The sequence below is a fragment of the Trichosurus vulpecula genome, chromosome 1 (genome assembly GCF_011100635.1).
Source record: "Trichosurus vulpecula isolate mTriVul1 chromosome 1, mTriVul1.pri, whole genome shotgun sequence".
Taxonomy (NCBI): Eukaryota; Metazoa; Chordata; class Mammalia; order Diprotodontia; family Phalangeridae; genus Trichosurus; species Trichosurus vulpecula.
This window is the reverse complement of record NC_050573.1, coordinates 468,954,507-469,026,595: the sequence shown is the minus strand read 5'-3', so window position 1 is coordinate 469,026,595 and position 72,089 is coordinate 468,954,507. Positions and strand designations below refer to the sequence as shown.

Genomic DNA, 72,089 nt, shown 5'->3' with positions numbered 1-72,089 from the left:
GGCTCAAAGCTACAAATATTAAATTCCTAAAAATGGATTTTCATACTAAACAATTGACCCCCCTGCCTACAACACTGGAGGCATACATGGGGGTGGTTTGCTTCTTCTTTTTTTTTTTTTTTTGCTTTTTGGCAGGGCAATTGAGGTTAAGTGACTTGCCCAAGGTCACACAGCTAGTACATGTATTGCGTGTCTGAGTCTGGATTTGAACTCAGGTCCTCCTGATTCCAGGGCTGGTACTCTATTCACTGTGCCACCTAACTGCCCCAGTGGTTTGCTTCTTACACAGAGACATTTTGGATCCTATGTAGACTGTGTCACATGCATTAGAGGCTGTAGTTTGGAACAGATCTTTGAGGTACTAGACTTGGGAATGCCATCAGGTAGCACTAAAACTTGAGTTAGAGCAGCTCACTTCAGATTGACCATGGGCTAAGTATCTTCCTCATCTTTCTGGAGGGTTCTGAGTTTTGTGTTTCAAATAAGGAATGCAAATGTATTTCACCAAAAATGTCACAACTTTCCAGTCTTGTGTTGGCTCCACCTGCTTGAATTTCCCATTTCCCTCTGTGGTCCCCGAGGAACTCACACCACAGGTTGAGTAGTTCTGTAAGCCACCTCAAAAATATTCATTTGGAAAATTTGATGTGCCAGGTTTCTAAATCATCAGTCAACAAGCATTTATTAAATACTTACTATCTACCACTATGCTAAGTGGTAAGGATACAAAGACAGAAATGAAACAGTCCTCACTCTCAAGGAGCTTACACAGATCTTAAAGCCTATCTCTACAATAATAAATTTATTTCAATCTTCATATTTCCTGTCTTGCTATTATCTTAGTTCATCTTTTTTTTTGTAATTAGTGTCTCATTTGGACATAGTGACATTGAAAGATATACATATACATATATATATATATATATATATATATATATATATATATATATGTATGAAGAGGATATAGAAATATAACAAGATCATATGCCACTACTTGTTCCTCTTATATTATCATGATGGAATACTGCTGTGCTATAAGAAATGATGAGCTCAATGATCCTAGAAAAACATGAACAGACTTACACAAAATAATGAAGAGTGAAATGAGAAGAACCAAGAGAATATTGCACACAGTAATAGCAATATTGTTTTAAGAACAACTTTGAGTGACTGAGTCCTTTTGACTACTATAAAAATCCAAATTAACTACAAAGGATATACAAAGGAAGATGCTTTCTGCATCCAGAGAAAGAACTGACAAATGGAAGTATGTATAGAATGGGTATATGTGTACACACACACATGTTTGTGTCTAATTGTAGCCATCTCTAGGCTGGTGGGTGGGAGGGAAGAAAAAAAAAAGAAAGTTACATGATAACTTTATTCCATATTTAAAAGGAATAGCAAATTGTATATGATGGATTTGCAGTTTCCTATACAATCATCTTATTTTTTTCTATTCTGTTATGTTAGGGAAATGCTTGTTTTATTTCTTAACTTCAAAATAAAATAAGTAAATTTATTAAAAAGAACATAACAAGAAGAGAAAATCTGAAGGCAAAGGAATCCCCATCCTATTAGTTGGGTACTCCTGTAGTTTTCAAATGTTAGTATAGCACCAAAGCAGTAGAGAGTCTTGCTAATCCAAGAAAGAAGAAAGTTTCCAAATAAGAAGAAAAGGTAGGGAAGGGCAGTGAGATTTGTTTTCTTTATTTTGAAACTTCAAGAGTTTTGGGATGATAAAGCATTAACTAACCTCTAGGATGAAGGAAAAAAAGAAAGAAGATAGCAGTCATATGTCTTCAAGTACCAGCTCTGATAATTACTAGCATATGGCTCTAGCCAAGTTATTTAACTTCTCTGTATCTCAGATTGCTCCTATGTATCTACCTATAAAAAGCTAAAATGGTGAGGATGACCTTTATATTGAAAATGCAGTTGTTTCTTTTCCTAGTGGAAAGAGTACTGGATTTGGACTTAACGAGGACCAAGCTTAGAATCTTGGTATAGCTACTACTAAACAGCATCACCTATGCGATGCTTTCAGCATCCCAATTTTCTTGACACTATATAATAAGAAGCTTGGACTGGATGCTCTCTAAAATTCTAACCCTAATGGTTATAAATCCATGATCATGCTCCCTTCTTCACATATATGTAGTGATGAAAATGATAAATGTGAGCCATTATTATTGTCCAGTCAAATGGCCTTTCCATTAAATTTTCTTTTCAATAAATTTGAAGAAAATAGATGATGCTCTTCTTAAGCAATTTTAAATGCACTGGAAAAAAAGCACTCATTACATTTCTACCATAGAAGTAGAGATTATTATCTGCATATTGAATATTTGTATTTGGCATATATTTTCCTTCTTTTAAGGGGACATTTGGTTGTTAATGTTTAGTTGTTTTCTTTGCTGAAATATTATTGTTCCTTCCATCTTACATTTTCCCCCAAATTTGCTAAATGCATGTTGTTGTTTTTTAAATAGGCATTTGAAAGGGAAAAAAACATTCTCCAAGCCCTGAATATTAACAGTCTTTTGTATATGATATATCTGCACATCCCCATGCACTTTCATTGATAGTAGCTAATTAAGCAAATTTAGAAGTTGGGGCTATTAGTACTCATTGTCTATTTGAATAATTCAGTTCCATTCATTATTAAATCTAAGCACCATGAAAATTCTTGTATTTGATGCTTGTAATTAACTATGCTTTTGTTTCCAACACGCTACATTATAAACTGATTTACTCAGTTTATGGTTCTCTTCAGTGAAAATCCTTCATAACTAAAGGCATCATCACTACTCTGAGAGTATATTTTGTTTCATTCTTCAATCTTCATTTTTTCTATTTGATATCTTTACCTTAATGTTTCAAATTCATGTTTTTTACTACTAAGGCTCTATGTTGATGTGATTATAAGTTGGATATGATCATCACAAAAGGTTTACATCTCAATTGGTCACAGAGAAAAGAAGAATCCACATAGATTCTGAAGAATTCTCAGCCACACTCTAGTATCAGGTGCTTTTAAATCAGAATATGGAGCCCTAAAGATGGAGGATTATGGCTGCTTAAATTAGAAATCAAGAAGTGTAAAATCTTTACCAGGAAAGCAAAACAGGAATTTTCAGGTGAAATTATTTTTAATTAATTACCCTTTCCATCATATAGGTAGGTGTCTGTGAGGTGTTTATATAGATGGAAAATTCACCAAGTAGACAACTTAAGGAGAAATACTCACCTCCTCCTCTAGCCCCTGTGGATATCACCAGCTTTGTACAGTTGTTCATCTTCTCCCAGCAAAGATAGCCTCTATATTCACTATCCTCAGGTCTACCCCTGCAAAGGATTTGTGTGTGCACGCGCATGTGTGTGTGTGTGTGTGTGTGTGTGTGTGTGTGTGTGTGAATTCATGAAGGAAAGCAATAGAGAAAAAGGTAGCAGGACTACAACAATGCTTACCTTCCCCCCACTCCCTACTCCCACCAGACACATGAAGAAAGATGCTATCTGCAACCAGAGAAAGAACTGATAAACAGAAGTATGTAAGAATAGCTTAGCAAGCTCCACCTCAGCAAACCAGTGGTAGATCCTGAGCCCAAGTGTAGTGGTTCAGGCAAATGCCAACACCAGCATGCCCATGTGCCTCAGCATAGCCAGTGGAATGGGCAGATTCCAGCTCAGAGAACCACAAAGTGCTTCAACATAGCCCTGGAAAACAGACAACCGCCAATGGCCAGATTGCCACATGATTCACTGTATCCCTGGGTAAATGCAGAAACACCCCACTGGCTTTAGCACCCACACAACACCAGCAATAGGACCCGAGCTCAGCATCAGGCAAGCTGCCAGACCCCTACACCCTCCAGAAGTGTTGGCCATCCCTCACCCCCATCCTGTCAGTGCAACACCAGATATGAGGGTCCCCTGTGGGCCTCAAGGCAACACCAATGTGACACCAGGTAAACACAAGAAGCTTGAGACAGTGTCCTTTCCATTCCACAAACAGAGCTCAAATTTAAAAGAAAGGAAAAGGCCAAAAAAAGATGAATAAACAAAAACAGCAACAAAAAGAATCTGACCATAGAAAGTTATTATAGTGACAGAGAAGATTAAGATACAAACTCAGAAGAGGACAACAATGTCAAAACACCAGGGGAAAAACTCCAAAGAAAAATGGGAAGTGGTCTCAAGCCAAGAAAGAACTCATGGAAGAGCTCAAAAGAGCGTCTAAAAATCATATAAGAAAGGTAGAAGAAAAATTGGGAAAAGAAATCAGAGTTACGAAAGAGAATTATGAAAAAAGAGTCAGCAGCTTCGAAAAAGAAAACAACTGCTTAAAAAGTAGAATTGGCCAAATGGAAAAAGAGATACAAAAATCCCCTGGAAAAAGAAAATAATTCCTTAAGAAGTACAATAGGCCAAATAAAAAAGAAAGTACAAAAGCTAATTGAGGAAAACAGATCCTTAAAAGCTAAAGTTGGGCAAGTAGAAGCTAATGTCTCTAGGAGACATCAAGAGTCAATCAAAAAAAATCAAAAGAATGACAAAATAAAAGAAAATGTAAAATACCTTATGGGAAAAACAACTGACCTGGAAAATGGATCCAGGAGAGACAATGTCAGAACCATGGGACTGCATGAAAGCCATAATCAAAAGGAGGACCTGGACAGCATCCTTCAAGAAATTATCAAAGAAAACTGCCCTGATATCCTGGAACCAGGGGGCAAATAGACATTGAAAGAATCCACCAATAACCTCGGGAAAACTCCAAGGAACATTATAGCCAAATTTCAGAACAGGTCAAGGAAAAAATACTGCAAGGGGCCAGAAAGAAACAATTCAAAGTATCAGGGAGTCATAACCAGGATTACACAGGACTTAGCAGCTGCAACAATAAAAAATCAGAGGTCGTGGAACATGGTATTCTGGAAGGCAAAGGAGCTAGGACTACAATCAAGAATCACTTACCTGGTGAAATGAAGTATCAGGATTTTGAGCTTTCATAAGGAAAAGACCATAATTAAACCAAAAATTTGATCTCCAATATCAAGACCCCAAAGGGAAAACAAAACATAAGGGATTCAATTGAACTAAACTGTTTACATACCTACATGGGAAGATGATACTTGTAATTCTTAAAAATTATATCACTATTAATACAGCTAGAAGGAATATACATAGACAAAGGGTGCAGGTATAATATGAACTTGAGGGAATGACATAAAAATAGTTAAGGGATGAGCAAAATGAGTAGACTGGGTGCAGAGGAAAGGCAGAAGTAAAGTGGGGTAAATTATTTCACATGAAAGGACTCAAAAGATCTATTACATTGGAGAAGAAGATGGAAAGATGGGTGATAGGCATTGCTTGAACCTTACTCTAATCAGTATTAGCTCAAAGAGGAAATACTATACACAATCAGTTGAATATAGAAATCTATCTTACCTGATAGGGAAGAAGGCTGGGAGGAAATTAAGTAAAGGGTGTTGGGGGGACTGACAGAAGGGAGGGCAGATAGGAAGAGGTGGCAGACAGAATCAAAGCACTGGTGAGGAGGAAAAGGGTGAAAGGAGAGAAAGGACAAACGGGGGAAAAATAAAAAGGAGGGAAATACACAGTTAGTAATCATAACTGTGAATATGAATGGGATGAACTCTCCCATAAAATGGAAGCAGATAGTAGAGTGGATCAAAAACCAGAATCCTACAATATGCTGTTTACAAGAAACACATTTGAAGTAGAGAGACACACACACAAAATAAAGGTAAGGGGTTGAAGCAGAATACATCATGCTTCAGCTGAAGTAAAAAAAAAACAGGGGTACCAATCCTGATCTCAAATAAAGTAAAAGCAAAATAGTCCTAATTAAAAGAGATAAGAAAGGAAACTATATCTTGCTAAATGGTACCATAAACAATGAAGCAATATCAAAACTACACATATATGCACCAAGTGGTATAGCATCCAGATTCTTAAAAGAGAAGTTAAGTGACTTACAGGAAGAAATAGAAAGCAAAACTATGCTAATGGGGAACTCAATCCAACCAAAATATAAACAAGAAAGAACTAAGGAGATAAATAATATATTAGAAAAAATTTGATATGACAGACCTTTGGAAAAAACTGAATGGAAACAGAAAGGAATATACCTTTTTCTCAGCACCACATGGCACCTACACAAAAACTGACCATGTAATAGGCCATAAAAACCTCAAGATCAAATGTAAAAAGGCAGAAATAGTAAATGTATTCTTTTCAGATCATAATGCAATAAGAATTACATTCAACAAAAGGAAGTGGAAATCTAGATTTAAAATTAATTTTAAACTAAGTAATCTAATCCTTAAGAACAAGTGGGTCAAAAACAAATCATAGAAACAATAATCTCATTAAAAGGAATGACAACAATGAGATAACATACAAAAATTTATGAGATACAGCCAAAGCAGTACTTAGGGGAAAATATATTTCTCTAAATTCTTACATCAACAAAATGGAAAAAGAGCAGATCAATGAATTGTGCATGCAACTAAAAAAAAAAACAGAAAAAGAATAAATTAAAATCCTCAATTGAGTACCAAAATGGGAATCCTGAAAATCAAAAGTAAGCTTAATAAGATTGAAAAATTTTTAAAAAACTATTAAGCTAATAAATAAATCTAGGAGCTGGTTTTATGCAGGAAAACAACCAATAAGATAGATAAGCCTTGTTTAATTTGATTTAAAACAGGAAAGAAGAAAACCAAATATCCAGTATCAAAAATGTAAAGGGTGAAATCACCACCAAATGAAGAAGAAACTAAAGCAATCATTAGGAAATATTTTGCCCAGTTATACACTAATAAATTTAACAATCTGAGTGAAATGGATGAATATTTACAAAAATATAAACTACCTAGATTAATAGATCAGGAAATAGAATACCTAAATAACCTCATCTTAGAAAAATAAATTGAACAAGCCATTAATGAAATCCATAGGAAAAAATCCCCAGGTCCAGATGAATTCATGAGTGAATTCTACCAAACATTTAAAAAATAATTATTCCAACACTATATAAACTATTTAGAAAAAATAGGTAAAGGCGTCCTACCAAACTTTTTTTAATCACACAAATATTGTGCTGATACCTAAACCAGGAAGAGACAAAATAGAGAAAGATAATTATAGACCAATTTCCCTAATGAACATCAATGCACAATTTTGAACAAAATACTAGCAATGTGATTGTAGCAGCATATCACAAGGATTATATGCTATGACCAGATGGGATTTATACCAGGAATGCAGGGTGTTTCAACAATCTGGCTAGCAGCTTATGTTGGGGTGTAAGATCCACCCATAGCCAGCATCCAGAAAGCTGCCAACAGCACAGGTTCTTTTGATCTGCTTAACTAAGGAAAGCAAGGTGAAGGGGTTGACAAGTTTACTTTAATCCAGCATACAGACAGCATTCACTTAGTTCAGGGGAAAAGGCCAGCACCCTGAACTTCAGAATAAAATACAAACAAATTAGAAACATCAACAGACAGACCCAATACAGATTCATAGTTACCAACATCTAGGTTCAGCCCGGGAGCTCAGAACAAGGGCTGACCCAGAGTCACATGCCACCACTGCTGTAAGGAGGAGCTCCAGGGAAGAGACAGCCAACCCCTGGTTTTTATATCTTTTTCAGCATCAGGGGTGAGTCACACATGCGACTCACCCACATAACCTAGAATCATCACAAAGAGGAGGACTTAAACCCACGTGGTCTAAAAGCCTCTGCTGTCCCAGACATGTAAACTAGGCCCTCCCTGGAGTTAGCCCCACCTTGGGCCCCACCTTAGTTGCCAATCCACACCCACATAGGTTTTACACCTAATAGGTGTTTGGGCCTGGGGCTTAGCACTTAATAAGGCTCAATGAAATACACTAAATTACTCAAATGGAACAAAAGCCAAACTATTCAAAGGCTCTTGTTGAACTAAGTGCTAAGGAGCCCATTTTGGCTACCAACACACAGGGTTGGTTCAATATTAGGAAAGCTGTTAACATAATTGATTGTATAAATAACAAAACCAACAGAACTCATATGATTATCTCAATAGTTGCTGAAAAAGCTTTTGACAAAATGCAGCACACATTCTTATTAAAAAGACTAGGAATCATAGGAATAAAGGGAGCATTCCTTAAAATGATAAGCAGTATCTACCTAAAACCATCAGCAAGCATTATTTGTAATGGGGATAAGATAGAAGCCATCCTGATAAGATCAAGAGTAAAGCAATGATGCTCATTATCACCACTATTATTCAATACAGTACTTGAAATGCTATATAGGAGAAGAAAAAGAAATCAAAGGAACTAGAATAGGCAATGAGGAAACAAAACTCACTCTTCACAGATTATATGATGATATACTTAGAGAATCCTAGAGATTCTACTAAAAAGCTACTTCATATAATTACCAACTTCAGCACAGTTGCAGAATATAAGATAAACACACAAAAATCATCAGCATTTCTTTATATGACTAACAAAGCCCAGAAGTAAGAGATAGAAAGAGAAATTCCATTTAAAATAACTGTAAACAATATAAAATACTTAGGAATCCACCTGCCAAGATAAACCCAGGAACTATATGAACACAATTACAAAACACTTTTCACACAAATAAAGTCAGATCTAAACCATTGGAAAAATATAAATTGCTTATGGGTAGGACGAGCCAATATAATAAAAACAACCATTCTTCATAAATTAATTTACTTATTCAGTGGCATGCCAATCAAACTGGCAAAAATTATTTAATAGTGCTAGAAAAAATAACAAAATTCATCTGGGAGAACAAAAGGTTAAGAATATGAAGGGAATTAATGAAAAAATACAAAGGAAAGTGGCCTAGTAACACCAGATCTCAAACTATATTATAAAGCAGTAATCATCAAAACTATCTGGTACTGGCTAAGAAATAAAGTGGTGGATCTGTGGAATAGGTTAGATACACAAGACACGGTAGTCAATGACCATAGTAACCTAGTGTTTGATAAATCCAAAGACCACAGCCTTTGGGATAAGAATTCACTATTTAAAAAAATTGTTGGGAAAACTAGAAAACAATAGGACATGAACTAGGCATAGACCAGCATCTCACCCCATATACCAAGATAAGGTAAAAATGGGTGCATGATTTGGACATAAAGGTTGATACCATAAGCAAATTGGAAGAGCAAGGAATAGTCTACCTGTCAAATCTATGGAAAAGGTAAGAAAGCATTACCAAATAAGAAATAGAGATCATTTCAAAATGTAAAATAGATAATTCTGATTACATTAAAATAAAAATCTTTTATACAAACAAAACCAATGCAAGCAAGATTAGAAGCAAAGCTGAGTGTTGGGAAACAATCTTTACAGCAAATGTCTGTGGTAAAGGCAACATTTCTCAAATATACAGACAGCTGACTCAAATTTATAAAAATACAAGCCATTTGCGAGGGCACAGCCAAGATGGCAGCTGGAGCATTATACTCAGTTTTGCTGGGTAGGTGATTCTTGGTTTTAATCCTAGCTTCATTGACCTCCAAAGTACCATATTCCAAGCCCTTCGATCCCTTAATGTAGAAGCTGCTAGATCTTGTATTATCCTGATTGTGTTTCCACAATATTCAAATTGTTTCTTTCTGGCTGCTTGCAGTATTTTCTCCTTGATCCAGGAGCTCTAGAATTTGGCAACTATATTCCTAGGAGTTTCCTTTTTGGGATATTTTTCAGAAGACGATCTGTGGATTCTTTCAATTTCTATTTTACCCTCTGGCTCTAGAATATCAAGGTAGTTCTCCTTGATAATTTCTTGGAAGATGATATTTAGGCTCTTTTTTTGATCATGGCTTTCAGGTAGTCCAATAATTTTTAAATTATCTCTTCTGGATCTATTTTCCAGGTCAATGGTTTTTCCAATGAGATAATTCACATTGTCTTCCATTTTTTCATTGCTTTGATTCTGTTTTATAATATCCTGATTTCTCATAAAGTCACTAGCTTCCACTTGCTCCAATCTCATTTTTAAGGTAGTATTTTCTTCAGTGGTCTTTTGGACCTCCTTTTTCATTTGGTTAATTCTGCCTTTCAAGGCATTCTTCTCCTCATTGGCTTTTTGGAGCTCTTTTGCCATTTGATTTAGTCTATTTTTTAAGGTGTTATTTTATTCAGTATTTTTTTTGGATCTCCTTTAACAAATCATTTCATGGTTTTCTTGCATCCCTCTCATTTCTCTTCCCAATTTTTCCTCTACTTCTCTAATTTGCTTTTCCAAATCCTTTTTGAGCTCTTCCATGGCCTGAGACCAGTTCATGTTTTTCTTGGAGGCTTTTGATGTAGGCTCTTTGACTTTGTTGACTTCTTCTGGCTGTATGTTTTGGTCTCCTTTGTCACTAAAGAGGTATTCCAAAGCCTGAGTCTGAATCTGAGTCCTTTTTCACTGCCTACTCATGTTCCCAGGCAACCACTTAACCCTTGAGTTTTTTGTCGGGGTACGACTGCTTGTAGAGTAGAGAGTACTTTGTCCCAAGCTTGAGGGGCTGTGCTGTTGTTTTCAAAGCTATTTCTACACAGCAAGCTCTGCCACACCAGCATTCCTCCTCCCCCAAGAACCACCAACCTGGACCAGGACTCAGATCTAAGCAGGTTCTGCACTCCTGCTCTGATCAGCTGCTTAATTCCTCTCACCTGGTGGGCCTGTGGCCAGAAGTAACTGCAGCTGTAGCTCTGGAAACAGCCTCAGAGATGCACCACCTCTGCCGCCCCCAGGGTGGTGGCCAACTGCCAACTCCTTGCACTCTGTCCCAGAAGTTTTTCCCACTAACCTTCTCTGTTGTCTTTGGTGTGTGTGGGTTGAGAAGTCTGGTAACTGCCACAGCTCACTGATTCAGGGCGCTAGGGCCTGTTCCACCCAGCTCCCAGTCTGGTTGGCCCGGATAAGGCCCAAGCTGGGCTCTGCTCGGCTCCACTCCCAACACGGTGTGATAGACCTTACCCAGTGACCATCCAGGCTGTCCTGGGCTGGAGCCCTGCTTCCCTCTGCTATTTCGTGTGTTCTGCAGTTCTAGAATTTGTTCAGAGCCATTTTTATAGGTGTTTGGAGAATCCTGGGGAGGAGCTTTAGGGAAGTCCCTGCTTTCCAGCTGCCATCTTGGCTCTGCCCCCTAAGATATGGACTTTCAATAAAATAGAGGAAGTTCAAGATTTCTCGGTGAAAAGACCAGAGCTGAATACAAAATTTGACTTTCAAGCACAAGAATCAAGAGAAGCATGAAAAGGTAAACAGGAAAGAGAAATCACAAGGGACTTACTAAAGTTGAACTGTTTTGTTTACATTCCTATGTGGAAAGATGATGTATATAATTCATGAGACCTCAGTATTAGGGTAACTTTAGGGTAGCTGAAGGGAAAACACACACACACAGACACACACACACACACAGACACACACACACACACACACACATATATATATATATATATATATATATATATATATATATATGGAGAGAGGCAGAGAGACAGAGAGAAACAGAGATAGAGACAGAGAGAGACAGAGACAGAGAGACAGAACAGGGTGAGTTGAATATGAAGGGATGATATCCAAAACTATAAACTCAAATTAAGGGATGAGAGGGGAATATATTGAGAGAGGGAGAGATAGAATGGGGTAAATTATCTCACATAAAAGTGGCAAAAAAAAAGCAGTTCATTGGAAGAGAAAAGGGGACAGGTTAGGGGGAATGAGTGAATTTTGCTCTCATCGGATTTGACCTGAGGAGGGAATAACATACACACTCAATTGGGTGTCTTACCCCACAGGAAAGAAGGAGGAAGGAGATAAAAAAGGGGGCATGATAGAAGAGAGGGCAGATGGGGGAGGCGGTAACCAAAAGAAAACACTTTTGAAAAGGGACAGGGTCAAGGGAGAAAATTGAATAAAGGGGGATAGGATAGGAAGGAGCAAAATATAGTCTTTCACAACATGAGTATTGTGGAAAGGTTTTGCGTAATGATACACATGTGTCCTATGTTGAATTGCTTGCCTTCTTAGGGAGGATGGGTGGGGAGGGAAGAGGGGAGAGAATTTGGAACTCAAAGTTATAAAAGTAGATGTTCAAAGAAAAGGTTTGCATGCAACTAGGAAATAAGATATGCAGGTAATGGGGCATAGCAATCTATCTTGCCCTACAAGGAAGTAAGTGAAAAAGGGATGGGTGGAGTGGGGTGACGTGACGGAAGGGAGGACTGACTGGGGACCAGGACAATCAGAATATATGCCATCTTGGAGTGGGGGGGGGAGGACAGAAATGGGGAGAAAATTTATAATTCAAACTCTCGTGGAAATCAATGCTGAAAACTAAAAATATTAAATAAATAAATAATGATTAAAAAAAATACAAGCCATTCCCCAATTGATAAATGATCAAAGGATATGAACAGGCAGTTTTCTGATGAAGAAATCAAAGCTACCTATAGGCATGTAAAGAATTACTCTGAATCACTTTTGATTAGAGAAATGCAAATTAAAATAACTCTGAGGTACCACTTCTCACCTATCATATTGGCTAATGTGACAAAAAAAGAAAACGATAAATCTTGGAAAATATGGGAAAATTAGGGAACTAATGCACTATTGGTGCACTTGTGAACTGATCCAACCATTCTAAAAAGTAATTTTGCCCTTTGGGCAACCAAACTGTGCATGCCCTTTGATCCAGCAATACCACTACTAGGTCTGTATCCCAAAGAGATCTTTGAAAGGTAAAAGGTGCTACATACGCAAACATATTTATAGCAGCCTTTTTCGTGGTGGCAAAATATTGGAAATTGAAAGGATGCCCATGATTGGGGAATAGCTGAAAAAGCTGTGGAATATGAATGTAATGGAATACTATTGTGCAATAAGAAATGATGAACAAGCAGATGGAAATATATTTTACATGCTAGCACATATATAATATCAATTGCCTACCATTTTCAGAAAAGTGTAGGGGAGAGAGGAAGGGAGAAAAACTTGGAACTCAAAATCTTGTAAAAATGAATGCTAAAAACTGTTTAACATGTAATTGAGGGAAAATACTATTAACAATGATGGAAGCCAGTGAGTAAATATGTAGGATGAGAAAAGTGGGAAGGGCCAAAGATGACTGAGATCACAAGCCATGAATGACTAGGATAACAGTGATGCCATTAATAGCTATAGTCAAAAATAGGAGCAGGCTTGGGGGAAATAATAATATTTCTTATTTTAAACTTGTTGCACTTGAGTTGCTTGCAGGGCAATAAAGTGGAGGTGTTTAGTAAGTAGTTGGAGGATGCAGTTCTGGAGCTTAGGGAAAACAAGGCTGGAAATACACAATGGAAAGTCATCTGCTTTGAAGTTATGGTGAATACCACATGAACTCATGAGATGAAAGGAAAGACTTCTAGCTTTTGAAGGAGAGTGTTGTCTGATAGAAGGGAAGAGAAGAACCTGAATTGAATAAGAAGGATAAATAAATTGTGAAAGTGAATTGAAGAGCTTTGTAGTTGTGAAGACCAAAGATTAAACATGAAGGACAAATAATCAGAAAAATTGAAGAACAAATCAAGCTTAAGGAGAAAAGAAGAAGTGTTCAACTGAACAAGGAAAACAACTAAGTACAAAGACTCAAGAAGGAGAAAGCATTTATTAAGACAAAGTTAGCAGAAGGTAAACAAAACAAATGGCTAAAAGTTAAGTAAGATATAAATGAGAATAGGGGAAGGAAATTCAGTGTAGTTGTCAAGTTGTTGAAATTGATGAAATATGAAAGTATGAAGAGGTAATTAAATGGTATAAATGTTTCAATGAGGTGTTAATGAGACCTAGTTATATACACTCACAAAAAGTGGGAAAGACAAGAACTGAGGATTGTAATCACTGTAGAGGACCTCAAGAATTTTGCAATGATTTAGAATGAGTATCCTCTGTTTAAATTTCTACTGCTACCAAGTGGCTTCTATATTTGTTTAAAGTTTAGGATAGTCTCTCTACTAGAAAAGAAGATTCCATATTCTATGTCATGGGTGACAATCAAGTATTTTTTAAAAATCAAAAGAGGGGCAGGGAAAAATTTGAGAAGTATCTAATGAGACAGAGAGGAAATCTGACCCAAGTCAGGAAGTTGAAGTGTGGAAGAATGTGAAACATAGGAGGAAGGGAAGACAAAGACCTATTACACACTTGGAGCTAAGAAATATATGTATATACGCAAGCACACATATATATGTACATATATGTGTGTATGTTTACGTATATGTGTACACACCATTGTTCTTAAAGAGGGAGGAGAAAGATTTTCTGAAGAACAAACAGCTGTTTCTTCTCCAAGGAATATTAGAAATAGGACAGCAATGCTGAGCTCATTCAGGTAAAGATCAGAAGAGGAAAATAACAGAGTGTTGACATCTTGCTGAGAGTAATTGAGGGGAATTTTTGCTGACTTGTTAATAGCAATATAGATGTCCATTGCACTCCCAGAGCATGTATCTAAGACATAACAGAGAATGTCCCAAGACTTATAAAAATGGGTATCCAATACCCATTTATCTAGTAATTCACATGGAGACAAATGATAGTGCCAGAAAGAACCTAGTAAGCATTGCCAATGATTACAAGGTCTTGGGAAAGAAACAACTTACAATCCTGGTTAGGGATCTAGTTCATAAAACAAAAGGTAGTAAAAGATATTTGTTTGACATTTTGAAAGAATAATTAAAGGGACATTAAATTAGAAAGCATTGTGGGGGAGGAGGTAACCAACTACATATGTCCGCCAATCTAGATTCCATAGAAAAAAAGAAACATTTTAGAAAGAAGACTAGTAGCTGAGACACACAATTTCAGAGGAGACAGAAATCAGAGAAAAGTATTAGTAAAATTCTTTGCCTAAAATGCCTCTATACGTATGCACAAAGTTTTGTCAATGAGAAAAATGGTCTAGACGTCCTAATGTAGAGAAACACATCTGACCTCACGGACATCACTGACCTTGGGTTTGAGAAAAGGCAGAACTGCCTAATTCTTATTATGCTGCTATGTTCTCTGTGTAGGTGATTGACCTTTGGCTTGGAAATGACAGAATAAAAATGACTAACAGTGAACTGATATACAAGAAAAGTGAGAAAATAATAAGACAACACTGCCCTCAATGAATTCGGGGAGAGAAGGAGGGAGGGAGGGAGGGAAAGAAAGAGAGAGAGAGAGAGAGAGAGAGAGAGAGAGATTTTGATTCCTAGGAAAATTCTGTTTTTTGTGATTACTGCTTCCTTTTCAATATGTTCGCTAATGATCTTTTAAATAATATTCTAGGTCTAAAGAAATCTTGACAGTTTAGAACATTGAACTGAATCTTACAATATAAACTTTGATAGAGATAAATGTAAACTCTTACACTTAGGTTAAAAAAATCAATTTCATAAGTACCAGATAGGAGAAGCATGGTTAGACAGGAGTTTGCCTGAAAAAAAAGATGTGGTATTTTGGTGGATTGTATGATAAGTATGAGTCAGAAGTGTGATATGGCAGCCAAAAAAGAAACAAAACCTTAATGAGATCTCGGGATACATTAAGAGGGATAGATTCTAGAAATAGTTCAGTGACAGTCTCACTGTATTCTGCCTTAGTCAGACCGCATCTGCCCAATTGCGTTCAGTTCTATACACCACAAATTAGGAAGGACATTGCATATCTGGAGAACATCCAGAGGCTAGATAACAGAAAGATAGTGGGCCTTAAGATAATGTTATGTGGAGACTAGTTGGAGATTAGCCTGGGGAAGAAGGATTCATGAAGGGGCATGATAATAACAATCTGTAAGTACTTACAAAGCATTAGTCTTATTCTTTTTAATCCTAGTGAGAGAAACTAGGAGCAATGGGTGAAAGCTACAAAAAGGTAAACTTAAAATTGATAGCAGGAAAAATCTTTCTAATAATGACAGCTGTCCAAAAGTAGAAAGGGCTACCTCAGATGATTGCCTTGTTTGGTTCCTTCTTACTGGAGGTCTTCAAGTTAAGACTGGACAATAAGTTAGGGATGTTGTAGAGCGCACTCCTTTTAAGGTATAGATTGCACTAGATGACCTTAGAAATTCTGTAATTCTGTGAATAGAAGAGGAATATGGATAGAGCTTTGTGAGAAATTCTTACATGAAAGAGGGTAAGAAAGTAAAGTATTTGAAAAGGATGTAAAGATTTACCACTGCTGTCTCTGATAAAGGCCTCATTTCTAAAATATATAGAGAACTGAGTCAAATTTATAAGAATACAAGTCATTCCCCAATTGATAAATGGTCAAAGGATACGAACAGAGGAAGAAATCAAAGCTATATATAGTTATATGAAAAAATGCTCTAAATCACTATTGATTAGAGAAATGTAAATCAAAACAACTCTGAGGTACCATATCATACCTATCAGATTGGCTAACAAGAAAAAACAAGAAAATTATAAATGTTGGTGAAGATGTGGGAAAATGAGAACACTAATTCTTTGCTGGTAGAGTTGTGAACTGATCCAACCATTCTAGAGAGCAATTTGGAACTATGCACAAGAGGCTATAAAAATGTGTATACCCTTTGACCCAGCAATACCACTTCTAGGGCTGCATACCAAAGAGATCATAAAAATGAGAAAAAGACCCACATGTACAAAAATACTTATAGCAGCTCTTTTTGTGGTAGCCAAGATCTGGAAATTGGGGGGATACCCATCAATTGAAGAATGACTGAACAAGTTGTGATATTCGAATGTAATGGAATACTATTGTGATATAAGAAATGATGAACAGACAGACTTTTGCAAAACCTGGAAAAAAACTTATATGACCAATGCTGAGTGAAATGAACAGAACCAGGAGAACATTGTACACAGTAACAGCCACAGTATGTGATGACTGACTTTGATAGACTTGGCTCTTCTCAGCAATGCAAGGACCTAAAACAGTCCCAAAAGACTCATGGTGGAAAATGGTATCTACATCCAGAAAAAGAAATATAGAGTCTGAATGCAAATCTAAGCAGACTATTTTCTTTTTCTGTTTTGTGTTTTTCTTTCTCATGGTTACTCCCATTGTTCTAATTCTTCTATACAACATGACTGATGTGAAAAGATGTTTAATAGGAATGTAGATGTAGAGCCTATATTGGATTGCATTCCATCTTGGGGAGGAGGAGGGGAGGGAGGGGGAGAAAAATTTAAACTTATTGAAGTGAATGTTGGAAACTAAAATTAAATAAATTAACTTATTAGTAAAAAGAAAAGGAGGTAAAGAAAGAGTCATAACCAGAAGTGTGCAGTATCATAGGAGCCAAGAAAGTAAACAATTTCAAGGAGGGAAGGAGTGGCAAACTGTTTCAAAGGTTGAAAGGTCAAGGAGGAGAAGGACTGAGAAACAACCACTGGATTTGGTATATGGAGATGATCCATCTCCTTTGGGAGAGCAATTTCAAGGACTATAATCCAGTTTGCAAGGAGTTGGGAAGCAAATGGTCAGTGGGGAGGTAAAAACAGGATATGTAACTTGATCTTTCTAGAAATTTCACAGTGAAAGGAAAATGAGATAATAGCTTAAGGTAATGTCAAGGGATGGGCTTATAAGGAAGACCTGGACATGTGTATAGGTAAAAGAGAAACATATAATAGAGTAGGAAATATTGAAGCTGCACAAAAGATAACATATTTGATGGAGAGAGGATCTGGAGAATGTGAAAGAGGATCAAGGGCAAAAGGAGAGAGGCTAACTTTGGTTAGATGGAGAACTATCACTTGTCTAGAAATAAAATGAGAAAAAGAGAAGGAATTAATTGGTACTTTCTATATTTGTATTGGTATTTAGTAGCATTGTGAAAATTGGTTATAGTTGGTGAAATGACCCAAACCATCATTCTTCCATATGAAGCAAAAGCATGATGAATAAGAAGCTCCCTAGCACCATTTTTAAGTAGCAATAAGAACAAACAATAAAAGTTCTTATCCTGTGCTATATAGCATTATTATTGGACACTTTCCTAACATAGATGAAATCTCACCTATGGGGTTACTAGTGCCTCTCTCTAACATAAATGAGTGTTTCTGAAATGATTGAAATATGTAAAATGAAGGTGTACACAATAGATACAGCTATATGTCACGTAAAGGAAATGACCATTGCTGGTGAGTCAAGCTAGGAACAAAAGTTTGCAGATTCATCCAAGAATATAAAATTTGTATTTCTAGGGCAAGTACTGGCATTAAATATTTTACGACTGCTCCAATTAGTTTTCTAATTTTCAATGTACATATTATGAAAACATGTTATGTTACATGCTTATATGTATTTGGTGTGATTTGTTTTATGTAGCCAGATTTACAATTTTTATAATCAAGAAAGCATTTTAGAAATTGACTCTAGTAACTCTACAAAACTCCATAAAACAAGTGGTGTTTAACCAGAGCAAGAAGAAAACGGATTGTAAACAGTCATTAATGAGCTTCACTGAGGACTGAGGTTAATTTTGCATGCCTTCTTGCCTACCTGCACCTGAATCTTTCTATCCTCTCCTTTTCTTCCTCTTTGACTCCTTTTTCCTTTCCTTCCTTCCTCTCTTTCACTTTTTTCTCTCCCCTACTCAAGTAGAGCTCCACCTACAGGCTATTAGAGGCTAAAATCTCTCCTCTTTGCAGCAGCAGGCTAAATAAATCACTCTTCTTCCCTTTGTAGTTTTACTCCACAGAGGACGTTAAATCGACTTGGCTTAGAGTTATAAATTTAACAACATCCCAATATCCAATGTCCATTTTTAGGTGGGGGTGGGGTGGGGGTAGGGGGAGAAATGAAAGTCACATTTAGACCTAAACTGATTGCAAAGGTCTCTGGTCAAAAAAAAAACAAAAAAAAAAAAACGGGGGGGGGGGGGGGGAAGGAAGGCTGCTCTTCCTCAGATGCTGGAACGCTGTCCAGACTCTGGTGCTGAAATTTAGAACCTCTGATATCCAGAGCCACGTTTATTTAATCCTGTGCGGAATCAGTAAGTGGAGGGTGGGAAACAGAATCGGGTTCTTGCCTCTGTGTATTTGATTTAAAGGTTCTCTTGTTCTTTTAATTTAGGATAAATTTCTTCCATTATGCAAAGTAAGAAAAACTAGGGGCATTACTATAGAGGAGTATCCAAGTAAAGGAACCTGGAAAGGTGTGGGAAAGTGAAAGGACTAAGTTTGTGTCTTCATAAGGGAAATTACTGGATTTATGATCTCTTTCTTCCCCAGAGGACAAAACACAAGAATGTCTGGGACCTTTTGCCCACTTTCAGTTTCAGCCCTGAGAAAAAAGCAAGCTCTTTTCAGGTAGTCCAAGAAACCTAGATCTTAATTTGCATTTATTTTTTAAAGCTCAGACATTACATTTGACAATATATTCAAGGTCATGAGTGATTCTTGTAATTAAGTTTCGTGTTTCGTTTTGTAGAGGTGATCTAGTGGCGAAATGGAAGGAAATAAACCAGTAAACCAAAATTGGCATATTTGAAAACCTTATAGCTTCAGAGACAACACATTGCTGTTACCCCTCCTCTGAAGTGGGCAGTGTTGAGTAAGTGTCTGACTTCTAATTAGGAGAGACTATTTACCATTTCCCTAGGCTTGTATTGTTAAAAGATTCTCAACTCAACAACAGGCTTTTGTGATTTCTGCAGGATACTTGCAGAAATCAAATCTCCAAGGAGTACGATAAAAACAAACAAATCAGACCTATCCTGCAATCATGAGTGCTCCAAACTGATCGGTACTTGGGGTGCTCAAATGGGGCATTTCACTTTGATAGATGTACATTCTTTTCATGGCGAGATAGCTACAGAGATAGAAAAGGCAGCCGCCTTCACAGAGCCAAGCAAACGGTTTCACGATTTTTCTTAACCCCCGCTGCTTTATTTTGGCCGCTTCCCTACCCCGCCGGGAATACCATCAAGATCTTAGTCCAGGTAGATCTGACGTCAAGAGATGGCTTTCGTCGATTTGACGTGTAAACACTCATTTCCATTCTGGCTCCGGAGGGTTGGGGCTCCATTCAGCCCAGAGACAGAGGCGCTGTGCTGTGCGCTCGCTGGAAAGCTCCTACTTCTGCACCTCCTATCCGTTAGCATAGCAACGAGGAGCAAGAAGTGATCCAACAGCGTCTGAATCTTGAAAGATTGATTTCTTGTTTGTCTTTCTCCTATATTTGCTTCTCTTCTCTCCTATTCCCATCGTGTGTGTGCAATGGATGTGAGATATTGGTCTCTGCAGTATGTTGCTTTTGCTCTCTATTTCTGCTGGTGTGCAATGTACAGTGGTAGAGCAGAAAAACAGTTCGTTAATGAATGGGCAGCGGAGATTCCTGGGGGTCTAAATTCAGCCAAAGAGATAGCAGAGGAGCTGGGTTACGACCTTCTCGGACAGGTAAGCTTGCACTTCACAAGTTACTTTCTGATGCTCGGCACAGGTGTAGTATCTATACGTTGGGGTCTCCGGTCCTGCCGACCTTTTAGTCGTCTTGTTAACACCAAACGAGGTTTCCTCTGCTTCACTTAGTCCTTTCTCTGAGCGGGCTGTTAAAATGCATGCATTAGTTGCCGTTTCTATGGGTGCGACCCGGCAGAAGCATGTTTGTGCAGCAGCTGGATGTTATTCTCTTTCCCATTCACTGCCTGCTCTCAGATTGAAAACTGTCCCAGTGCGGTTTCTAAGTGAAATCTCTTCCCTTTGCCTAGGGAATTCCCAGTATACCCAGACTCCCGGGACCCGCCGGGCAGGAGTCCCGACGCACGCAGTTCCTAGAGCCTCGACCCAGTCTGCGTCAGGAGCAGCTGGCTGCTTCCTTCTTTTCAATATGGCAGCGTCATAAGCAAGGCAGGCCTCGGTGGTATCGGTTAGCGGTCCTGGCAGCTGCAAGGGGGCATGCCAGAGCTACTGAGGCAGAACTCAGCCAGAGATGGGTCGAATCCCAAAGAAGCTCGGGGGGTGCGGAGACTGCCGGGAACTGTCTGGGAGCGTTGTACTGAATTCGGGGACCGCCCCCGGGTCCCAGGCCCCGCCCTGCCCACCTTTTCTGGTTGTACTGATGCTTTACCGGGAAACTTGCGAAGTCTGGGCTCTCAACTTTTCCCTGTATGCCCCCCACTCACAGCCCCACTCTAACCCCCAGGCTTCAACCTGCCTGACTTTGGGGAAAGGACTCATTAACCACCCAGTTAGTTCTACTATGTGCGTAATCGCTATGACCAGGGGTCTGGCTATGGCCAGGGGTCTCCTCCCTGGGAAGGAAGAGCCCGAGAAAAAGTGGGGCTCAGATTCATAGAAATAAGTGGTGAATGAGAGAACCGACAGAGCGGGGAAAGTGTTCATCCGCCACACTTGGTGACAAATTATTCTATTTCCTAAATTAAAATCCCCGCTCGCTGCCTGGGAAGTTACTATGAGACAGGTGGAGCGGAGGATGAAGGAGTTGCACTTTTCCCCCTTCTTCTCCCTCCCCCGTTCTCCCTTTTTTTTCTTTTTCTTTTCTTTTTTTTTGGCGCGTTTTCCGGAGGTCGTGTTCGTGACGCTACTGTAGTCACAGATGAGTAACTGGATTTACGTTTCAGTGTAATTGCTGATTCTATCCACTGAGACCACTAGGGAATGGAAATACATTCCACTTCCAGTGGTCACATTTTTCACCCTGAGTCTGAAATAACCGGCAATCCCACCGTCAAATAAAGTCCTTTAGAATTCCCAGTCCCTGGTACAGGGAGGGACTGGAGGAAGAAAATGAAGACCAAATATGAGATCCCAATCAGAGTTTAATATTCCTTTCCTTTTCCCCACGTGCTGGTAAAAGACTCTTTTCTTTAGTAGAACTATAATTCAATTCAATAAATATTTGTTAAGTTCTCCTAAGTGCCAGGCATTGTGCTGTAGCCAGGAGTACTAAGATGAAAAATGATAGTCCCTACACTTAAAGAGCTTAGAGTCTAGCATGGAATGATAAGGTATATTCACAGCTAAGTAGGATACGGGGCATCGTAGCATAATGGATCCTAGGAACAATTTTTTTTTAGTAGTAGTGATTTCATTGGTGTAGGGAACTCCCTACGAAGAATGCAGATCATCATCTGTTCTACAACTTGTAGTCTTAGATGATTGCCGAGGCATTAAGTGACTTGCCTACAGTCATACAAATGAACCACAGACTTACTGGAGTGTGAGAACGGGGAAGGACCAAATGTAGTCATCTCAAGATTTGAATCCAGAGTTGTTTTTTCTGTCTCTGAGACTGTCTCTGACATGAAAAAAGTCATATTATAACCCAATTGTGTTCCAAACAAACCTACACTTTGTGCAAGGCACTGTGGTAGAACCTGAGTGTCTGAGGCAGTTTGAAAGAAATTCCTTCCAGCTACAAGTCCAATTCACACAGTTGCTGTCTTCAAGGTGTTTACAATCTAATCTTATTTTTTTTAATAATGGGGGACCCCTAGGCAGCGTAGTGGATACAACACCAGCCCTGGAGTCAGAAGGACTTGAGTTCAAATCCAGATCTCAGACACTGACTAGTTAGTGTGACCCTGTGCAAGTCACTTAACCCCATTGCCCTGTTTCCCTCCCCCAAATTAAAAAAAAAAAAACAGAACAAATCAAGCAAGTGGTCCTGGTTAGATTTTTCTTTGTGGGGAGTATTGCCACCTAGAGATTGTTAGAATAGCTCATGATTATTTGCATATGATTTGCATACATGGCTTTTTTTTCCTTACAGAATTTTTCAGTGGAATATTTATAATTGTTCTGCTTAAAGCCACAGTTTTCCCTTCATGGCTTCTTACACAACCCACTCTCGTTGACCTAGATAGCCATTTGCCCGTAGTTTATGACTCAACATGGTTAAGAGTGTATGTGAAGGAAAAGGTAGAATTGGGAGGGTCACCAGTGAGTGATCTTCACTTTGGGTTATTAAGGACCCACCATCCGTAGGACACTACTCCAAAGGCCCAGCATTTGTCTCTAGGGCCTAGAACAATTCCTTGAACATAGTTGGCCTTTAATAACTGTTTTTTGAATCAAAGATTTATAATGGGGGATCACTAAATGGGAAAGCATTTGTTATGAAAATGTTGGGTTTTTTTTCCCAAGGCATTTGTAGTGACTAAAGCTAACTTTTCCAGTGAAAGTATGATCAGCATTGTAGAACATAATCCTTCTGACTCAAATGTATCTACCTATCACTATGGCTATGACAATAGAACAAATCATCAGCATAGCCTTTATAACTCTGTCTATTTAAATAGTATCCAAGAAGAGAAAACATTTATTTCCTCTCAGTTATATTGAATTCATCAAATATTTATTGAATCTCTTCTATGTGTCTAGCATTGTGGGAAGTAATATTCTATGAAAATGGACTGCCTCTAAATGGAAGCAGACGCTTTTCCATTAATATAGAACAAACCAAAATGTTCCACAACTGAGGCCTATTATATTCATGTATGTGCTACCAAGAAAAGAGGGGTGAACATCTGTAGTGTGATGTAGCAGAAAGGGCACTTTCAGTCAGGAAAACTCAGATTCAAATCCCACCTCAGATGCTTGGGAACTTAACCTTTCTATTTTTCAGTTGTTTCAAATGTAAAACAAGGGGGTTGAAATCAGTGGCCTCTAAAATCCCTTTCTTAATTCCAGTGTTTTCCCTCTGTTGGTTATCTCCAGTTTATCCTGTCTATATCTTGTTCATACATAGTTGTTTCCATATTATCTTCCCCTTTAGACTATGAGCTCCTTGAGGGCAAGGATGGTATTTTACCTTTCTTTGTATCCCCAGTGTTTATTAGAGTGCCTGGTACATGACAGGTATTTAATGAAAGCTTATTGACTGCCAGATTTTCAGCTATACATCTACTATCTTATGAAGAGGCAAATCCTAATTTAAAATCCAAGGAATAGTCTAAATAAAAGTCATTCCTTGCAGGTCAGTTGAAATTAGTTATGTTTGTCAGATAAGTGCTTCTTTGAGAAATGAATTTTTTATTTTGAAATCTCTCCACCTTATAGATTGGATCACTTGAAAATCACTACTTATTCAGGCATAAAAGTCACCCAAGAAGGTCTCGAAGAAGCGCCATTCACATCACGAAGAGATTATCTGATGACGACAGAGTAAGTTCTTTAATTTCTCTAAGAGCCAGTGTGCTGGCTTGTTTGCCTAATCCTTAATTCTAATAAAAGCCAATGAGCTTTTATTCTGATAATTAGACTTATTCTATAATTTTCCTTACTGCAAGTATATGCTTTCACTAAAAAATAATATTATTGGGTTAATTTGTGCGAGATGATAAACATGAAGGAATATAATGTGCTTTTTGTATACTTACTTTGATACTGCAAATGTCTGTGATTTTGCCCCTGTGGCTCCTTCTAAACCAGAGCTCAGTCCCTCTAAGGACTTGATAGAAAGTCTTTGAGATTTGTTGTGGCACCAAATTTACCTCCCTATAGCCATCCTGGTAATGATTTTGAATATTTTGAATCCAGAGTTGTTTTTTCTGTCTCTGAGACTGTCTCTGACATGAAAAAAGTCATATTATAACCCAATTGTTTTCCAAACAAACCTACACTTTGTTGTTGCATTAGTTTAGCTTGGCTGGTCTTTGGATGTCTCAGAACCAGCAGTTTGCTAATACTGGCCAGAGATTAATTTTGTTTGTTTGTTTTGCTTTTGGCATACCCTCCAAGAAGCAAGGCTTACCTCCACTGTTCAAGTTAAGGCAGAGGAATAAGGATTCAAAATGTCTATCAATCAATCAATCAATAAACATTTATTAAGCACCTTCTATGTGCCAGGCACTGTGTTAAGTGCTGGGGATACAAAAAGAGTCGAAAGATAGTCCCTGACCTCAAGGAGCTTATAATCTACTGGAAGACACAACATTTAAACAAGTATATAAAAAGCAAATGACGTGCAGGATAAATAAGGGATAACTAAGAGAAGGAAAAAATTGGAGTTAAGAGGGGTTGGGGAAGCCTTCTTGTAGAAAGTGGGATTCTAGCTGGGATTTAAAGAAGCCAAGCAGGTCAGTAGGTGGAATGGAGGAGGGACAGCATTTCAGATATGGGGGAGAGTCAGAGAAAATGTGCTGAGAGATGGAGTGTCTTGTTCCTGGAACAGTAAAGAGACTAGTCACATTGGACTGAAGAGTACATGTCAGGGAATAAGATATAAGAAGACTGGAAAGGTAGGAGGGGCTGGGTTAGGAAGGCTTTGAATGCCAAACAGAGCATTTCAAATGTGATCTTCGAGATAATAGAAAGCCACTGGAGTTTACTGAGAAGGGGTGTGTGTGTCACATAATTGGACTGGTGCTTTAGGGAGTGTGTGTGTCTATGCACACATACATACATGCACATATTTATGTGTACACACATATACACATACATATCTACACACATATACATATGCAAGATGTTCCAGTTGCATTAGTTTAAAACTGTATATGTATGTGTATATATATATATACACACATATGTTTAGTGGAGGAATATATATCATGCATGATATATATTCCTCCACTAAAGTCTTATTCATATGTCTTACCTCATACAGATATTTATTATAGAAACATATCTTAAAATACCTAACTGATGTTAACATCAGACCAGGAATCATGAGACAAAAGCCTCATGGTAACAGATTTTATTTACATAGCAATTTATAAAAAAATTTTCCCCATAGCAACCCTCTGAGGTCAGTAGAAACCCATTTTGCAGACAAGGAAATCAATGCCAACAGAGCTTAAGAGATTTATCTAAAGTTGCACAGCTAGTAAGTGGCAGAGTCAACATTCCAGCCCTGGACTTCTGGCTCTAAGTCCAGTGTTCCTTCCATTATACCACAGCTAAGTTCTAGAACAAATTTAATCTACCTAGTAACTTTCATAAACAATTCACAAGGGTAACGTACGTGTGTGTGTGTGTGTGTGTGTGTGTGTGTACATACACACAGTGTCCTAAAAGTCTTAGTGCATTTTAAGCTATTAAATCTTACTTTAAATAGCTATAGAAATAGCTATATTATTATTATTTATTAAAATAACTACTTTAAGCTATTAAAGCTTTAAATTACACTAAGATCTTTGGGACACTATATAGAAGCATACATATATACATAATTAGATGTATTTTTTGTATTTGAGGATTGATTGTCAAGGTCATTAACTGTGTATAATATTTTACAGTACATCTGAACTGTAGTCTTCCATGCTAGGCACATTGTGCCTATTGTCTGATTAGCAGTTAAAGCTGCTTTTGCTTTAGGGTGTGCCACTATTTGTGGCTATTTTCTTTTCAGCTATACATGAGATATCTTGCCTCTGATTGATACCTTGCCTGTGGAGCTATTTGCTGTTATTACTCTTCAACATGGTTAAAGCATTCATTCTGTTCTTCCTAAAATATATGTGTGTGTGTATATATATATATATATATATGTATGTGCATATGTGTGTATATGTGTATATATATATACACACATATATACATATATGTTAAGAAAATACACTTGCAGTCACCCAGAGTGAAGTATCATGGGGCACCACATGATCTCTCCAGAAACATCCCCCCAGTGGTGGCCACTGTACTTCCAGCACGGGAAAGATAGGAAAACCCAGTCTCAGAAAAAAGAGCATTGATTTTGGAATATGACAACCTATGTTCAAATTACCCTGCCCCCCCAAAAAAATTACTACCTATGAGAACTTGTATATGTAGGAATTTACATGCAATAAATGACAATAGATTTAGAGTCAGACAAAATGTGAGAAACCATCAAGCCCAACCTTCTCTATTTATGGATGAGGAATCAGTTTACTTCAGTTTCACCCTCCTCTAGCCTTTATTGTTCAGATCTATGTAGCTATGTCAGATTATGCTTACCACAGAATTGAATAGATTTGATGACGATGATGATAATGATAGAATTGTTGTAGCATTTTAAGGATTGCAAGGAATTTTATTAATATTAACTCATTTTATCTTCACAACAACCCTGGGAAGTTGGTTTTACAAATAAGGAAATTGAGGTAGATAGAGGATAAGTGACTTGTCTGGGGTCACAAAACTGTTAAGTATCGAAGGCTAGATTTGAACTCAGGTCTTCCTGACTCCAAGTCTAGTGCTGTAGGATCTCACAGGAACCTTAGAGGGCAGGTCATCCAATCCCTTCATTATCCTTCACTGCATCTTAGGGCATCATAGGTGTAGGGAAATCAAGGTGAGAATGTTCCCTACACCAATGGAGATCAATAAGTGGACTTTAGTCATCTGGGGAGAAGTTAATTGACTTGCCAAGGACCAAACAGCTAATATGTATTAGAGGTGCGAAATGAATGCAGTTCTTCCTGTCTCTTGAAGAAATTTGCTAGAGGTCATACAGGAAGTATGGAGAAGGTAGAGCTGGACTTTGAATGCAGGTCTCCTACTTCCATTTACAGTAGTCTTTTCAATGTTGCCTTTCACACTCCTCCAAGGCAGGGATTGTGTTTGGCATTTGCATCACCCCCACAGCTTCCTGGGCTAATTTAAGCATCCCAAATAATCAATAGCATTCCTGAGATGGAAGCTAAGATTGGAAATGTCTTTAACAATAACAACAATGATAAAAACTAACATTTACATAGAACTTACGCAGTGCCAGCTGTGCTAAATGCTTTATAATTATTATTTCATTTGATCATCACTAATCCTGGGAGGTAGGTGCCATTATTATGCTCACTTAACAAATGAGAAAACTGAGACAAACAAAGGCTAAGTGACTTGTCCAGGGTCACACATAGCAAACATTTGGGGCCAGATTTGAACTCAGGTCTTCCTGTCTTCAGACATGGAACTCAATCCGCTATACTACCTCGTTAGGAAAGCAATCTATCAGTGGGAAGCAGTGTAGACAGCATTTATGTTAAAATAAGGATGAGATGACCTTTGAGATCCCTTTGAGATTCTATGATTCTATAATTCAGTGCCCGCACAAGTCAGATTCCACTCTCCACCTTCATCCTCCATTCTGACATATCACCTTGCTACTCAGTTCATTGTCAAACTCAGGATCCTAATCTGGCAGCCCTGCTTACCAACCATAACAGGTTGGAGAAGGCCAGGGAATTGTCTAGATGTATATAGTATGTGGATTCCAGAAATAATACCATTTATACTCAGTGTCTCAGAATAGGTCAATACAATCTAAAGGGAAGAACACCAGCCTGACAGAGGACACCTAACCTCTAGTCCACATCTGCCATTAACTATTTCACTCCTGTGGTTCAATTTCCTCCTTTGTTGGTTGGTTAGTTGTTGTCCTTTGTTCTTGAAGAGGACCAAAATGATATCACTATGTTGGAGTCCAGGTAGTGCGTCCACCTGTGACGGAGCAGATCAATATGAGCCTGAAAGGCTCTAGCAAAGGTCAGGCACAAATAGTCCACATGAACATTTGGAGTGGGGATGTCTCTAAATTTCCACATCTCACCTTTCTTTTGAGCTACTGAAATTCTACTTTGGTGATAGAGCTCAGCGCTGTCTTTGATGTGGGCACACCATACTAGACAGTCCTTTGCCAGTGTCTCTCATGTCATGCAATTGATTCTAAAGTTCTTCAGAGAGAAGAGACACACCGTGGTAGTGTCCTTGTATCATTTCTCCTGACCGCCATGTGAGCACTTGCCTTACGTGTGGTCTCTGTAAAATAGTCCTTTAGACAAACATATGCTTGGCATTTGAACAATGTGGCCAGCCCATCAGAGTTGCCCTCTCTGCAGTAGAGTTTGAATGCTTGGCAGTTTAGCTTGAGAAAGAACCTCAGTGCTTGGTACCTTATCTTACTAGGAGATCTTCAGAATCTAAGACAATTCAGATGGAAGTGATTCAGTTTCCTGGCATGTCACTGGCATACGGTCCAGATTTCAGAGGGACACAACAATAAGCTCAGCACAATAGCCCTGTAAACCTTCAGTTTGGTAGGCAGTTTAATATCTCTTCTCCCCCACACTTTCTTTTGGAGCCTCCCAAAGCTCTAGCAATGCATGCATCAACCTCACCATCTATCCCTGGAAAGTATACTGTCAAAGTAAATGAACTTATCCACAGCATTCAAAATTTCTGTGTTTGCTGTAACTAATGGTTCCAAATATGGATGTTGTGGCACTAGCTGGTAGAGAACCTGTATGTTCTTGCTGTTGTTTGCTAGGCCAAAACTGGCACAAGCAGGAGCAAATTGATCCTCAGAGGTACATTGAGTACACAATTATCTGTGGACAAAAAGTCATGGATCAACTCTCCCTCTGTTTTAGTCTTGGCACTTTAATCTTCCTTTGTAAATTGAAAGGGTTGGACAAGATCTCTGAGATTCCTTCCAGCTTCAACATTCTTTGATACAACAATTCTTCATGAAATAGATAACACTAGAATAACTAATGCATAAAGAAGTGGAATGGGACTTAGGAGACCCAGGTTTGAGTTGCGGCTCTGTCCTTAACTAACTCTGTGACTTTAAACAAGTCACAGCACCCCTCTGGACCTTAGTTTTGTTTTTATTTTTTTAACTTGAATGAATGAATTGGACTGAATGATCTCTAGGGGTCCCTTCGAGCTCCAACATTCTGTGTCTTTGTATCTGACAAACCCAAGCAAATATCTTTCAGGATCCCTTTCCAATGACAACTTCCTTTCCTCTCCTCAGGCCAGACCTCTTTTTGCAGGCTGTGTATCAGCATTCACATGGGGTCTTGTCTCCAGGCACTGTGGCCACACATGTTTGTTCCTCTGGTTAAATGACAGCACATACTGAGCCAGACTGACCTTCACAGCTGTCATCAATAAAGTTCAACCCTCTCCCTCTGTCCCCTTATTTCAACTCACAGAGGAAAGGGTGATTGGGCAGAATAATGAGAAACTAATGCTCTTTGAATTCAGAGTATTCATAGAAAGGATCAAATAGCTTAATTTTATTCTTAATGTGTTATTGTCCTCTTGGAGCCATTATGGTCTTCACAAGAAAAGAAGAGAGAGCGTGAAGAAGGGTTGAACCTTGACTAACAGTGGGTATCCTTTAATAAAATCCTAACCTAGATAAATTTTATGATAGGTTAAAAAATATTCCTATTTTATCTCCATTTTTATTGCTAGTCCTTCCCCTTTAAGATACTTCCTGACTTGGGGGGTTCCCAATTACCTTGTCCAAATTCTGTCCATAATAAGACTGTTTTCAATTTGCTATATCATGTCAATTGCATTCTCCCAGAGATTATTGTGGATTGCTAGACGAATGACATTACCTACAACCATGCTTCTCAGAATTGTAAATCAATGATTGCCCCCTTTCATTGCTCTGACTGACATCTGCAAAACCAACTCTGTTTCTTTTTAGCGCATTTTGTTTACATTTTTTCTGATTTTCATTCAAATTATCACTTACAATGAAATGCAATTATGTACTCGCTTCCTAAGATTGTACTAGAATACTCTCCAATTGGAAGTGACCTTCTTCTCTAAAGACAAGCACTTGTTCCCTAGCAGCCTGCTTCCAGAAGACTAATTTAAATGATGGGCAGTCTATTCTAAGCATTGGATATATTTCAAGCCAACACAATATTGCTTTCAGATATATGCAGTTTAAAAATAATTCATTAGTGAGTAATTTCTAGTTCCTGAATTCCTTCCAATGTTTACGGTAGTTTCACAGTACATTTTCTAACTGAAGCATCAAAATGAACTCAGTGATTGATTTTTGTAGTTTATTTCAGATTATTTTTCCCAATTTTATTTTTACATTTAACTCATAAGTTCTCACATACATCTGTTAAATCCCAGCTTTCACTGTACTTCCACTTTGAGTACAAGAGAGGTAACATTTTAGGTAGGGAGGAAAGGTTTCTCTTGCCCAGCAAGTGGGTCTTACTAACATAATGGTAAGCCTTGCTTGTTAAAAGTCATCCCTGGTATGAGAAAGACAATTAAAGCTATTTCCCATGTGTTGCTATTTATTCAAATTTTACTGGACAGCAATGAGCTCAGAGTGAGGCAACAGTATGACAGGGCAGCTAAGAGAGTGAATGCGATCTTAGGTTTAAGAGAGGCTTTATGGTGAAGATTGGGGAGGTTCAGACAGTACCCCTGTACTCTCCCTTAGTCAAATTAAATTAGGAATATTATGTCAAGTTCTGGACACCAGATTTTAGGAAGGAGAATGTCCAAAGGAAGATAGCATGATGAAGGGCCTCTAGTTAATGCCATACCAGGAGAGATTGAAAGAACTGGGGAAGTTGTGCCTGGAGAAGAGAAGACTTAAAAGACACAACATAGCATCTTTTAAGAAGACTTGAAAGACACAATGTAACTATCTGAAGGACTGTCTCGTGGAAGAGGGAAATGTCTTGTCCTATTCATCCCCAGAGAAGAGAACCAAGGGCAATGAATGAAAGTTACAAAAAGACAAATTTAGGCTTGATGGAAGGAAACATTTCCTAACAATTAGAGCTATCCCAAAGCAGAATGGTCCACCTTGGGAATTAGTGGGCTCCCCCTCAATGGCGGTATTCAAGCTAAGGCAGGATGTCTATTTCTCAGATATATTGCAGAGGGGATTCTTGATTATATACAGTTTGGATTAGATGGCTTCTAATGTCCTTTCCAACTCCGAGATCTTGTGACTCTGTGATGAAGTAGAAAGAGTATTGGACTGAAAGTCAGGAGACTTAACTTGAAGTCACGGTTCTCACCATTTACTAATCTGTGACCTTGAGCAGTTCACTTCACACCTGTGACCCTCATCTTTCTTATGTGTAAAGCGGGAATAATAGTATATACACTACCTATATCATGGAAGTGTTGTGACAATAGCACATACATGAATGAGATAGTGTATTTCAAACATTAATAAGCTGTAAATTGCTCTACAAATGTCAGCTTTTACTAAATGATGCATAAACCAAACACGTGAGTAGATAATCCTAGCCAAAAGAGATTGAGTGGCTAAGCAAATAGAGACAGACACAGTTTAGGAGTTAAGACGGTTTAAGTTACTAGAAAAATCACCTGATCTGTTTATTTTATAGGAGTTTTTTGAAGAAAGTACTTTGTTACCTTAAAAGTATCACACACATATAAGCTGTTTGTTATCTGATGGTGTGGATGCAGTTAGAAAAAAAAATTGGAGAATCTTAGAATGTTCAACTTGTGAGGGAGTTGGGAGATTACATAGCCCCAACCTCCTCTCATTTTATCATTTGTTTGTTTGTTTTGGAGGGAGGAAGGCAGGGCAATTGGGGTTAAGTGACTTGCCCAAGGTCACACAGCTAATAAGTGTGTCAAGTGTCTGAGGCCAGATTTGAACTCAGGTCCTCCTGACTCCAGGGCCAATGCTCTACTCACTGCACCACCTAGCTGCCCCCCAACCTCTCATTTTAAATGAAAATAAAAGCAAATTGTATAATATACACTCACCATCATCCCAGAGAAATGGGGGGAAAAACCTCATTCCATTAGTCAAACACTTCTTTAAATAGTGTAGAAACATCTAAAATATTGAGTGGGTTTTTTCTTTCATCCAAGTGCTTGTGTAGAAAAAGCTATGACACTAAACCATTAAAAAAAGGCTTATGCTTTCTAAAACCTATGGTCAGGGTTTAAATTTTTTTTTTCTTTTAGGGTACTGTTATTGAATTTTGTATGTGTTGTATTTTGTATAAGGTACATATAGCACACTTTCTACCAGGGGCATATCATAAGCTCAAATCCACAGAAGCATAAATGTGCAGCTCTCCTGTGATAAGCCTATGATACACTAGGTAAGGTGTGAAGTTGGGACTTTAATCCTTTTCTCAGTTAATCCCCAACCTTTTGTGTGACCTAAAGATAGTGCCTCAGATAAGTTCCTGTTACAGACATTGTTTATAGGATAGAGGATTTTCATATAATCTACTTACATAATATGTTTCAGTATTAGTGGTCTATATTGTAATGTTAATGGGATATGAAGATCTTCCCCACCCATTAATAGGCCTCACATAGAGCACATTAAGTGAAGCTTGCTTAAGGGAGGCTTGCTTGTAGGAAGACTTTCACACCTTTTGGTACTAAGTTAATTAGGCACTGAGTCACGAGGGTTGTGATGCCTTCTCTCTCTGACGAGTATATATGTACTGTGAGTTGGTATTTTGATTTGGGGGCTTGATTATGAGAAGGCTCTTGTGATTTCCTGGTCGAGACTGTGTAGCTGTATGTTCAGAGACCCCAACTGCTCAGATGTAAAGATTCTCAGTGGTGTATGTAAAGTACATAGCAATATTGCTTTGATTCAGGCAGTCAGAGCCCTGTCTGTTGGTCTTTGTGCTAATTTCTCTGCTTGTATTTTCTCTGACATTCAGAGTGCTGACCTTTACCCTGAACTAGTGAATGTAATTAAAAGTAAGATTGTTGACCCCCTTAAAGTTGCTTTCCTTTAAAAGCAGATTAAAGAACCTGTGCAAGCGGGCCATCCTGGGTATGCTAGGGTGTTTGCTGTTACACATACATGGGTCAATACAGACACCTCTCATCACAACTTAACTCTCATATTATAAGCTGCTGTCCCTGAAGATGAGAGACTTAGAATTACTTCCTCACAGTTTCTGCTTTGTCAGTACAAGCATATGGTGAGAAATTAAACTGCAGTCATTGCTAGACTCCTTCATTTGTTGAGTCTCTCTGTCACAGTAGACACATTTACAACTACAGAATACCATAACTTCAACATAAAAATGGACATTGTAGAGTCTGTGTGTAAAGTGTGTTATGTTTTTGCCTCTTTTGTAACCACAGGGTAAATAATTTGAAGGAATCATCTCTTTGGTGAATGGTTCTTTTTCTCTTTGAGGTATGCTTTACTGTTCTAAAGGGAATGCTTATCTCCCTGATCGGCATCCTCCTTGCATTGACTGAGGTCAGATTGCTCATCTGCCAGATCTCTGGTGAGGCTAGGACCTGATGGGGGTGACGAGAGGGATATTGTTGGGGAATGTTGTAGTTTTACCTATCTAAATATCTCTGCAGGTAACATGGGCTGAACAACAGTATGGAAAAGAGAGAAACAAACGTTCTATCCTAAGAGAGTCAGCAGAGGACCTCTTCAATGACCCAATGTGGAATCAGCAGTGGTATTTGGTAAGTCTCTACTTCAACATGGATGTGTATAGGCCAGCCATTTTATATTTTCATATTGACATATTGGAGAATGCCACAACCCTGTGTGAGCTTGGGTTAGAGCACAAGATCTCAAACTTGGTCCCTTAGTGGTGGAAGGCAAGAGAGGAAGGTAAGAGAGTTCTGGTGCTTTGTTGTTGTTGTTCAGTCATTCAGTTGTGTCTGACTCTTTGTGACCCTGTGGACCATATTGTTCATGGGGTTTTCTTGACATAGATAATGAGTGGTTTGCCATTTCCTTCTCTGATGGATTAAGGCAAACAGATGTTACATGATTTGCCTAGGGTCACATAACTAGTAACTATCTAATGCCAGATTTGAACTCAGGTCTTCCTTGACTCCAGGGAGGCTAGGTGGCACAGTGGATAGAGTGTCAGGTCTGAAGTCAGGAAGACTCATTTTCCTGAGTTCAAATCTGGCCTCAGACACTTACTAGCTGTGTGACCCTGGGCAATCCATTTCACCCTGTTTGCCTCAGTTTCCTCACCTGTCAAATGAGCTGGAAGAGGAAATAGCAAACTACTCCAGTGTCTTTGTCAAGAAAATCTCAAATGAGGACATAAAGACTCAGACACAATTGAAACAACTGAACCACTGAGCCATCTAGCTGCCTCTAAGTTCTAACGCTACTTCCACTACTTTCTACTAAATCCCTGGAAAGAACATCGCAGGGCCCTTGGATTGTCAGATGGATGTCAATTCTTTTGCCCATTCAGCCTCTGGGAAATTGGGACTTATTTCCTTTTTGACCCTAGGCAAGTTACTTAACCACTTTGGGCTTCAGGTAATCAATCATCTATAAAAACGAGGCAGTTGGACTAGGTGACCCCTCAGGCCGCTTCATGCTCAGTCAGCGACTTAAGAATGGCAACCTGAGTTTAAATAATCCCTCTGGACATACTGGCTCTCTGACATGGAACAAGCAACTTAACAACTCAGTGCTCCAAGTCAGAGGGGTCATACATGCACAGGGTCCCAAGTACAGCCAGAACCAGATTAAAATGTAATTGGAAAATATTTAACAAAATAAATAGAATGTAGCAAAACACAAATAACATTGCATTTTAAACCTACATCAATTCTGGTCCTACAAGGACCCTTATGTACAGATTAGTGGTCTCCATTTCTATTGGAGTCTGACACCACTGCCCCAGGCAACCCTCTAAGACTCTGTTTCAGTGACAGTGCCAGCGTACATTAATAAAAAGAATTTCTTCCTCTGGGAGCTTCTTATACCAATGGAATCAAAAGTTGAATTCTTCTCCCTACGTATTGAGGGGTTTTTTTGTAAATTTTTTATTCATTTTAAACAAATAAAATGAGAAAAAGGAAAAAAGAACATTTACATGTACGCAACAGAACATAAGAGAGGATTCAATATAAAACAATAAATTTCCATTTCAAGAAAACCTATATAATAAATACTACACATTGCTTTCAAAGATACCCAGCTTTTCTGTGCTTTCTTCTAGGTTTCTTTTGCTTTCTACTGTGCAATTTTTACTTTACTTTTTCTTCCCCTACCCCAAGAAATCTGTAAATATACATGCATATACATAGATAAATATAAACATGTATATATGCACATATACACATACACATATGTGTAAGACCATACTATGCATATTTCCATTTGTCCTATCTTTCTCTGGAGGGGAATAGCATCTTCCTTCATAAGTCAGAATCTTACCATCTTTTTCTTAAATCAACCAGCTCACCATTTCATACATCACAGCAATATTCTAACACAATCACATCCTATCTGAGAGATTGTCTATGAAAGTTTTCCACCAATTCTCTGCCTTTCTTCTATTCTTGGCTACATAAGTTTTATTTATACAAGAAATTTTTAATTTAAAATAATCCCCTATGTATTGTTCAGTAGAAGAATACACTTCTCCATGACTCCCAACCCTATCTCAGTTAGTTACTTTCCACAGTAAGAGTTATGTCTTCCTTCATTGTTCCTGCGGCTGAAAGTTCATTCTCTTATGAATTTGATCAGACATGTGCTATGTGATTTGAACACCCTAGCTTCCTAGCATACTTTACTGGCACCTAGTTGGTAGGCTATGGTTTCTATATACTTCAAGCCAGCAAATGAGAGAAGGGTTTCTTCTACCTCTGGTAAAAATTTTTATTCTTGTTACATACAAGTTACAGACTCCTTTGTTACATATCTGACAATCTCTCTTGGTGTTTTGCTTCCATGGACTTCCATTCCCTTACAGCCCTGCAACCATGTAGTTCCATATTCTATAACTTTAGAACACAGAGGGAGACAGACACAGAGAGATGGAAAGAGAGAGGAAGGAGAAAGGGAGACAGAGACAGAGAGACAGAAATAGAGAGAGATGAGGAGAGGAAAAGAGAGAGAGAGAGAGAGAGAGAGAGAGAGAGAGCCCTCCAACATAAGCTTATTCTCTAATTTGGAAACAGACAATTAAATGACATCACTGACTGGCCATTGCAGGTTGCCCTTTTTCTTAGGGAAACAGAAAAAACACTCTAGAGATATGACTATGCATGCACTAAGCAATCAAAAGCATAGAGGAATGGTAATCTGTGCCTCATTTTATTTTTCCAGAGAAAGGAAATATAGAATATCAAACAAAGATTTGGTAGATGGAAAACTCGAACATTTCATTAGAAAAGAAAGAAAATGATGAGCAAGTGGCTTCTTCAAAGAGAAGGGGCCCCAGGGTGATTCATCCTTTCAAGTGATTTTCCACTGGCAGCAAGGAAAAGCTTACCACCCTGATGATTCACTCTTCGAGACCTACCCTCAACTTAAGGTTTTTTAACCTAATTACCTTCTATGAAATTGCTCAAACACCCAAGAATGACACCAGGAAGAGCAAACACGACTTTCCCGACTGAGGCTCAAGTTGGGTTCCCAAATGAAGTAAACAAAGCATGAATCCGCCAATGATTCTTGTTTTTATTTCCTAGCAAGATACCAGGATGACCCCAGTCTTGCCCAAGCTGGACCTTCATGTGATACCGGTTTGGCAGAAAGGAATAACAGGAAAAGGGGTGGTTATCACCGTTCTGGATGATGGCCTGGAGTGGAATCACACTGACATCTACGCAAACTATGTGAGTTCCAGCTCTCACACTCTGCCTATGAACAAGACAGTGGTGGACAGCTCCCTGCTCAGCTGCACACACATAAAGGAACTGAGCATTTATTTCCTCAGGCAGGAGACTGTTCTGCCTGGCCTGGGTCACATGATCCAGAGCCTCTTGTCCCTTTCCCTCACCCTTCTGCCAGCTTATCATAAACCTGCTTTGTATCACTGTGAGTTGAATAGAATTAATCTCCCAGGAGTAATCTCACAATGGATGTGTGTGGGCATCAGACCTCAGGCATATTCCCTTGTCACAGAGACAAGGTGAATTATTAAAAATCTTCCAGACCTTCTTTGGGCAAAAAATGGCAGCCAAACAAAATTTAGTACCACTTTTTAGAATTCACTCTTGCACTTCTCCAAAGATCAGTGTCTTCATCATGGCATCATGTCATATACTTAAATTGTACATCCTCTCGAATGCTGAAATCCAAAGCAGGGGCAACACAGTGAAGGCAGTGAGGAAGAAATGCTGAGTGTTCAGCGTCAATCAAGAAAAAAGCATTTATTAAGTACCTATGATTAAGTACAGACCCTCTTCTAGGCACTGGGGATACAAAGGGAAAAAAAATCATTCTCTGCCCTCAAGGGACTTGCATTCAATCTTGAGAGACCCTATGAATGTATACAAAATGTTTACAGTATAAATACAAGATAATGGGGCGGGGATTCCTTTAGGTGTTAGTGCAAATAATGAATCTCTTAAAGTAGTAAGATTATTTTAATTCTCACTGAATATTCCCATTGGGCTGGAACCAATTACCATATTTAACATAATGATAACTGTGAATAGTGCTGCAGAAAGCTAAAGAACAGGAACTATGGATAAGAGCTGGAAAGGAACATACACATTTTTAGGGTGGGGAGAGAAGATGGCTAATATGGGAATTCATTTGGCTTGACTATGCATCTTTTAAAAGTGCTTTTTTAAAAAAAAATTAGTGGAGATGGAAGGGAAATAGATTTTTTATTCATTGAAAAATAAAGTTAAATGTAAGAAGAAGAAAATTTTGAAAAAGATGTCAGGGACAACAGAGAATTCCCAAGAAACGGAAATGTGTACTACTCCTTAGTTCAATCTTTGAACACGAGAATTCTCTGCCCACCTACAATCTACAAAATAGCTTTTTATCCTGGCCCAAGAGACCTCAGTTACGTGTTTTAGCCCATGTTCAAACCACAGCTGGAGGCTCAGTGGAGAATAAAATTGGCATAGACAGGAAGAAAGGGCCCAGGGTGAAGGAATGCAATGCAGTCTGATCAGATTCTAGGTATGGTCCAACATTTCTTTTCCCCCAAATCCCAAGCTCTCAACTCTAGGAGTGATACTTACACTAACATAATTCTTCTTAAAGGCACATAAACCCTAAAAAACCCTAATGCAGTGAGGACAGACAGCACCATGTAAACAGAAAGGCAGAGAACTGGGCTCCACTGAACCTGGGTTCTAGTTCCATAATCTGCCGCTAACTAGCTATGTGACTTTGAGTGTGTAATTTAGACTTTCTGGGCCTCAGTTTCATCAATAATAAGGTGAAGGGATTAGAAGGTAATTTAAGAGGTCCCTTCCTGCTTTAACACACCACAGTGTTCACCAACCTTATGATAAGCAATTTGCCATCTTTGCCAGAAGGGTGGTGGGGCTAACTTGGGGTCAGCCTGGGGAGAAAGAGCTAGAACAAGTGTGTGTACATGCTAAGAGGAGAGAAAACAATGAGGTCTAGGAAAAATCTGTTTGCCTGATGATGTTCAATAAGTGGAACCCAATGGCCATATGTGAAACACATACATAGAACACTTAAAGAAGTAAGCAGCACTGACTCTGCCTGGCCACAAGGTCAGAGGCCTGTTACTGCTTTACTTTCTGGGGCTGTATTAACTATACTGGACCACCCTTCCTACATAGTTAAAATTCTAGCTATTGGTTTAGAAGTCTTCTTTCTGAATCATCTACAAAGATTCTTAAAATATACAGTGAATTGTCATTATGAAAAATACATCGACTGTGAATTCAAAATTATCTAGGTAAATCACTTTGCATTATTTTTGGAGCATAATTTACATTTACATCTCACTCTATGGTTATGGAAGACTTCCACATACCTTGTTTTATTTGAGCCTTGCAATAATCCTATAAACTAGGTGGTGCCACTTTATAGACTGAAAAAAATAAGACTCAACAGAGATTTTGTGACTTGCCCAAAGTCACATGGCGTTCAGCCTCAAGCCTGAGTTTTCTGAGTACAGTACTCTAAATTGAGGTAATATACATAAATATGAGATAATATACATAAAATGAGATAATATACATAAAGCTCTTTGCACACCTAAAAACAGTATGTAAATGGTTTATTATCACCTCAATGTCATTTCTATTATTATTGTTACTACTATTAATGCTACCATCCTTTTCATGACTTCAGGTTCCCTAGCATTTAGATGCAAGACAAGGGATATTTAAGCAGACCACTCTCTTCTTAGTTTACCTGTATTTATCATCACCTGGTTCATTTAGGGGGCTAGAGGATGCAAGATGTAGGCACGCAGATAGGGCTAAATGCCTCTGATGTACATTCCTCTGAACTATCTCCTGGGGGAGGGTGGGTTGCCTTTGCCCAGTCATCCTGTAATGCTGATTTGCTGTTTCTGTAGGACCCAGAGGCCAGTTATGACTTTAATGACAATGACCGTGATCCATTTCCCAGATATGATCCCACGAATGAAAACAAGTGAGTAAATGTCCATACTTGGAAAAATGCATTTAAATGTTTCCAGCTTGTCTGAGCAAAATGTACTATAAATGGCCCAGGCTTTTCTGCACTCTGGATACTCAGCATGCATAGTGCTTCACCATTAAACTGTAGAACTATTTGTTCCCACCATCAATGACACAATTGGGGTTTTGTGTTGTTTTTTAAAAGAAACCAAAACACCTACTATTTTTGCATCCGTTGTTGGATATGGGAATTAATTGAGTTCCCAGGTCAAATTGAGCATTTCAGTTACTTTATGAAGTTATTGAGTATGGTCAGCTGAGCCGTAGCATTAACCACCTTCATTTTCCTCCCCCACCTCCCCCCGTGCTTCTTCTTTCACTATTAGTGACACCACTAGAAACTCAGGGAAGCATCTTTTTGGCGGGGGCGGGTGGGGGGGAAGCAAAGTGAAAAGATCCTAGAGATGAAGGGAATTATTACAGTTTACTGGGCAGATCTAATGGCTTCTGGGGTCCGCCAATATTGTAGGAAGAACAATAAAAGAAATAATTCTATAGAGAGTCTTTGCTTCATGAGAAACATATCTCTGCCTTAAAGCACCAGATTAGGAATTAGTGAGTAAGTGGCATTGGGTGACATAGCGAGTGCGGGCCTTGGAGCCAGGAGGTCCTGAGTTCAAATGCAGTCTCAGATGCTTAATAGCTATATGACCCTGGGTAAATCATGTAAACTTCTTCAGACCCAATTTCTTTTTCTATAAAATGAGAATAATAGTACCACTTACCTCTAGGATTGTCATGAAGATAAAATGAGAAAAGATTCATAAAGTACTTTGCAAACTTTAAAATGCTATATGAATGCTAGCTAGTTTTAAATGGTCTTGATATCTTGACTTTGCCATGATTTATCTATATAATGTTGGATAAATTTCTTTATTTCCTCATGCCTCAATTTCTCTATCTAGAAAATAGAAACAATATCCCTTGCCACACCTTCCTAAATATAGTGCTGTTTAGGTAAGCTTTTAATCCTTCCATTTTCTGGGTTGGATCCTTCTGTTGTCACAGAGGATGATGGTCTCCTTGGAGGAAAAGAGAGGAGGAAAACCTCTCTCCGCTTCCTCCCAGTTTTTCTTGATATGAATAATGATAGCGAGCATTTATATGATGATTTAAGATTTGCAAAGTGTTTTACATTTGTTATATAATTTGATCCTCACAATAACCCTGAAGAGTAGAGAAGGGAAGAAAGTTTAATTGACCTGACTAGGGTCACACAGCTAGTGAGTGCTTAAGTCCAAATTCGAATTCAGATCTTCCTATTTCTAGCTCCTTTGTTCTATCCACTAGCCATCTAACTATATTTAAATGGGGGTGGCAAGGAGCAATGGAAAATTGCTCCCAACCTAGGTGGTATCCAGTTTAAGGAATGTACTACCAACTCCTGCATATGGAAATGCTGTCCATACTGTATCTTGGGCTTTTTACTACAGGTGAGACTCTAAGGTCTCTAAGACTGGGGAATACCTGGGTAGACTGATGCTCTACAGAGTTGCCTTGCCCATCAGCAGAGGGCAGCTTAGAGCTACTTCTTGTTTGTGCATAAATGCGGTCATACCTGCATATATTCAATTATACTCTCTTCACCAGGCCTTTACAGTGGCCCAGTACTTGACTTTGCTTTTGGAATGTCACCATATGAACATGTTGACTTCTAAGGAAACTCTGATCCAATGAGAAAGCAGCATGTGCTATGAAGCGAGGCGGGTATGAGTTTCTACAGTTGAGATCAATAATGTATTTAGAGAAGAAATGACAGGCTCCAAAGGTTGTAGAGAAAATCCATTAAGCCAATTAGGGCACAGCTGTTTAAAAATGACACCATGAGCAACAATCATTCCAGTTTTTCTTTGTCAGCTGAAATGATAGCATCCCTATCATTAATCACTTGGCATTACAGAATCGAGCTGGCCAAATAGCGTGTTGTCAGGGGATAAATGACTCCCGCTTTGAGAATAAATGTCTCCATTTTGTCTTGACATTTGTAACAATGGGGAATCGCTTTCTAATTCCAATGGCATTATCTCCCAAATCTGTCTGTATCATAACGGTTCTCTATTAATATGTAAATGAGATTAATATGAGCAGCATTTGAATCTGACACTGTAAGCCAAACAGCACTAAATAGCAAAATCTTCGAAGTGCAGAAAACTCTTGCCATTAAATTGAGCCTTTCAGCACCAATTACAGAGAGTGTTCAAATGAGAGGTATGACCAAGGCATTTTAACCAACATAATAGTCTTCTTTAAAATGAGAGGCTATCTTGCATAATAATCCTTCTTGAAGTTAAACTGCTTTAAGTGCCAGTCCCTGTCATCATTTTAAAAAATAATTTCAGGTTCTTTCCCCTTGAGTATACACCCTTAAGAAAAAGAAAAGAAAGACGTTCACATTCTTCCCCTTGGGTTAGGGCCAAGGAATGGAGGAGGAAGAAACTGTACTGAAGTTAGATTGGTAGCCCAGCCCATCTCCAGTGTTGTTCACAATGGGAAAAAAAGAAGGAACAAAGATTTGAGGCAATCAGTTAGTATTTATTAAGCATCTACTGTATGCCAGGTACTGTACTAAGCCCTAGGTGTTACCTTGTATTACTTATGACCTGGTTATACAACTGCCAGTGGGGGAAATTCCTGAGGCAGGAATAACGGGAAAGAGCAGAGGGAAGATGTCTGGGACAGAAGGGCATGTTGTTGGCCTGATTGCCCACCCTAGAATGGGATTTCTCATGCTCTTTAGATGACAGTGAATTGTCTTGAGAAAAGAGGGGAAACTCTACAGGCAAGGAGGAAAAAGCCTTCTGTGCTCATCCCCCACATACTCCCTATAACACTGGAGAAAATTAGTGACAGGATTATCTGCTCTGACTTGGAAAGGGACCCTACCATGTGCTGTATACTGAAGGGTGCCCTTAACCTGACTGCTAGTATTCTAACTCCTGGAAGGAGCCACTAAATTGAATGTCTCTAAACACATTTCACTGCTAAAATATTTGCTAGTCCCGACCCACCCGAGGCAAAATGGTGAAGGAAGGGAAAATTATTTTCAATGTCCTTTTCCTCCCTTTCATCCTCTCTCAGTGTTTCCCTTTCCTTGCTCACCCTGGGTCCTCATACTACCCCATGGCTCCATTTATCACATTAGACATTCTTATCCTCACTAAAGTATTAGTGTTTTCTTTTTCAGGAAAACTTAATCTTTTCAAGATTATGCCAGGGGAGGGCAATGTTTAACCCAAAGGAATAGATCTCTAATAATAGACTCTTAGGCATTAAGACTATATGAGTGGGAGTTTTTTTTCAGAAAGAAAAACTTTCTTAAATTCCCCAAATTATGCCATATAAATGAGTGCCTACCTTGACTGCTTGGAAGGCCAGTCTCTCGTTGGGTTTCTGGTTCCATATGAAATGTCTGGGAAGAAAAAGCCACAAGCAATTCTTCAGTATCTCATATTGGTATTTTGTTCAGCATTCTGAACTCCAAAGGTGCTTTGCTATCTTCCACCAACACTAGAAGAACACTGGGAATCCTAATCTGATAAGTGATGGGCTCCTAAGGGGAAGAAAGAGGGGTGTTATGGAAGCTGTGGGTATCTTGCATAGGTGGGTTCAGAGTTAACCATTCCCAGGCAGCCAAAGGAACAGCACTAACAAAAGGCAATACTGGGAGCCAGAGGGCACGCTATGCTTGGCTCCTTGTAGTGCCAGAAGACAAGGCTCCAAGTCTGTGACACTTACTGATTTGAAGCAAATCATTTAACCTTTCCGAGCATCTTCATCCATAAAGTAAGGATAATCAATGATAAAATAGCAGCTCTGAGGTAAGGCAGATAGCATTGGACTTGGAGTTCAAAATCTGTCTCTTAAACTTCCTTAGTTGCATGACCTTGGATAAGCTACCTAAAAAAAAAAAACTCTCTCAGCATCAGTTTCCTCATCTGTAAAATGAAGATCCTCATAGCAGCCACCTCACAAAGTTGTGTGGATCAAATGAGATGACATATGTAAAGCATTTTGTAAACCATAAGCATTATATAAGTGCTAGCTATTATTACTTTTTATTGAATTACCTACCTCACGGGGCTGAAATGAGGAAAGTGCTTTATAAAGTATTACATAAATGTGAGTTATTATTATTATCATAACAAACAGTAGACACATTTATTTCAAACCAATATCTTATGGAAGGTATGAGAGGGTCTCACCTACCTTGGTGTAAAAAGCTTGAAAAGGGGCTAGACAAGGATTCTTGGTTTAATCTCTCTTTTCACATGTGGGAAAAAGCAACAAATTTTTTTTCTTATTTATATTTTTCTATTTTTATTGTTCCCAGGCACGGAACCAGGTGTGCTGGAGAAATCGCCATGCAAGCCAATAATCAGAAATGCGGTGTTGGGGTCGCCTACAATTCCAGAGTTGGAGGTAAATAAACTAAAGGTTACTCTAGGTCAGGGTAATGGACATGGGTAAAGGTTGTCCCTGCCCCCACTGTCAAAGTCCTCACCAAAGGACCCACGTGAGGCCAAACTTCAGAAACTAAGTGTGGCTCATAGCTGAAGAAGGGGATATACTCTTAAATAAAAGAGTGCATGACTAACACACACATCCTAAAAAAATGAATGGAAATGTTAAACACACTTCAAGCCAGATGTAGCTTTCCATCTGCTCTGTTTGAGGAAGGTTTATTGTCTAGAGCTTGTGATGTGGCAGCTGAAGCAACCAGAATTTCCTGGTTTCTTGCTCCACTATATAGTCTTCATTTGAGTGACAGATGATATCTATGTATGTATGTATGTATGTATATATATATATATATATGTATATATAAAATATATGTGTGTGTATGTATATTATATATATATATACACGTATGTATGTATGTATGTACACTAGTAGATGCTTAACAATTAAAAAACCAGAAGCTGTCTTTGACTAAAAAACATTTTTAAATATCTGGCCTGCTGCAAGTACCCGAAATGTCTACAACCAAGGCACTGGTTAGAAGTATCTATGGTTCTCAGAGACACTGGGCGGGGTGGGGTAAGCACCCAGATCCTTTACTTATTTTGTCTTTTTTACAATTTCTTTTATAAATAATGAGAATTAAGCTGGGATCCAGCTTTCCCTTGTTTATTTTAATTTTTTCTCTTAATCTTTTCTTTCTGTGGGACACATGAAACTGCCACAAATGCATGTCCTCTCCATCCCATTCCCTGCTTTTAATTTCTTATACTATAAATACCTGGTGTTCTCTTCTAACATCTATGTTACGGAAATTACCAATTGTAGTGACATACTACAATGAGGTTTGCAAAGTGCTTATAATAACCTCATGAGGTAGGTACTATGGTTGCTCCCATTTTAGAGATAAGGAAATTGAGGCCAATGGAATTCAATGACTTGTCTAGGGTCATACATCTAGTATCTGAGGTAGGATTTGAACTCAGATCTTCCTGATTTCAAGTCCAGCATTTTATTCATTACACCACTTAACTGTCTCATTCTAAAGTGCCTCAGTGTAGCACAAATTCAGTGATCTCACATTTTGCTGAAGAAGAAACTGAGGCCCAGAAAGGTACCCAAGATAACAACAGAAAATTAGAGGCAGAACCAGGACCAGGACTTAGCCTTTGACTCCTAGTTGGATGCTCTTTCCCCTGCATTACCTTGTCTCAGTTCCAAAGGAATTTTTATTACAGTTTAGAATGCATCATACAGCATTAATAATACATTCAGATTTTTTCATTTTGTACCATGCTAAACAATACCATGGGAACCCTAGGATGTATTTTCTATTAGACTCTGGATGTGAATATCCCATAGTGTTATCAACATGAAGACAAGAACAATCAGGGAGATCCTTGTATACGTCCAAATTAGTTTTGCCTTCTTGGTTGATAAATTCATGAGGCTGATGTTGGGTGACAGCCTATTGGTAAGCACAAAGACCTATTGTTTCTGTCTTCCCCACAACTGAAGGATAATTTTTACCCTCAAGGAACACAAATAAAATCTATGGCAATGATTTAATCCTTGAGATTATTTGGAAAGAAAGGAATGTTTCTTCCTTGGAAATGTACCTTAACAGACACATTACAAATGGCTTTTGGGTTATTTTAAGTCAGTTCTTAGAAACAGGTTTATCTTCCCGTGCTTTAACTGTCTTAGGTAGAAAGGATTTTTTTCCATTCCTGCTAAACAGGATTTCTAAATGGGGCCAGAGTGTTTACCACCATTGCCACATTCTTGCAAGGGCTGTATGGTAGTCTTAATTCATCCATTCATCCGCAGTCAAACTGAGACCTGTTAAAGACCTTAGCTTAAAAAAGACTAAGGTCCCCCACTGCATCCTGGGATGTCTCCAGTTGTCCTAATCTATACTTGGCCACTGGACCCAGATGGCTCCAGAGGAGAATTGAGGCTGGTGGCTTTGCACAGCCCTGCCTTACTTAAATCCAATTCACTTGCATGTCATGGCATCACCTCCCTGATGTCATGGTCCTCTAGAGAATGAAGGACAAACAGCAACAGCAGCAACATTCAACAAAGACCAATTGAGGAAAGGGCACTGTCCTAGGCACTGGGGGAGATAAAAGATAAATAAGATGAAGAATTTATTTTTAAGCAGCTTACAATTTAGTGGGAAGGTATACACAGATTAAATACAATGCCAATTAAACTGTAGGAAGTGCATAGGAAGAGTACAAAGTGCTGCAAGATCAGATGAGAAGAAAATTATTTCCAGCTGGGAAAATACAAATAAACATCCTTCTGGATTTTTTCACCTTCTAAGGTTGTTGAGAGGTGGGAGCTGGGATTGAGATGCTATCATAATCAATCTCATCACTTCTGCCTCACCTCCACTGCCCCACACGCACCACTCTCGAGGTGGGGTTTCCGTCCATCTTGCCACTACTGGCAGCATGCACATCGAAGCCATATGTTGGAAGGAGGGGAAGGGAAAGAAAAAAGAAACAGGTATTCGGAGGGGGGGGGTAATTGTGGAAACACTGACCTTCCTCTTCCCTGGTTGCCTGCTTGACACCTTGGGAAAGGTAGGAAGGGATATGAAGGAGCTATCAGCAACTTCTACAGATATAGCTTGCTTGGTTTCTGACCCATAGGCAATTGGGTGGGATAGATGATAGAACATTGGACTTGGAGTCAAGAAGACCTAGGTTCAAATCCCGTCTCAGAAATTTGCTGGCTGAGTGACCCCAAGCAAGTCACTTAACCTCTCTCAGACTTGGTTTCTTCATCTGTAAAATTTGGATTATAATAGCACCTACTTCACAGGGCTGTTAGGAGAAAAAATGAGATAGCATAAAGTGTTTTCCTAACCTTAAAGCACCGTATAAATGCTAGCTATTATTATTTTTTTTTTGTTTTGAGCCCTTAATAAAGTAGGACAAGCAAGCATACTGTGTCTTTCTCTTCATGTTTTTAGGGTATTTTACAGTTTAACCAGTGGCAGGGCACTATAGTAGCAGCCGTGCTGGATTTGATGTCGGCAGAGCCCTCTCTGTGACCCTGGGCAAGTCAATGAACCTCTACGAGCCTCCATTCTCCTATCTGTAAAATGAGGATAATAACAACTGTGAGACTCATCTCACAAGGTTACTATGAGAATCAAGTGAGATCATGCATATGAAATACCATGCAAATGTCATTTATGAATGACTAGAACTATCTGAAAGTTACATGGGCTGCCTTGAGAGGTTGTGGGTTCTTCCTCCTTGGGGAACCTCCAAGAGAGGCTTCGTGAATTGTTTTCTCATATGACATAGAGATAATTCTTTGTCACACATTCAATTGCTCAAGTCCCTTCAACTCTGAAATTGGATGCTTCCGTGGTTTTTCTATCCCCCTCTTCCTCATATTAGAACTTTTGGAATTATAATCAAATCAACACTTCTAGTGCTACTAGGTTTTAAAATGACTCTACTGACCTTCTTTGTGACTTTGGAAACCAAAAATTCCTTCCCTAGCTTCAATTTCCCCAAATGAGGCTCTTACAATGTACGTTTCTTGAGGACAAGTTGTTGTTCAGTCATTTGATTCACGCCCAATTCTTTGTGACCCCATTCAGAATTGTCTTGGCAAAGATACTGGAGTGGTTTGTCATTTTCTTCTCCAGCTCATTTTTACAGATGAGAAAACTGAGGCAAGCAGGGTAAAGTGACTTGCCCAGGGACACAAAACTAGTAAGTATCCGGAGCTAGATTTAAACTCAGGTCTTTCTGATTCCAGGCCCAGAGCTCTATCCACTGAGCCACCCAGCTATTCTGAGGACAAGTACTGCCTCACTTTTGTATTTGTAACCCCAAGACTTAGCATAGTACTTGGCACATAATAAGCACTTAATAATTTTTTCCTACTCATTTATTTGATTTGTGTGATGTAAACAAGGAAGGTTTTATTAGATTGTAAGAAGCTTGAGGGCAGGGATTGTGCCGTTACAAAGCACCTAGCTCCAAGCCTTGCACATAGCAGACTGTGTTTCTTCAATTGAATTGCTGTTATTGGACCACCATTTTATAGAAGAAGAAACAAACTCAGAGAATGCAATTGACTTGCTCAAAGTCGAAAGGTTACTATGAGAATCAAGTGAAATCATGTCTATAAATGTCATTTATTAATGACTAGAGCTATTCAAATGAAGGAAGTGGTAAACCTGTGACTTGAATCCAAGGTCCTTTGACTCAAAGACCAGTGGCTGTTTCACTTCTTAGAGCTTCTTAACCTTTTTGGTTAAGTTCTGGACCCCTTTGGCAGTCAGGTGAAGCCTATGAATCTCTTCTCAGCGACTCAATAAACATAAGTAAACATTTATTAAGAACCCACTATATGCTAGGTACAGAGCTAAAATCTGAGGATATGAAGAAAGACAAAAGACAGTTACTGGAGTTCACAGCCTAATGAGGGAGGCACCATGCAGACAACTCTGTACAAAAAGCTACACACAGGATAAATAAGAGACAATCAACAGAAGGAAAGCTCTCAAATTAAGGACAATTGGGAAAGGCTTTGCCTATTTTAGTAGGGACTTGAAAGAATCCAGGGCAACTAAGCGACAGAGATAAGGAGGGAGAGCATTGCAGGCATGGGGGACAACCAGTGAAAATGCCTGGATTTGGGAGGTAGACCGAGCAACAACAATGCACCTAGCATCACCAGATTACATAGTGTGTCAGGGAGTGCTGTAAGGTGTAAGAAGACTGCAAAGTTTGAGGGGAGAGCAGATTATAAAAGGCTCTGAACACCCAACAGGAGATTATATATTTGATTCTGAAAAAGATAGAGTCCCTGGAGTTTATTGACTGGGTGTGGTAGGTGTGTGGCATGGATTGTACCTGTCCTTTAGGAAGTTCACTTTGACAGCTAAGGATAATGTTTGTTAAAGTGTGAAATATAATACATAGGCTTACCGAGAAAAACAATTTTATTCCAATGAAGATATATATATATATAGATATGTATATGTATATGTGTGTGTATATATATATAATATTATATATATATGTATATATATATATATATTTAAGAGAGAGGCCTCAGGTTACAAATCTCTGCATTACACTATTCTGCCTCTTGTATATGCTGATTGACACTGACTACGATATATTTTACTGTTCAGGCATTAGAATGTTGGATGGCATTGTGACTGATGCTATTGAAGCCAGTTCAATTGGATTCAATCCCAACCATGTGGATATTTACAGTGCAAGCTGGGGCCCTAACGATGATGGAAAAACAGTTGAAGGCCCTGGCAGGCTAGCCCAGAAGGCTTTTGAATATGGCATCAAACAGGTGAGATATTTAAAAGAAATACGAAATATGAGACTATATGCAAAGAGCATGTGAAAAAAAACCCATTTGTACAGATAGAAGAGGATGGCCTTTTCTCACTTTCCAAAAGTCCCTTGTTGTTTCAAATGTATTTTCAAAGCCAAATTATTCTTCAGAGGGATGGAAGTAATAGGGTTATGTGAGCTTTACTAGCCTGGCCCTGACTTTAATACTTTGCATATGTTCCAGGGTATCCCAACAAAAACTTCCATGTTCATCTCTAGTACACAACTTTTTTATAATCTAACAAAATCTAGGCAGTGAAATTATGATCTCAATTAAAAAATACTGGCTTAATTCATACACATATGTGTGTGTGTGTATATATATATTATATGTATATATATATATATGTTTATACTTACTCATGTAATATTTCAATTTCTTTCACGGATTCCAAACCAAGATGTGAAACTACCTCTAGTGTTAGAGTTGCCTGAGTCTTAGAGAGGTTGTGACTTGCTCACAGTTGTTCAGCTGGCAGTAAGTATCATGGGCAGGAGTTAAACCTAGGTCTTTCTGACTCTTAGTAACATACCCCATCCATTCTGTCCTGTTGTATATTCATAGAATACATAAGTATAACAGGATGCTGGAGATAAATGCACCCTAGTGGGCAGAAACCCCCAGCCCTCCCCTCCTTAATCTCCCAGTGAGCTGTCCAGGTTTTTTTACATAGGGAAAAAATAAGCTTTTGAAAACATATGTTGAATAAAATATATTGAATCTGATCTCTAATTCTGATCAAACATTTCCTTTTTTTTTAAAGTATCCTGTTCCTCTAGATATTTCTCACTTCATTTTATCAGATATTCTTGGGTTACTATGTTCACTGAGTGGTAACCAGAATTCCTCTATGCATTCATTCATTTTATTGGGCATCTGCCACGTGTAAGGTACTAGCCACTGTCCAAGGTGAGGGTGTTGGGGGAGGCAAGCTGTTTTGTAGTCACTTTTTAAAAGCCCTTATGCTCAGTTTGCATCTGATCACCTGTGTTTAGTATAATATCTCTCAAGGATATACCAGGACCAAAAGCTTCATGTTATGAAATTAAGAGGAAGATATTTAGGACACAAGCTGAGAAAGGATGGCACTGTCAAATATAGCCCTAGCAAGAAGTCACTTTTAATCCAGCTGGAATGCATCACTGAATAATGGCTGATTTAGTCTCTGTTGACTGACCGATAGAATAAGAGGTTCAAGCTGAAGAAAGGCAAAGGAAGTTCAGTGATCCAAATATATCAGAAGCATTACAAAGGAGGGGGGGGATAGGAGAGAGCATGGAAGGTGAGGTCTTCCATCTACCTACATAAAGAAAGAAAACCAAGATTGCTACATACCACACCAAAAGGAGGGACAGAGAAGACAGAAATAACTGCCTTTAGGGAAAGGTTACAGTATTACATGTATTATATATGAGAAAAGAGTAAGTGACAAGAGGTTTTCATATTCATTTCAGAAGGATCTGAGCTGAGGAACAGATGTCAATTGTGCACATTTTGAACTTTCTGTATGTATATTTAGATAGTGAGGTTTTGAATAATTTCCAAGAGATTAGATCTGACCTAAACTTCCATTTATGCCATTGCCTACAGGGAAGACAGGGAAAAGGCTCCATCTTCGTCTGGGCATCTGGGAATGGTGGGCGCCAAGGGGATGACTGTGACTGTGATGGTTACACAGACAGTATCTACACCATCTCCATCAGCAGTGCCTCACAGCAAGGCCTGTCTCCCTGGTATGCTGAAAAGTGCTCGTCCACACTGGCCACTGCCTACAGCAGCGGAGACTACACTGACCAGAGAATCGTATGTGGTTTTTGTTGTTGCTGTTGTCCTTTAATCAGACTTACTCTACCACAGCAGGGGAATGTAATTTGTACATACAGCTAACAAAACAATTGCTTTTGAAAGGATTGATTTACTTACATTTGCTCTCCCAACGGGGACTTGCTTATTCACTTGTAAAGTTTTCATATATTAAAATATTATTTTTTCCCTCAAGGATAATCTCACTTGTGAAAGGAGGATTTTGTCTGTCTCTCCCTTATTCTTTTGGCTTGTTAGTGAGGAGCTACCAAATGTTGCAATAGCATGCCCCAAAAGTCTAAGTGTGGCTTCAAGCTTAAAACTATGTTATCAGTGCTTAAAAATGCTCTAAGACTTTGAAGGGACACCTCTCCGAAGGTCTTGGACTTCACACATCTGTGCTAGCTGTCTGGCACTATCCTGTGAGGAAAACCACAATCACAATAAGCAAGGGCTCTGTGATCTTGCTGATTTGAGAGTTTTCTCCAACCATGCAGCTCTAAGCCGATCTATGCCTGTCCATCCTCCTGTATGATCCTCTTTCACATCCTCCCTAAAGGTCACCACAGGGCATGTGAGAGGCCTTCCTCAATCTTTCCTGTCCCAGCGGAGGCCCTCGGTGGTTCACCTTTCATTCTTTACTTCAGCAAGTTATAAAAAAAAATACCAATTAAAGGCCTGCCTCATCCTAAGAGAGTGGCAAGCTGAAAGGAAAATGCCTGAGTTCAACATTTTCCAGAACTGACCTCAGCATCCAGATCAGTAGCCCAGGAAATTTATTTTTTAGAAAGATCTTTCAGTTCACTTTCAGATATACTGTAGATAACCAGGTTTCACTCTTTTTAGGGCAGGGGTTTTTAACCTTGGGTCCACAGACCCCCTAAGAGTCCGTGGATAGATTTCAGAGAGTCCACAAATTTGGAGGTTTTTTAAAAATATTTTTATAATTATAGTTCAATATAATTGGGTTTCTTTCATAATCCTATGTGTTTTATTTTGTGCATTTAAAAACATTGTTCTGAAAAGGAGTCCATGATACAAGAAAAGGTTAAGAATTCTCCTTCAAGGGCAAAATACAGAAGCATGATATGGGAGCTTGGTGGCCGGAGTCCCATCAATTAAAAATGTTGTGAACCCCACAATTAATTCTTGACACAGAAAAAATAAGTATCTAAGGCATATGCGATCCTAATCTCATAACGTAACTATTGGTTATGTTCTCAAATTAAAAGTATGTGTGTTCATTTGAATTATATGGTAACTCTCTCCTTGCGTATTAATAAAAACCATTCACAAAGGCACCACTCAGACAGCTCAATGATTATATCTTCTCCAGACAAAGTTACCAGCAGAGAAGTGTATTTTTTTAAACAATGTGATTATTTAAGCAGTGACACTACGGTCTCAGCTGAAAAACATTTTTTACTCTCACCTTAATTTTTTGCACTCATTCATTTCACAAACAGTGAAGAACGATTTTTTTTTGAATACAGACCTTCAACAGAGGCAATATTCTGCATGATCCTTGGATCTGAGCTATCAGACACTCACCCCTCCCCTTTTCAAGTGAGCACAGCAGGTTGGTGTCTCCATGGATATTTAATAGTCCCTTCAAGCAGATGGGTTTATCAAGCATTTCAGATACACAGTTAGCCCTGTTTCATTCTCTTCATTATTCTGCAAGGAAGCAGCAAGGAGGAGTTTGGGATCTAAAGAGATCCCTATTTCGATCAGAAATGCTGAGGACAAATGCATATGGTGGAAACAAGTGAAAACAATTCCAAGAAAATCAGCCTTGTCTAACTTACTCCAACATGTTCCTTAGCCTTGTCAGTTGGAGTCCTCTCCCTGTGTCTCTTGTCAACAGCAGCTCTGTTTCTGCAAGCCTCAGGAGAGAACATTTGCCTCCATTTTGGAAATTCAGCAAATCCAAGTGGGAGGTGATAATTGAAAAAATCATTTTTTCACACCTCCTGCCCACACAAAGAAACCTCCAGTGAAATAGAAATGCACTGAAACCTCAGTGGGCTCCCATTATCGGTCCCATTATCGGCTGTACCAGCCACTCACCTTTGTTATCAGTTATGGGAATCTTGGAGGCAAATTAATCATGAAGGCTATCTGTTTGCTTCCACATACCTCTCCTTATCAATGCTCACTCCCCTACACACACACACATGCACACAAAACATGGAAACAACATTCTGATTAGGAGATGCAAAAAGAAGTTGTTATTAAATATAATTATGGATGCATACACTTGGGAATCAAACCAAGTCCATATGTATTTGTTGAGCACCTACTCTGTGTACTGAACAGAGGACTGAGCCCTTACTGAGTGTATGAGTTCATATAATGATTAACATTATCAAGATCAGGTCAGTTTCAAACACAAATCAGAATATTTCCATTAAAGATATAGTCAAGTGTCAATCTGAAAGGAAGAGAACAATTTTTTGCAGCAAGAGAACTTCTAAATATACTAGATCAAACACAATGGATATGATGATTAGTGAGATAGCATGATTCACAGTGGCTTTGAAACATTCCTTTTTTACATACAGTGTAACTCCGGGAATCTCAGGGGGAAAAAAGAGATGAAATATTCATGGGGGAGGCATTTCATGGTACCAAAATCACAAGCAGGTTGGAGAAAGAAGCGTGACCTAAAATATCAGCAGATGGCAATATCCCTACACTTGTTTGGGAGAGTCAGAGAATTGGATCAGCTGAGTTATGTCATTATAGTCATTATTAGCCTTTGATTATGGTTAATCCCAAGCAATGAAATTTATGGAATCATTGCATTTTCTCCCTGTGTCCCTTCTCTTGTGTCACTGCTCAGACAAGTGCTGATCTGCATGATGACTGCACGGAGACCCATACGGGCACGTCAGCCTCTGCCCCTCTGGCTGCTGGGATCTTCGCTCTTGCACTGGAGGCAAAGTAAGATATCAAAGACACCTTTTCTAAGACTTTCCTTTTTTTTAAAATGGTGTACATTGGAGACGGAACTAAAAATGGGGGAGCCTGCCTAGTTGGCACTCTCTTAGAGGGCTATCTTTCTTTGGCTTCTTGGATTAGTTTGTCTGCATTTCTGCATTCCAATGTTGGTTAATGTCAGCAATTCTTTAAATGTTAAGACAAGTATTATAGCTGCATTGTTAGAAAGGCTGGCTAATTTGAAGATTATTTTTATCCTTTCTAGAAAGGAAGGTTGACCTAATGAGACCAATACCTGTACAGAAATGATGAAACATCTCCCCCTCACATGCATCTCCCCTCCCCCTCTACCTCACCCCTAATTCTTAGGTTATGGCATGTTCAGTGGATTTGCCACTTTACGATGCCTGGTAGTTGAACTAAGGTGCCAAAGTACAGGAATAGCCTGACCTATGCCAGGAGTGATTAAATCATTAAAACCATGGGCACTTAACCATCTTCTTCATTGAATTCCTGGAGCCCAGGTCAGTTTTAGAAACCCTAGGTGCACCTGAGAGGTTTAGTTCAGGACGTGTTAGATCCTAATAGGATGTTGAGTAGATCAGGGCAGAAAAGTCTGTGACCAATAATACAATTTGTCTTAGATGTCTTGAAATAGTTTCTGTATTCGGCACAGACTCGGGAACAAGATCTCAGGAAGTAAGGAGAGAACACAGAAGTACCCTAGTTCTAAGCAGGCAACGTGATGCGCTTAGTTCAAAGGGAATGGTGGTTTGTTTTTTTTTATGGCATCCAACAGGAAATGAAATCCAAGTAGTCAGATCAACATCAGTGTCTGGAGAACCAGAGCAAGCATTGCAAGGATAGAAAAAAAGCAGAGTCCCATACAAATAAGTAGTTTTGCCTTAGTGGAATGTGGAGCTATAACAATGCCAGCAGTAACAAAAACTAGTAGTTTATAGTACTTTAACATTTGCAAAGAGCTTTTTAAATATTTTTATTTTTCATCACAATAGCTCTAGAGGCTGTTATTATCCCCATTTTACAGATAAGAAAACTGAGGCTGACAGTGACCTGCCCAAGGTCACACAGCTAGTAAGTGTTTGTGGCTCAGTTTGATGTGAGGACAGAGATTAGCTGCCCTCTCCTTGGTCTTCCACCACCTGAGGGGCATGGCCAGACATCTGAGGGAGAACTAGAGAAAAATCCCATTGTGTGGCTGGAACAACTACTTTGATAAAAGGAGCTAATCTGACCCGATAAGTTGTCTTTTTCTGAGGAGGCCCTTCCGTCTTAGTATCTAGCCTGGGAACTTAGCTTCTGGAGCAACTCCAGATCAAGGAAGCAGCCTTTTCCTCCCACTCACTGCTAAAATGAGGACACCTTACTGCCTTTGTTCTCGGAGAGGACCATGACATCAGGGAAATGGTGACATGACTTGCAGGTGACTTTGATTTGAGTGAGGGAGGGCTGTGCAAGGTCACCAGCCTCACTTTCTCCTTCAAAGCCATCTGGGCCTGATATTCACCAGGACAGCTGGAGATGGTCCAGGATGCAATGGGAGAACCTGGCCCTTTTAGGCTCAGGCCTTTTCCGGCCCTGGAATCAGGAGGACCTGAGTTCAAATCCGGTCTCAGACACTTGACACGCTTACCAGCTGTGTGACCTTGGGCAAGTCACTTAACCCCAATTGCCCTGCCTTCCCCCCTCAAAAAAAATCATCTACTCATTTAGAGTGAGCAGGTGAACAGGTATTGCCTTTAGAACAATCAACAAAGACAAGAAGGAGGCTGCCCTGTGGCTAAGAAAACACCTGCTGGCTGCATGTAAGGTTCTGGCAGCCTCGGCCACAGTAGTAACAGCCAGGCTGTTTTGATACCCAAGAGGGCTTTCCAGAAAGCTGGGCCTCTACCTCAACCTATAACAATGGCTTCTATTTCTATAGAAACTTATAATTTCCAAAGTACTTCCCTTATGATAGCTCTGTGAAGTAGGTAGGACAAATATTATTTCCCTATGGAGGCTCTGAAAAATTACCCTATCTAGTAAGTAGCAGCATCAACACTGGGCCCCAGGTGTCCCCACTCCCAGTGCAGGACCTTTGCCACTTTCTGTCTGCCATAAGAGATCACTAGCATAAGTAAAATACCTTATTGGATGTCTTAGGACTGGGAGGTGAGGCGAGGGAGGGAAACACTCCCAACACATCTACGGACACCCTTGCCACAGATGGGCCCTGGGGGGTTGCCCACATTAGCTGAATAGGTCCTTGTGGGTCTTTATAAAGATGTTTAGTAAGGAATATGTTGAATGACTAGAACCCATCTGAGAAATGTCATGCTGCCTTCCCGGCCTACCTCTCTTCATGGGGTAGTGAGAATTCCTGTAAAAGGTGAGAAAAAACAGTTCATCTCATGGTTAAGAGACAATGGCTTAAGCCTTGTCAGAAAGACGAAGAGGGAATGGGATAAAAAGGTGATGCAGTGGACAGAGCCCTAGACTTGGAGGTAAGAACACCTGAGTTCAAATTCAGCCTCAGACACTTACACAGACATCTATGTGACCCTGGACAAGTCACTTAACATCAGTCTGCCTCAATTTCCTCAACTCTAAAGTAAGGATAATAATGCCTCCTAATCCCCAGGGTCATTTTGAGGACAAAATATGAGATAATATTTGCAGAGTGCTCAGCACAGTGCTTGGCATATATAGTAGGTGCTTAATAAATGCTTATCAATTTTTTAAATTCCATAAATATGTATTGTGTCTATTCTTTTTAATTTGGAAGGAGAGAGGCTGGAATGGGAAATTATTTTAGTATTATGAGGCCATTGAAAAGATATCACAAAACACAGGCAAAAATAAACCCTACTATTTTCATTGAGTGCAAAAGGAGAAATATGTTTCAAATGCACGAAGAGGGAATTGAGTTAGTTATTGTGAAGAAAACCTTGACTTCATGTGTTGTGAGATACTGAAACTTGTTGCCAAGGTTACTGAATATCCATGTCTTAAAGGAAAATGGAAAAGATCTTTTTGAGGTCAGAGAAGTAGAAGACCAGACTTATTCCCCCCATATTACATTTACTCTCTTTCTAATTAGTGGCACTAAATGCCTAATTCCATAATTGTTATTTTCTGCAAATATATCTTTGGCTGGCAATCCACTAAAATAGGCCTTTTCCCCATTAAGTTAGTTTGGCTGCTTGGTGAGCAAAGTACGGTGGTCGGGACTAGGAGGCAGAGAGCTGGCAAGATTTTTTTTTTATCTATAAAATGCAATCATTGAGGTAGAAAATGGTAGAAAGAATTTTATTTTCTTAATTATCTTAGAATGCCATCCTATTGAATGTTTTCCAAAGATTAGATAAGAATAAACAAATGAGGAAACCATGGAACCTGCATATTTAGTAATGTCATTAAAAGAGAAATATGACAAGAATGGAGAAACTATATGAGGCCAAACAACAGACTGCAGCTCTAATGTGTGATCCCTCTGCAAGGAAAAAAAATATATATATATATATATATATATATATATGGATATTCACTAAAAATTATTACTTGAAATTTACAATATCAAAATCCACTTGTGGCGAATGTATAATATAGTCTCTTATTTCAATGTCTCATCATGGCATGACGGTAAGCCGGGGATTTCAAAGGTTGATTCAGAGGAACTTGGGCCCTGGTGAGTTTAGCAAGTTTTCTCAGACCCCAGAGATGGAATGTGTCATTTGGCTAAGGAGCAGTGTAGCTTAGATGATCAGAGCGATTTCTCACCAGCAGGTTGGGTGCAGAGTGGTGAATTTTTATTTTTTTTGTGGTTTCTTTTAAAAATATTTTTTACCATTACTTATTATCCCTCCCTCCCACTACTGCCTCCCTAACCCAAAACAATTTTTAAAATTCTCATAATAAGTGTGCATAGTCTAGCAAACTAATTTCTGACATTGGCCAGGTCCAAACATGCATGAATCATTCTGGATTTGGAGTCCATGGTGGTGAATTTTTAAACCATGATAACTCACAAAGCTTTCATCCTAAGATGGGTTTCACTCTATAGCCAGATACTCACAATGATGAAATCACAGATCCTTGAAATATGGTTAAACAACTTACTATGTGGTGTAGTTTTTTTTTTAACATTGATTTCAGTTTGAATATTAAATCATGTATTTGGCTTTTAAAGCCCTTCAAAGCCTGGCCCCTTTCTAACTTTCCAGTCATCCAGTGCTTTAATCCCTTTTACATATTCTGTGATAGAGCTGCGTTGGCTTTCCTGCTGTTCTTTACATGCCTTTTCACTGACTGTCCTCCATGCCTGGAATGCTCTTCCTCCTCAGCTCGACCTCCTGGCCTTCCAGTTCTCCTTCAAGACTCAGCTCAAATGCCATCTTCTGTCATGTGTTCTTTATAGGTGTTTACAACATTGGGCAGGCACACTTTAGAGATGGAAAGGACCTTAGAGATAATTTTTTTTGCATGATGTTACTTAGTTATATTTCTATGGAATCTTAGAGTTTCCAAACTATTTTCCTTATGATAACTACAGGTAGTACTTAATGAAATGCCTAATAAAGGAACACCAATGAGAAAATGGTAGAAAATGGTGAGGGCCAGAAAAGTGAAATGTCCTCTCCAAGGTCCCAAGGCTACTTAGGGGCAAAGTGCAGATTGGAATCCAGGTCTTCTACCTTGTGCTCTGTCTACTCATTGCTTTCCAGACAGCTGTTAAACCCAATTTTTTCACATATGTTTCATGAAGTCATGATTTCCATGACATATCCATATGATTTATGGTCTAATTGACTGTAGATATGGTTACACTCTTGCTATTAACTCCTTGGTTTAAAAATAGTAACACATGAAACAATACAATTTCTATTAACCCTGTGCTTGGCTATGCACACTAACTCTGTCCACCTGGTAGTCAGTATATTAGACAATGCCCTGCCCTGGGAGCAATGCATCTCCTTTCTCCAAGTGTATAGACCAGCAACCGCCTCTGCTCAGGGAAGTCATTTTTAAAAGCACCAGTAACCCTTTGTTTTAAATGAAATAGTTGTACTTACCAAAAAACACTTTATTGACCTTACTGACCTTAATTAATTAAGACATCTTGGCACAGTGGATAAAACTCTGGCCTAGAAGCCAAGAAAACCTAGGTTCCAGTGCTACCTCTGATACACCCTGACTGTATATGCTGGGCAAATCTCTAGGACTGTGAGAGTCAGAGAAGGTGCTGACTTGCATTAGTGGAGGAAGTTTCTTCACTGAGAGTTGCCTATACTCGGTATGTTGGAGGCAGCTCATAGGAAAGCCAATTGTTAAATTCCAATGCGAGACATTATACCTCTCTAATAGTTAAACACTACAAATCAGGGCTTGATTTGTTGCTTGTCTAGACTTAAGAAACTGCTGAACATAATGTTAACAACGCAGATTAAACTTACAATTCTGTTGTGGGTACATTTCCCCCCTAGAAATCCTATTGTTAAACATTTACCAGCATATACCTGCTTGTACTAATGAAATCACAGGTCCAGTTACTATCCCTATCCCTATTCAAAATGAAGGAGTAATTTGAGCATCATGATGTACATTTGGCTCTTCATAAGTTTATAGATTTGAGTTTATAACATGCATGAATAACTTATTGGTAAAGATCCTTTGAATTTTAAGTTTCATTATTCATGATATTATATTGATCATATTAAGACATAAAACTGTATACTATAATAGACTCATTAATAATAAGCATGAGCATAACCTTAGCTTATCAGCAAGTCATACCTGCTATGTAATTATTGAGAATCATAATAAAAGCTAGCATTTTTAATGCTTTAAGTTTTGCAAAATGCTTAATATAAATTATCTCATTTGGTCTTCACAACAACCCTGGGAGGTAGGTGCTTTTATTGTCCCATTTTACAAATGAGGAAACTGAGGCTAAGAAAGGGTGCAGGTCTTACCAAGGATCACATAGCTTAAATTTTAACTCAAGTTTTCTAGACTCCAAGTCTAGCACTCTGTTCAGTTGTATTTTCAAAGGAGTTTTGTTTCTGAAATGTTATAATTTCCCTCCCCATGCAGCCCTCATCTTACTTGGAGAGATATGCAACATTTGGTTGTGTGGACCTCTGAATATGACCCCCTGGCCATCAATCCTGGTTGGAAGAAGAATGGAGCAGGATTGATGGTGAATAGTCGATTTGGATTTGGGTTACTTAATGCAAAGGCATTGGTGGATTTAGCTGATCCTAAAACTTGGAGAGGTGTCCCTGAGAAGAAAGAGTGCATTGTAAAAGACAACAACTTTGAACCCAAGTAAGAAATTCCTTAGTTTTTATTCTGACTTCCATTTATCGTACTATTTGATTACAGCATCTGGTGTCCAAAAGAACTCTCTCAAGGCTCTGAGTACTCAGCAGCAGCTAAGATCTGTCTCCTCCTTTCTTCTCCCTCCCACATCCCATTTCTCCCTTTGTGCTGTTGAGGGAGAAGGAGATCAAGTGTTTTCTGTGGGATGCCATAAAACCTTTGTGGGTGACTTGATGATTAAAGGAAGTGTAATGTATAGCATTGACTTAGAACCGTTCCCCGCTCCCCTTTTTATTAAAGAGAAATTGAGAACCCAAGAGGTTAAGTGACCTATCCATGGTCATACAGAACAGAGAGTAAGCCTCAGATCCAGATCTCCTTAGTTCCAGTACAATACTCTTGCCTTTGAATCATACCGATATCTAACTTTACAGACTGCTCATCTGTAATCTCTGCTCTTGTAGTTTCACTTCACATCATGTAATTTATTACATGGTATTTTTACATGAAATATTTTTCATTATTTATGTACATTTCACCTAGAAATTGCCCATAGATATATCAGGTTATAGCACAGAGACAGACTGGGTTATTATTGGTTTCTATTCCTACAATCATTGTAATTAATACTATACTAGAGACACTAAAATCATGTCAAAAATAATATATTCTATTTACATAGTACAAAATGATTACAAAATGCTTTACACACATTATCTCATTTGATCTCCCTGATAGCTTCAAGAATTATGGAATGCAATCTTAGCATAATTTAAAAAGAAAGAAAGAAAGAAACTAACACCAAGACAAATGAAGAGACTTGTCTGGGGCCACACAACTAAGTAAGCAGTAGAGTCAGGTCTCAAGTTTAGGCCTCCTTACTTCAAGCCATGGGGCTGTTTCATGGCTGAGGCCACATTATCAAAAGGTGGACATGGAAGCTGTGCTCATCTACTAGACTGGACTAATTGACCTTTGACTTCCTTTCTATTTCTGAGAAAAATACCTAAACCTTCTTGGTTATAGTCCAAAGCATTACTTTCTAGAGCAAATAGTATTATAACAAAATTTCAGGCCATCTTATTCATATTTACTAATATACATTAACTACCAACCATTAACTACCAGAATCCAGCTTAATAATACAAAAAAAAAGCCCTAGGTCCTTCTTTTGTCTGTTTCAATGTAGGATGCCTGGATATCCACACATATAAAATGTACTAAATTTGATAAAAAGCTTATTTATTTATAACCCTTAACCTTTTTTTTAGATCATTGAAAGCTGATGGAGTAGTTACTATTGAAATCCCTACAAAAGCCTGTGAAGGACAAGAAAATTCCATCAAGTCTTTGGAACATGTGCAATTTGAAGCAACAATTGAATACTCACGGAGAGGAGACCTTCATGTCACACTCACCTCTGCTGCTGGTACTGAGAAGAGATGTTTTCTTTTGTTTCTCCCCCTCCTTACCAAATCGTTTAAGTCCTTATTTAAAAGCCTGTAGAATTTGTTATATTCAAGGAATATTTTGGTACAGAGCACCTAAAAGAAAACTTTAAATCTATAAGTAATGTTATTTTCCTTTTTTTAAGACTGAGTTCCCATTGCTCATTCAGATAAGTGATGAAAAAAAATCTCTGGAAAGTGAGGCTGTTGACTCAAATTTCCCCAATTTGTACGCTTATTACTCAAAAAGAATTCTAAGAGTTTGAGGAGGATTTTTCAAATGCTAACATTGAGCTTGATGTCCTTGAGATACAGTAACTATTCCTGGAATCCTTTTTTATTTTCATAAGCAATACTTTTAAATGATCATTTGAGACCTTCCATTTTCATATCACTTATATTGCCCAATATGTCTCTTGCTCCACTCCCTCCCAGAAAACTATCCCTATAACAAAGAATAAAAAAGAGGGGGGAAGAATAACAGTGCAGCAAAATTAACCAACATATCAAACAGAACTGACACATCTGCAGTGATCCATACCCACAGTCCCTCACCTCTGCTAAGAAAGCAGGGAGTTATAGACTGAAGCATACTATTATTTACTTTCTTTTCCTTCTTTTTTTGCTTCCTTCTCCTTTCCTTCCTTCATTTATTTCCTTCCTTCTTTCTTTCTTGCTCAGTTTAAAAGAGTTAAAAAAAAAAAAACAACCAACTCAGATTTTTCCTAACATGAATGGAGCAGGCCTTTATGCTGCTTTATGCTACTTTATGAAAGTGAAGTCTTAGGAATCCATATTTCTCAAAATTCAGGCAGAGTAAAGATGTACTGCCATTGAGGTTAGATGGATCCTTGGAATGGATGTACTGCCTTTCAGAAAGGATTCGTAATATGATCAGCCCAATATTTGGAAAAGACTGACATCTGAGACAGTACAGTGTCATGGCAGGAGTTCTGGGCTGGGAATCAGGAGATACCTGGGTTCACATCCTACCTCAGAAAACTGTGTGACCATGGGCATGGCACTTTACCTTCCTGAGCCAAAAGTCTCCTCACCTGTAAAATGGGGATATTAATAAAAGCACTGCTTACCTCACAGGATTCCTATAATGATCTAATGAGAGAATTATGTAAAGCAATTTGCATATCAAAAAATGCTATATAATTATCACCCCTTAAGCTTCTCCTATTTCTTACTACCTGCCACCTAGACCCAGGGCTACTTTGAAGCTCATTAGCTCTTTTAATTCAGGAGATAAATGATTGTTAATGGCTCTGGGAGGGGACTGGGATTCCATTATCATTGCATTTCTGACTCAGCCCCTAGTTTGTTGCATAAACATAGGTCAGCTAATTAATGTATTTCTATTTCAGTATTAAGTGGCTGCTCTATAATTTACATTTAATGATCTCTGAAAACTGTGAATCTTTCTCTTTCTAAAGTGTAATGTCCCTGAAAAGTATTTATGTCCCTCAAATCTTTCTTTTGAATATTGTTTAAATCAGGGCCGTCCAACCTTAGGTTATCTTAGGGCTGCATTAAAATAAAATAATTATTTGAGGGCTGCACCCAGAATAAAAAATACAGTACACTAATAAAAAGTGGGGGAATGCGCCTCATCAATAAGGCAGGCGAAGGCACAAAGAGGAAAGCAAACATAAGACAACAAAGAGACAACCCAACAGTGTAAAGGTAGGTGCATACTGACTAGTCTGCATCCTACAGATGGAATGCATCCCACATATTGATTGAAAATTTTGTACTATACATTCTGTCCGTAATACTACTTAAAAACACCAAAGAAAATTAATATCAATGAGATTATTTATTAGTGATGGAATTAAAAAATCTAATACGCATTCCATGCAAATTATTATTTTATTTTTTCCTCCTGAAAATTGAAACCCACAGGAGAGCCGCATAAAATCTGCACTGTGGGCTGCATGTGGCCCGCAGGCTGTATTTTGGACAGCTCTGGTTTAAAAGTAGCTCTCAGCTCTTTGTATTTAAATGAGCTATACAATCCCCCTTTTCTTATGAATGGCTATATTCTGGCCTTGTACTGGATGGAGATTTTGAGAACTCATTCCTACCTGAGCATGAATTTTTACTAGCTAGATTTTATCCAAATACGAATTAGCAATTATCTGAAGTGATTTCCCTTACTTCGTTCACTAACATTAGTCAGTCGGTCAATAAACATTTGTTAAGGGCCTATTATATGACAGTCACTGTGCTAAGAGATGGATGTGTGTGTCCTTTGTTTTTGTTTTTGTTTTTGTATCAACACAGGAACCAGTACTGTGCTATTGGCTGAAAGAGAGAGAGATACATCACCCAATGGTTTTAAGAATTGGGACTTCATGTCTGTTCACACGTGGGGAGAGAATCCAGTAGGCACCTGGGCTTTGCGAATTACTGATATGGTATGTAGATGTGTGTGTGTGTGTGTGTGTGTGTGCGCACGTGTGTGTACATGTGACACCTCTGACATACTGACTGTGGGAGCCAAGTCAAGGCCCTTCAGTGTCCCAAGAAACTCTCTAAGATTAAAAATTGGAGATCATCTGCCAGTCTACATTAGTAAAGTAAGTTTTCTCATTGGAGGAAATGAACACTAACATATTACAATGTATACCAATGAAATTACATTTGTTTGTATTGGGAAGAAAAAAAATAAAGTCACATTGTGGCTTTTCTAAATTTTGTACTTCCATGAAGTGAGATACAAAGGAATTTATTTTCTACTCCTCTCCCTAACACAAAATGATATTAATGATATACAATCATAAAAAGAGAGTGGATGAGAATGTCTGAACAAAGAACCTTTAGGAACTTAAGATTCTCCTGCATTATCTTTCAAGCAATTACTGGTATAGTTTCCTTTATAGGATAGATTGAAAAATGAATTAATTTACTCAACATGTGTAAGATTTTGGGTGTGAAATTTTCTTGAAAAGCAAATTCTTGAGAATCAGAGGTATCAGATTTTGATTTCTAATTAAAATGGTATAATAGAAATAATTTAAAACATTTTCTTGCATCTATTCAGAATGGAAATCAATGTAGTTTTAGTTACTTATAAAAAAATTCTTGAAAAATAGCTTCTCCTCCTCTCATAAAGCACCTTAATGTTTCAAATTAGAAATGAAGCATCTCAATCCTCTGAAATCATGATTAATCATTTCATCATTCAGTGGATGATGAACTATGCTACCCCCCTGACAGAGAGGCGATAGACATATGGTGCAAAATGAGACAAATATTTTTGGACATTGACAACATGGGAATTTGTTTTCTTTGACCATACATATTTGTTATGAGGTTTTTCTTTATTCTTTTAAATTGGAGAGACTGGGAGAAAGGGAAAATAAATACTTGTTAAAAGAAAAATAAAATGAAATTTAAAAAAGAAATGAAATATCTAAGTATCTTGATCTTTTGGATATGGCAAGGAAAAATAAGTTGAAGAGGCTGGTATTATTAAAGAACGTGCCATTTAATGGTGGTGTGATCATTGTTTATTTTGTACTTAAATTTCAGTACATTATAACTTAAACAGTCTTTGTATTATTATCCTTAACGTTTTATTAGAGAAAATTATTTTCTCAATTAAAAAAAAGTTTGTTATTTTCTTTTGTGCCTTTCATTATATGTGGTACCAAAGTTTCCCTCCAGGGAAACACACCTCCAATTTTATGATCAGAAAGAAAATCTAGAAACCACAGCCAACTTTTTAACAATACATCAATTCTACAAAGTAAGGCTCACCTGAAAAGTCCAAATGTTTAATCTTCTAGGCAACTAAATATTATTGGGGGTGAGGGGTACCGGGATCTGAAGACACTGCTATTGCATGTAATAGAAAAGAGCCTAATGATTTCCTTCTTGCTACATAAAGTATCATGCTTCTAGATTTGTGTTGGTAAATGTTTAACAATCATCTTTCCAGGGGGAAAAATGTCCACAGGACCCACTTTTCAGTTTAATGTGCATTATTAGTATTTTCCCCATCACTTAAGCCTGGACATCAACAAAACCATAAATCAAGCCCTCATCTGCAGCATGTCTATTTCTGAAGTGTAAATGCTTATACTGAAAATTTTACAGTTAGTTCTTGGGAACCAGATCAAGCTGGCTCCAGCATACCCTGTGTGTTTCTATGAGATGTTATAATACTAATTATGAACCTGAAGGATGCTTAAGGATATGTTTTGAGGAAAGCAAAGTTGAACACATTCAAAGCCTACCACAAATAATATCTGTACTTATTCATTAGTCTGGAAGAATGGAGAATGAAGGAAGAATTGTAAACTGGAAACTGATTTTGCATGGGACTTCGACCCAGCCAGAACACATGAAACAGCCCCGTGTCTATACTTCTTATAATGCTGTGCAGAATGACAGAAGAGGAGTGGAGAAGATGGCCGATTCCATTGAGGTCTGTATATATCTCTTTTCTTTGTAAACTACTCTCAAATGACCTACATGGTATTCTGCTACCCCAAAGGATTAATGTGACTGTTTCACAGATAACACACAGGAGGCACCGGAGTTTTTGGACTACAGACTCTAACAGGTTCACTCTTGATCTGGTCAGACAGGAAGACAAATGTGGAGGGGTTAAATAAGCTTTACTTTATTCTAGTCTAGTCTTCTCAAAGGGAGTTGCTGATAATGGGAGCACCAGCTCCTACAGCATTCCTTAATCACCCTTCTTGCAGTGGCCAGATGTGAAGGGGTGGGCAACTACCTCTACATCTGGATGGGGTCAATTGAGACAGGCACAGCTTGTGCACTCCCCTAAATCTCCTCAAGCCTCGATGGGGGTGGGTTGAGGCAGGTACATGCGTTCCTCTATGCATTACCCAATCCCAAATGGGTTCCACCATGGCTTCCCCTATGGATTCCCCACTCACTGACCAGTGCCCACTTGCTCTATAGGGCAACAGACAAAGAAGTCATCTTGCCAACATTAAGCTCACAGGTTAACTTTAGCAATATCATCGTTCTGCACAGGCATAGTAAATATCACATTATGTCACCCCTTATCTCATGGTGCAGCCTCAGCAGGACTGCCTATCACTATGATTCTAGGAATTACTATCTAGGATCCTTGGGGCTATTCTGGGAGTTATTACCTAACACCTGGAAACTAGACATTGCCGTGGCCATGGATCCTGAGAAACTAAACTCTAAAAGGATAATTAAATCCTTCTTATTTACAGTGACACTCCCCAAAGTGGCTCAAAACCCAAATAAATTGTTTTTGAGGGGGGAAGTCAGGGCAATTGGGGGTCACATGTGACATGTAAATGTGTCAAGTGTCTGAGGCCAGATTTGAACTCATCATCCTGACTCCAGGGCTGGTGCTCTACTCACTGCGCCGCCTATGTGCCCTGAAATAATTTCCTTTAAGAGAAAACATGTTTTCTCTAACATTTAGTTCATATTCATATATCACTTTGAAATTTACAAAGTATTGCCTTCACAAAAACCCTTGAAGGAAGTTACTGTAAATATTATTGCTCTTATTTTTAAGAAGAGAAACATGAGGCTTAGAGAGGTACGTTGAGTTTCCCCAAGGTCAGATGATTAGTGTTAGAGCTGAGGCTTGAACTCAGGTCTTGTGGTTGCAAGCATAGTATTGTTTCCAATACACCACACTACCTCTTTCTCCCTTCTTCCATTCATCTCTTCTTCCTCCTGACTCCTAAGTTCCTTAGGGTTCCATCTATCATAAACATTTTTTTAATCTATCCAACCATATATGAACTCTCTCTCTTTTGAACCCAGAGAGCACTACTTAAACAGTCTCAATTTCATCTATCCTATTCTGCTTTATATTTAAGTTATCTACATACTTGTAACCTCCCTAAAAGAATGGGAGCTTCTTGAGAGAAGGGGCCATGTCTTCAATCAATCAACAAACATTTTATTAAGCCCTTACTATGTGTTAGGGAATGGGCTGGATAGCAGGGATACAAAGTTGAAAATAAAACAGTCTCTGGCTTCAAAAAGTTTACCTTCTATTAAGGGAGGAAAAAATGTATAAATATAAATATAAAATTATAAATCTACAGCTACAAAGAAGCCACCTAGTCCAATCCCCTCATTTTATAGGTGAAGAAACCAGTGCTCATAGAGGTGAAGTGACTTGACCCTAGAATGTAATTGGGGGGAGAGGGGGAGCAGCTCTGATAGGGAGAATTCCCAAAAGAGCTTGCATAGGAAATGGAATCTGAACTAAGATTTGAAGGAAACTAGGGATCCTCAGAGAAAGAAGTGAGGAGGGAGTACTCTGCAGGCATAAGGGACAGCCTGCAGGGCTATAAGAGTACAGCAAGTGTAACGGGTAAAAGAGGATAGGATAGGATAAGTATAGTACAGTATAGTATAGTATGAAATAGGATAGGATAGGATAGCATACGTACAGTGTGGTATAATATAGTATAAGAGCGTAGCATGTATAAGAGATAGCAAGAAGACCACTGTGGCTAGAATGAAGAATGTTTGAAAGTAAATAATGTATAATAAGACTGGAAACATAAGTTGGAGCCAAGTTGTGAAGGCTATTAAATGCCAAACATCAACTTAATAAAATTCAACATTAAATGAATGGATAAACAAATTTGCTATTTTGACTCCCATTTTTTTCTCGTTTGTAATTCAATTCCCATGATATTTTTATTACAAATGGCAAGATTTTATATGTAAAGCATTTTGATAACTATGAAGTCCTAGGATTATTATTATATTCCTATTCTCATGAGACTGAGATTGTATTTTTTTAAAATTTTTCTATCCCTTTAGTAATATTGGTTTAATTGAATTAAAAATAATAATACTGGGGCAGCTAGGTGGTGCAGTGAGTAGAGCACCAGCCCTGGAGTCAGGAGGACCTGAGTTCAAATGTGGCCTCAGACACTTGATACACTTACTAGCTGTGTGACCTTGGGCAAGTCACTTAACCCCAATTTCCCTGCCTTCCCCCCTGCAAAAAAAAATAATAATACTGTTTCAATTCATTAAAGTTACAGATTATATAGTAAAGTTATAGATTATATAGAAAGTCCAGATTATGATGATGTTTAAATGACTTAAGAACATATATACCCAAACTTGAATTGGTCCTTTTTCCTATGCAAATAAATACTTTTTTACAAATGTATTTGTTAGAGAATTCTTTGAAATCATTAGGTTTTATGACTTCTGTGTTCCCTTCTAAGGCTTTACCATAACTAAAATAAGAATTGTGGTATCCACAGTACTTCTTGTCAGTACCAGTTTCTTTTATTATGGGATTAAGAAAAGCCATCTTGCTTTTAAATATTGGACCAGTACAATAGAGTTGTCCAAAGGGGTAGAATGGGGTAATGAAAAGAATACTAGATTTAGAATTGAAGGACCTACGTTTAAATTCCAATTTTGCTATTTACTTACTGTGTGATGTTGGAAAAATCACTTGGCCTCTCTGGGTCTTAGTTTCCTCATCTGGAAAAAGAGGGCTTTGCACTAGGTGATTTCTAAGGTCCTTTTGTTATTATTCAGTTGTTTCAATCATGTCTGACTTTGTGACCCCATGTGGGGTTTTCTTGACAAAGATATTGAAGTGGTTTGTCATTTCCTTCTCCAGCTTATTTTACAGATGAGGAAATTGAGGTAAAAAGGGTTAAGTGACTTGCTCAAGGTCATACAGCTAGTAATTGTCTGAGGCCAGATTTAAACTCAGAAAGATGAGGTTTTCTGATTCCATGTCTGTGCTATAGCCACTGTGTCACCTCTAAAGTCCTATGGTAATATTAATTAAGTACATATGATGTACAAGGTATCATGCTGACTTTAAGGATAAAAAGATGAAAAAGAATAATTCTCGACTTTATTAAGGAACTTACAATGTGATCTCAGGGTTCGGACAAATAAAGAAAAAATATGATATAAGGTGTAATGAGATAGGGAAAAGAAAAGATTCAGAAAAAAAGTATTATTGGAAAATTTGAGGTGAGAGAGACCATTTTGGTCGGTGTAGCTTCTGATGCATGCATACTCCACAAATATTTTTTTAATCAAAATACCAATGGCCACTCTCTCTGTGGTGTATTTTTTTGTTTTGTTTTAGGACCAGGCCACCCCAAAAAGCCTTCATGAAAGCCCCCAGCCCTCTAAGAGCTCCACTGTCCCCAGTGACATCAGCAGTGACAAGCTGAAGGAGAAAACACCCTCCAGGGCCATGCTCCAACTCCTACAAAGTGCTTTCAGCAAACAGGGAGCCCCCAATCAAGTATCAAAGAGTCAGCCCGATGAAAAGCTCAAGATCCCCTATGAACATTTCTATCAAGCTCTGGAAAAATTAAACAAACCATCCCAGTTAAAAACCGCCGAGAACAGTCTGTATAGTGACTATGTGGACCTTTTCTACAACACGAAACCGTACAAGCACAGGGATGATCGGCTGCTGCAGGCTCTGGTTGACATTCTGAAGGAAGGGAATTGAAGCACGGTGATGTCCTGAGTTGGAAATGCTCATTCTCCCTCCCTTCTCTTATATCCTGCCTGTGACTGATGTGGATTTTGTTTTATTCATATGATTATGTCCTTGCTTCTCATTGCTGTCTCACACATGTACACATGCACATGCACACACTCATGCTCACATGTGCTTGCACACACACATACTTGCACACACACAAACACTTGCACACAATATAGTACATACAGAAAGGGAGTTTGCTTCCCACTGAGAGCCTAGCTGTACTGGGGACAGTCAACAAGAGCTCTATTTAAAACATGTTTTCACAAGTGGAATGTTTTTTTTTTCTTTCTGGAATCAAAGTCCATTGGTGTTTCTCCCGTCATATTTAAAATCCACTCTAAGCTGCCTCTCTTTTTCCCATTTTCATTTCTCAAAAGAATAATAATTAAAAAAAACTCTGGGCTACAAAACATTAAAAACAAAACTGCTGCAAAACACCAGGAGATGTGCCTACAGCCTTTTTTTTTTTCTGTCCCCTCCATGGCTGTTTCCTGTCTAGCAATGACTTTTAGGATTGTGATTCTTACAACTAAAGGGCTCCCCAAATTACAAAAAGTCACTTAAGATCATAGATTTTGAGCTGGAAAGGCCCTTAAAGGTCATCTAGCCCCACCCCTCATTTTCCAGATGAAGAGCTGAGCCTTAAGGCCAAAACCAACCAGGTGATTAAGTGGAAGGGCCAGAATAGAACCTGGGGTCTCCTCTGACTCTTATTAATTTAAAATCCAGTGCTCCTTCCACTGGACCAGAAAAGGGGAAATGAATTAAGTATATGATTAATGTGGATCATTGAGGCACAAAAATGGAGTTTTGACCTGGATTATCTAGCTTATAAGTTAACAAAACATACCCAACACTTTGTGTGGTGTAGAACCAGCCATTGGATTAAAACAGTGTTTTTCCTTCTTGGTTCTCCTTATTCTGAATTTTTTCCTTTCCCTTTATATGCCCCTTTCTCAGAGCTGCACTTTCAGCTTAATAAAGAATATTATAAAACTGATTTTCAC

The 72,089-nt window shown here is 38.6% G+C and overlaps 1 protein-coding gene across 1 annotated transcript; it reads left to right on the top strand.

The window, feature by feature from the left end:
* Nucleotides 1-20,259: 20,259 nt before the first annotated feature.
* On the top strand, nt 20,260-71,182 carry PCSK1 (proprotein convertase subtilisin/kexin type 1). Its single transcript, XM_036765013.1, has 14 exons — nt 20,260-20,475; nt 24,100-24,204; nt 34,123-34,233; nt 37,225-37,371; nt 40,056-40,132; nt 44,510-44,598; nt 49,814-49,986; nt 51,622-51,834; nt 54,680-54,780; nt 60,874-61,107; nt 62,373-62,530; nt 64,842-64,975; nt 66,829-66,990; nt 70,669-71,182. The coding sequence occupies exons 1-14, from the start codon at nt 20,296-20,298 to the stop codon at nt 71,041-71,043; spliced, it is 2,259 nt and encodes a 752-aa protein (XP_036620908.1). The 5' UTR covers nt 20,260-20,295; the 3' UTR covers nt 71,044-71,182.
* Nucleotides 71,183-72,089: the final 907 nt, after the last annotated feature.

What these genes read in the sequence shown, in the direction of transcription:
- PCSK1 (XM_036765013.1), top strand. Translation starts at nt 20,296, where the DNA reads ATGGATGTGAGATATTGGTCTCTGCAGTATGTTGCTTTTGCTCTCTAT. An exon ending in CTGACATCTACGCAAACTAT is followed by an intron (nt 37,372 to 40,055) that starts GTGAGTTCCAGC and finishes CTGTTTCTGTAG; the next exon opens with GACCCAGAGGCCAGTTATGA. An exon ending in CTACAATTCCAGAGTTGGAG is followed by an intron (nt 44,599 to 49,813) that starts GTAAATAAACTA and finishes TTTACTGTTCAG; the next exon opens with GCATTAGAATGTTGGATGGC.